We start from the raw sequence: 70600 nt of genomic DNA, 5'->3' as shown, positions 1-70600 counted from the left end.
CCTATTACGGCCGAATACCTTGTATTATCACAGCACTGATGTTATCCACAAAAAAGTTACCCATGCCTTTCAAAGTTAGTCTGTGGCTGAAACAAGAAACAAGACAATAAGGAAAGAGGCACTTTAGGAACCTTTGCATGACTTCAGAGGGTTTGCTGAAGTCAAAAGGATTGTGTTAAGAACCAGAACCACCATGACTCCTACAGTCCTAATCAAAATGCTGGGTGCGTGAAAAGCTGTTCAGTTGTACAGAGACTGAATTATGTCTCCTTACAAGAGAAAAATAATACACACAAGAGGAAGCACTTAAATAATTGATGTACTTTTCCTTTATCTGCATGTAGGAATGACAGGAAATCTATGCAGCTGGCACTAATGGATAGCATCAGTATGTCAATAATTGCTAACCAGAAAGAAATAGGAATGCGTTTGTCCTGAAGTGACTGATCTTTCTTCTTTATCTCCCCATGTTACAATGGGAAATTAATAGTGCAAATTTTAGAATTCTGTTCACTAGTAGATCATTTTGATAGTGACACTTTCAAGTGCCTTTTTTGGTATGAATTCAGTCCAAAATGACTGTACACTTGCTTGCATTTAATCTGCAGTCTGACATCTAGGATCCTTTTGTCTTTTGTGCTACATTCAGACAACAAAATAAAACTTTGTTTGTATCATATGTTTAATTTTCCCTTCCACATCAGCAAAAGGGTGCAGCCATGCTGGAATTAAACATAAATCAGAGATTTAAAAACACCCAGTACTTTCATCCTGAAAAACTGCATAACAATTTCCAGCTTAGAAGTAGGATACTCTTACTGAATAAAGCTTCTTGTTGAAAAATTATTGGTATATTGACCCATTCATATCCAGTTATTTAATTCAAAGGTTGTATTCAGAAGTTCCTTCTGAGTTGCTTATCCCAGGGAACAATTCCGCAGCTGTTCTTGCTACATTTTTGTGTAGGCTGAAAGTAGTCTAAAAATTCTGGCATTAATTTACTGCAACTACAAACGGCAGTTCTCCAGGTTGTTCAGGAGGCATACACTTTGCGAAAAGGTTGGTGAAGCAATACATACACTTGCCACTAATATTGTGCTTTGGCTAAATTTCTTTATAGCTGTGTGCATGTGTATACACAAACGCCTGTCTACATCTGTACAGCAGGGCTCTGGATTCTAGCCTCATTGTGATGCTGATGGTATCTGTCACTGCAACAACTTTTTGCAGCTATATTATCTGGCTGCATTCAAACCCAAAGATTTTATAAGTACACCACCAGCCTTACTGCGCTCATTGGATTCAGCAAAGTGGTATTTCTGCACTAGCAGGCACTAATGATTATTTTTAGAAAGCTTAATGCTGATTTTTTGCATCCCTTTTTATGGAGTTTTTACTGCTAAAGTTTTAAACTCTGAACTAGATAGTATAAGAGCAATAACCACAAAGAGCATGATGTGATTTCAAAATACCTTAACATGAAAAGCAAGCTATCAGCCACTGGTTCACTAAAATTGCTTAATAAATGCACAGGGGAGCTACCATTTCTATGCCCAGTGCTGGTTTTGTGTATATTTATATACGCATATATGCACACACACTTCTATACATACATGAACCAGAAAATTATGCAAGGTCTGTGCAGCGGACAACCACTTGGCTTGATTGGCCGTCCATGCTCGGTGCGGGGCAGGGCGGCAGGAGGCAGGGTGAGTCCCGCTGGGCTGGAGGCAGGGTCAGCTCCAGCTGGGGGACATGGCAGGATTATTGGGGGAACAGAGAGAAATGAACCTTTCCCCTGTGTATGCTGGCACATTTCCGATCCACGTCCACATCTAAACATCACTTTACCTAAACTTTCCATTCCCGCCCATAACAAACTGCTTCGTTCCCTCAAATCATGCATCTATAAACGCTTTTCTGGAGGAAACTTCCTTAGTCCTCTCAGCAGCAAAGGTAATTGAGGTGTCAGTAACTTATGCACACAACATGCCATGCATGCACAATATCAGTTTCATCATTAATACCAGATGCCAGCTAAATACTGTCACTGTCACCCTGAAATACCCAACCCCCAACTCAGAGTGCTTAACAAGCAAACTGAAGTCAGGCCCTTAAAATCAAAGCCTGAAGAAGGGAAGCTTTGCTGGTTAACAGATCAGCCCTTTGAGAAGGGAAGCGAGAAATACTCATCTTCATCTCTCCTCTCTTTAGACAACGATAGCTACAGCACAGGGAATTGTGCCTGATGCAGTTCGCTCTGCACCATATACATAATTTACAGTTTTCCACTCTGGTTTTGAGTGTGCATTTGTGGACATGAGATTGTTTTTGTAAAAGGAAAGCAGAGAGACAAGGGAAAAAAAACCACTGCAGCAGCCTTCTTCCCCAGCCTCACTTTTTAGCCCACATCCTCATCTCTGACACACAGCCTTCACAGGCCAGTGAAACAGGAGTGCTGCACAGTATGTGTATGTATATATGTATATATACACATATGAGAAAAGAGAAATGCTTGCCACAGTTAAAGGAAAAAAGAAAAAAAAAATGATGTTTTCAATGGTCCATCTCTTTATTAGCAAAATGCCTTGGCACAGAGTCACTCTAGCATTTTGACAAGTTTCCTTTTGTGCAGTATAGTGAGTGTTTACAATTCCTCTAGAAGTTAAAAAAAACCAACAACCAGCTGAGAAACATGCTTCCTGCTGATGTGTCCTCCTGCTCAGTGAAGTTTGACATATACAGCCATCAGTGCTAGTAAAGGACTCCTTCCCAGATATAGGCAAAACATGTAAGGCACTTATTTTGAAAATAAGGTACATTTCTATTTCCTTTCAGCAAATAAACCCTTCAAATTACATTTATCTGCCCCTTGCTGCGTCCATTACCATCCGGGAAGGTTTATCAAGGCATGAACAGGACACGTACACAGCGCGCTTGGTGCGGCAGGACCCATCCCCAGAAACTCTCCTTCGGGAGCTCGAGACTATGTACATCGATACCATCATCTCTCCGGACACAGGCACTTCAGACCATCTGGCTGAATTACTAAACCCTTCCTCCTTTCCAGCCCCTGTGCCTTTAGAGAAAAACCAGGCGTTACCACCCACTCCAGCCCTCCACCATGAACTCTTAAGGGACTGCACCAGGATCTGCAGTGGTTGCAGGGAGTTTCTCCTCTCCCTGCTGCGGCTCCGACTCCCTTCAAAAGCAAGCAGCTTCGCGTGTGACTTTGCAATCTGAGAATGTGAACTAGTCGACAGGACACCGGGGTAAATATAAATCTGGCGCTTACCCACAGGCAGTCCCTCGCAGTCTGACATCGTGCAAGAAGTCCTCCTCACCGGGGGCTTAGGAAAACCACGGCAGGACCGCACGCGTGGGTCCTTCTGCTTGCAAAGGCGGGGGGAAAATAATATCTAAAAATTTACAGCTACCCTTCTCTTACACTGTACATCTACCCACCCAGAGAGCTGTAGCAACCGTCCCGTCCCTGCCTTCTCATTATGGGATGTAAAGATAAGAATGTGCTTTTGTGCCAAAAGAGTGTGCTATTGGTGGATAAATTTGTTGTCATCCCTCCCCTTTGCAGAGTTTCCTCTTTAATGTCACAGAGGCACATTACCCTGTCGGAAAGGCCATCGAATATTTATGAAACGGCTTTTAAGAGCTAAGCCGCAAATCTGCGCTGGAGAAAGGGGCTAATTGCTGTGCAGTGGGGTTGGTGGTGGGAGCCACACTGCTGGGGCACTCCTGCTGCCCGGGGGGGCTGCAGTGGGGAGGTGGTGGGCTGGGGGATATGCTCTGGCATCTTGCTCTGTACCTTCTCTGTCTGCAGGTTAAATAAGGGTCTGAGCAGAAATACTACTGGAGAGGGGGCAGGAGCCAGGGTGTATCTGTTTAAGAGGGAAGGAGGAAAAAAATTATCTTCTGCTTATAATGTACTACCCAAGAAATAGTTTTTGTGATGCTGTTGCTAAAGGCTGCTTCGTGGTATATAGTATTATTGTGAGTGCAGCTTTCTCTGTAACTTCATGACTTTTGCTTGCTTAAAACATGCCACTTTAATGCTGCCTTAGTGAAGCATTTTGTGGCTGCTTCTGCAAACTATTTTTTTAATCCTTGGGAATGTTTATGTGGGATTTGCTTGGAATGAGATTTCCAGACTGGTCCAGTCAGTAAAGAGTACCCCTGAGCACCGGTCTGTTCATTAGGCACCTTAAAGAAGTGCAAGCAAAGGCTCTGGTGGCGTTAGAGCCATGGTGGGCTTGGCGGAGATGTGCAGGACCTGGTGGGTGCCCTCAGCACCCAGAGGGTAGTTTGCTGCCACTTTTTCTCCCAGGAACAATCTGGGACAGTCTGAACTTAACCTGACACAGATCTTTAGTGTCTGAGCCCTTCACAAACGTTGGGCTTTCAGACCCAGAGCCCGTATGAGGGCTGGGAGGAGAGGGAGGCAAGGGGAGCTCTGATGGGGGGCTCTGGGAAGTGCTTTCCTGTGGCCAGACACAGCCCCTGGGGGAAATGAGCCATCAGAGCCCCAGGGGACACCTTTCTTCAAAATGCCTTGAAGGAAAAAAGGCTTATTTTATATGAAGTATACTAGGAGCTCCATGTGCTCAGCACCTCTGAAAAATCTGGGTTGGTTTTACTTCGATGCTTCAGTCTAAGCAGCCCCAAGCTGACACTGCTGGCCCTACCTGCTTTCCCTCTGAAGGGAAGCCTTTTAATAGTCTGCTGGTTACTCAGCAGCATAGCTAGCCAGGATTCAATTCAGGATGACAGGCCAGTGACTAAGCAGCTGAAATAGCTGCAAATGTAGACAGTTACACGTTCCCAAAATCATCCCTCAGGCTGCCTGAGTGGAGTCAGGCAAGCGGGGCTGGGGTGTCCCACAGCCACTGGTGTCTGCCAGCATGAAGATCGGTGCAACAGGGATATTCAGGGGTGTAAGGCTCACCTGGGTGGCAGCTCTGAGGAGAATTAGAGCCTCAGGCTTTTTGCCAAGGTGCTGTACAAGTGCAAGGCATCGTGCTTAGCCTCTCCATCCTGCTGCCACCCACAAATCCAAGGAGTGGTCTGTGGCTATTCTGGAAGACGGGGAGATTTGGAGATGTCTGGTCTGTCTCAGTCTCAGTACACATCTGGGAAGGGAAGAAGGCCTAAATCAGACCGGAGGACTTTTCTTCCAGTGCAGTTTCACTGCAGAAACATATTGCTCCAATGTGTGTGAATCAAAGCTTCCTTAGCTCGACCCTGTGCAAACTCAGTCTCCCAGTCCTGCAAGCATTTATGTGCCAATTTAACTTCAAGCCCCCACTGAAGTTCCTGGAACTACTCAGGGCTACAAAGTTAAACACATGCGTAAGTATTTGCAGGATCAAGGGCTCGCCATTCCTGTATTCATGGAGCAAACAGCTGCAGCTGATTTTGAAGTTACCTCTCACAGCTGTGTGCTGGTGCTCCTCCAGTGAAGGTCAGAGCCCTCCAGCAGAGCTGGACAAGTGCCTGCAGCGAAGGCATGCCAGATCACAGACTCGTGGCTTAGCTCTAACTCGTCTTCAAGAGCAATTTAACAAAACCTGTGCCTCAGTCACCTCTGTTACACATCTTTGGCCAAGCCTGCTACAGGGGGTCAACATCTTCTGGAAGAGGGGCAGAGAAGCTGGCAGACAAAACTGAAGGGGGAGGACAAATACATCTTAAGCTATTATAGCAAAGTGGGCAAGAGATTGTCTGCCAGAGCCGTTATTAGGATTTGGCCTTGGGAGAGCTCTTCAGTGCAACACTAAAGCATGAAGTTATCCACGAGGTCAAAAGTTGAATAAATCAGACCTAATTCTCACAGTGATACTCACAAACACTTTCCTTTGATGAGGAGGACTCCAATTAAAAAATTAGCTTTGATCCCTGGATACTTTAGTTATAATGCTGGGTTTAAGAGGTTATAAGACTTTTTTTTTTTGAGTAAAACTAAGCATTTCTTTTAACTCCCCCTGTTTCTCAGTCTGAAAAGAGCCATGCTTGCTCCTGGAGAAAGGCCAAGCCTGGAAAATTTAAGTCTGAAAGGAGAAAGTTTGGGGAATTTATGAATAAGCCTGGTGTCTGTCATGGCAAAAAAATATAAAAGCCAGAAACTGAAGTAAACAATAAAAGGTGAGAAGTAAAATACATATTATTTTAGGAGGTATTAAACTAATATAGGAAATGTGCTAAATATCTGTCAATAACTGCTCTCACTTGGGCTTTCCAAGGAATCTGAAGGATGCTTATCCCCCAACACACACTGAGAAAGAGTCATGAATCTGTCTGCTTCATACTACTACCCAAAATAGTAAATGTAATATATGGAAGGGGGTCACCGGAGTATTTCCTAAAGGTTTGCCTGGACTAATTTGGTCTGTTGTGGAAGGCAGTTGCATCACCCTGATGCATCTTGAAATACTGAAGCGCTTGCTAGAGTGGCCATGCCCCTCTCTGGAGCTTTCCAGGAAGAAATACAAATGTCTCAATTGCTGTTTATGCCACAAATCCTGCAGGTAACCCAGTCTGGACTGTGCAAAGGCCTTTTGAGATGCCAAGAACCTGAGACTGAGCTGCTGTGCCTGGGGAAAAAGGACATATGTGGGGAAACCTGGGTGCAGGGCACCTACAACAGGACAAGTACACAGTCACCCTAGCGCCCAGATACTGTCTGTCACCTACCTAAGACATGCAGCAGGCTTAGGTTCTAACCTAAGATGTTTACATATCCTGTTATGCTACTGATGTAAGTGCCTAAATGCCTTGGAAAACCTGGTCTTTAAGACTTTGAATACTATGGGAGGTCATGATTTTCCCCACAGCCTGTCAGGCTCAGCTGTCTGACCATGCAAAGAGCCAGATCCACCCAAAAGCTCCCAGCTGGACCAGGGCTATTGCTGACTGTCCTCTCACTCAGCCACGGATGGAGCCAGTCTCATTCAAACCTCATAGGAAAAGCAGGGAGCTGCACTTCTCACTGTGGGATCTCAGGCACTGCCAGACTCTGGCCGCCTGCTAACATTACTGGTGGAAGGGCTTTGCTAAGCTCATCACTACTGTAGGAGTACAGACAAATTGTTCTCCTTCCCTCTGCCTTTCTCTCCCCCGGCAGAGAGAAATCACAAGTATTAAGAACAATTTCTTTAGCTAACCAAGTCAGATCTGATTATTAAATCTGCAATTTTCCATGAGATTGAAGCAAGTGCCTTACTGCCTGCTTCAGCAGGCATTTATATCTTCCATCAGCATGATTTCCACGCAGTTTAAATAGAGAATGGCTGAAATGTGCTTCTCCCTTCTAATTTATGCAAATTCCCTTGGGTTTTCTCCTGCCATGTGAAGAGATTTCTGCCTGTTGGATATGGGAGGATTCAAAGCCTGGGCAGGGGGAGGGGAGGGACAGGACGAGGAGAGAAACTGCAGGCTGATATAAGCAGGTTGGGATCAGGATGTGGGTGACCTTGTCTCAGAGCACTGATGAGCCCAAAATGCAGTCCCACAGGCGGGGACGGTCCCCAGGCACTGGGACAGTTCCGGAGCAGAACCCACTCTCAGACAAGCTAAACGTTCCTGCCAGCACAGGCGGACAAGCTGAATAAATCCAGTATGTGCTTTGAGTCTTTCGCTCCTAGTGCTGTTTTCCTTGGGAGTCATGGTTAGGAATTTGTTAGCAAAGACTGGGTTCCCCCCTTGGAAAGCCCTGTGGCTGGTGGGGAGAACACGAGATTTCTGTTCTCTAGTGCAAGGGGTGACGTGAACCATGGCTTTTGAAATGCACCCAGGTAAAGTGCAGAGCAGCAGGGGGGGACCATGCTGGTCACGGCAGCTGGCCCTGCTACCAGCCCCATGTCTGCCAAGCCACTGGTGGGGCCTTGGTGTGGTTCCAGCTGTACCTGTGGGACCAGTGGGCCAAATCCAGGCTCTGTGTGGTGCTGTGCCACGTGCATACGCGGCAGAGAAATGGACTCCAGAGCTGCTAGTCAGACAGGCCTGAACCTCTGCACGGTGATCAGCAGAAGACTGCCCTGAGGAAAGGAATGAGGCTCAGGCTAGAAGTGCCCAGCAAGTTCCAATAATTGGGATTTTATTTCATTATTGTTTTCTGACACAGTGTGTTCACATTTCAACTTGATGGGCAGGGAGTGTAATAATGCAGTCACAAGAGAAGCCGATGCATCGACAGAATCTCATGCAGGTGCATCCAGTGAAGGGAAAGTGAGTGAAAAAAGGCAAGATACAGCTGACAGCTACAACAGTCCTCTAGGAAACAGCAAATACAAAAGTAATAGCAGCCCCCCAGAATAACTAGGTATATCATCATTTTGCATTAATCTGTACTTTTTTTTATGTTATTAACAAAATTTCACTAGTCACAAATGAATCTGAGCTTTGTATTCAAGAAAGGAAACATCTCCATCATCTCCTCTGATGTCACCCCAGAGAGAAGATTAGAAGATTAACTATGTCAGGTGACGCCAATCCAATGGCAGGGAAAATAATTTTGCACATTCAATGAGAAAATGGGGGAGAAATCCTAGCTATCTCCAAGAAACGTGAACCTTAGCAATGATAATTTCTGGCTCACAAAGAAAACATTTTATGCAAATGTACAGATATACAGTAAATAAAATAAGCAGATCAAAGACTTGGAAGAGGATTTATCTTAAAGAAGAAATGAGTGGATAGTCTGAATCTCAGTGGTATTTTAGTCTCATCTAATTTATAAGCAGTTGCATTCTCTGGGGAGGAGTTATGAAAGGCCGTTGAAATTATGTGAGGAAATAGAAAAACTACATCCAAAAGACAAAATTGGCTTCTGAGCTGTCACAGTTGTGGCTGGCAATGTTTCCTGACACATCAGGTACCAAAATGAGCCTGCCGTAGCGCTCAAGTGAAACGCATTTACACAAGGATGGAGAGAAGGTGAGCATGACAGCGTGAGCCCAGCTTTCGGCATCTGCTGATAAATGCAAGTGGCTGTTTGCTGGCAAAGTCTGCGGGAGTCGCCCAGCACAGGGGACCAAAGCTGAAGCTGTTTTCCCATCGATACATGGTAGATTTTCATGCACAGCTGCAATTAGTGTTAATGGGAGTTCCCTCTGCAAACGTTCCAGGTGTTACTGCATAGTGTCCCGGTGGACATAAATAGCCAAGAAAAATTATATGATTCAATCTGATCTTGCTGCTCCTGGTTTTAATGGAATTATTGCTGTTTATATCAGTGGGATTAAGATTGAGTTTTGCACAGCAGCACGTTGCTGCATCTGCTCTTCACGGATCTGGTAGAAAAAAGTGTCGAGCCCTGAATATAAATATTACGGTGTCAAGTGGTGGGTTTGAGAAGAAGGTGAGAGTCTAGCAAACCTGATTTGGCAGCTTCAGAAATAACACTCAGGCAAACAGATGGTCTCTGAAATGAGGGAAGTCTTTAAAAGATTCACAAATTAATGAGTTCTGCCAGTTTTTTAGTGATTCCTACCAAAATTCCTATAAATCAGCCTAACTGGGCAGGGAGGTGGAGATGGGAGGAATCAATAACTTCCCTAGACAGCTTGTATATCCCAGGTTAACTGACAAAGGCTTCAGAGCTGGAAAAATCCCAAGAGGAATTATGGAGGTATCATCCTTTCAGAAGGCAAAAGCCACAGCATTCGTCATGTACTATCAATGCCCTGGGGACTAATTGCAGCCGTCCATGATCAAGGATATCGGTTTGGTGCTAAGGGAAGGTGAGGTGTCAGACACTCTGAATTATTGGCTCATCCTGGGAACACTGAAATGTGTTTTGAGGGAGTGAAAGCCTCCTCCTTCCACTGCAGGTCAGAGAGAGACCACCCCTTCACCCACCTTCAGTCTTCATTGAAACCGGCCCCAGACAGCACATTACCAATGCAGAATATTTACAACAACCAAACACAGCCCTACCTTCAAATAAATGACATCTCATTTCTATTTTTATCTCCGAGACTTTCACCCTGCTTGGTACTATGTCAAGCATAGCAAGATGCTTTCACCAAGCTGAAAATAAGTCCTTAAAACTGTCTCTGGACAAGGTTAGCCACAACAGGTAACCAAAAGATCGGGGTTTCATCCCAAACTTGGAACAGGGGCAAACTATGCTTTTGGGAATGATCAGCAGCAGAAAGAGAGCGCCAGAGAGATCTGATAATCTTCCAGTTGATCATCTCTCCAGCTGATCTCTACCAAAGCAACTGCAATCTCCGCAACACTAAGCGAAGGTCTGCCATGCTAGAAGCCAGAATTAATTAAGGAATAGCTGATGGAATCAGAGTTGAACAGTGAGGGAAATTATCCATTAGGGTATCTATGAAGTTTGTGATGTGGTGCTCTTTACAACCCACTTTTATTCACCTGTTTGCAAATATTTGTCTCCAGTGTTTGACAGCCGGACCGATCTGAGAGGAATTTTCATTCTTAGTCATTTGAAGCTGCCTCCGCCTTACAATAAACACAGTCACAATTAACGGAAGTGGTGACCTCATCGGCAATTTCTGCGAAGAGGACAGGACTCCTTGGGAACAGTAAGTAAAACAGACTATTACCCTGTAAGTGACCTCTGTAAGTTACATTGGGGGTGACACATGTTGCTGGGGCAAAAGGAAAGCTCGCTTGTGGCTGCTTCAGTAGCACATAAGTAGTGTTTCCAAGCAGTTTTCATAGAAAACAGGATTGGACTTGTTTTAGGTTCTCCGGTATTGATGTTTTTCACTACACGCACCTCCAGCTGCCTCAAGGAGAAATTCAAGACTGCCTTGGTGTGGTTAGGCTCTCAGCTCCAGGGTAAGATGCATGGTGGGGACCACAGCACCTCAGTGCTGAGCCAGGCAGCGCAGGGTGACAGGCTCTCAGACCCTCAGCGGGGATCCAATTTCCCACCACCACCATGGAGAGGAGGAAATCCTGGAAGGGGGCAAAGTGACTTTCCTAGGGTCACCCTGTGAGGCCATGGCACGGTGGAAGAGAAGCCTGGTCCCAGCTCTACAGCGGGCAAGGGGCAATACATCAAGCTGTCAAATTAGAGAGCTGCTTGCCAACAGCAAAGTCTCAATAAAGCTAATTTGCTTATTTTTATCCAAAAAAAAGGAAAAAGATAAAAAAAGTCTGTGTTCGCATTCAATGCTCATGAAAAATGTGAGAATATTTATTTTTCTTTCTTATTAAATGATTCATGAATGGAAAAGTCTTTTTGCATGGCAGGCCGATGGTGTGCCTGGCAGTTATCTCTTGGGGTTTTGGTTAGGAACAACTGCTGCAGGACTGCTAGAAGTATGTGACATCCTTCGACTTGACCGAACCCCCTGTCTCAGTGTACTAAAGTCATGCAGCTGATACAGGAGACCCTTTTATATACTCACCAGGCTGGCTGCAGCTGCCTGCTTTGCCACAGATCTGGGGCAACTTAGTGGCTTGCTTGGTGTCCACCTGGCTGGGGCCGCTCTGGTAAGCTGCAGTCACTTCTGCGACAAAAGTATCCTACAACCATTCTCGAGATACTCGAGAAGCAAGTGCTTCTTTCAATGCACGAGACAATGTCCCAGCCTGCTCTGGGAGCTGGAGACATTCAGGAAGCACAGATCAAACCTTTTATGTGTTAAAATTGTAGGGACAAGCTTCCTTGCAATTTCCTAATTTGATGCATGAAGCTGCTTCCTCCTTACTCTCCAGTTCTCATCCAGGGCTAATCTGGGGACTGAATTTCTCCATTTTTGCATACAAGCATCGTACCCCTACTGGAGTGGAGTGGTTAAGGGAATCCCAGTGTTTTCACATGCAGTTACACAACCCAGGAGCTCCCATCTCAGGGCAGAGGCAGGGTTGCTGTTGCCTCTTGGCATCCCCCAAGGCTGCCTCTTGCAGTTCTCAGGGATGCCTTGTCCACGTTGTGCCTTTACTCCCCTTTGGCACAAACCCAAGCCAGTATTCCTGCCATATCCTGGATCCATTCCTCACCTAACACTTTATTAATCCACAGAAATGACAGCAATTGGTAGTAGCAGGTGAACGCTTGCCTTTGAAACCCTGGAATACAGCTAGCTAAGAGGGCCTGCAACATAAAATCATCGTTATGTTGTGCACAGCAGAGTCAGATGTGCTGAAGTGCCATCCCCAGGCCACCACTGCAGCACCTAGCGTGGACTGCTCGGGGGTCCCAGCATTCTTTGGAGTATCAGTGTATAGCTAGTTACATTTGTCACAAAATTATACTTAAACGTTACAAAACCTTCTTAATGATGAGATGTTAAACTTGCATGGAATAGACTAGATCAGCCCAAAGGCTGCAGAGCTGAAAATTAAACCACCATTGACTTTTTTTTCTTTTAATTTAGAAAGCTGCAGAAGCCTGAGAGAAATCTGTCTCACAGCAGAGCCCACAACGAAGGAAATTCCACGTATGGTCAAATGTCAAGTTGTTTCTTTTGCAAAGGGCAATGTGGCAATCGTATTTCCATTTGGAGAGAAGTGTTTTCCTTCGAGCAGAGTATTTCAGTGGGGGAAGGGGAGGGAGAGAAAGCAAAGCATGCTTTTTCTTTCAGCACACATGCATTCAGAAATCTGGCAGCTCATTTTTAAAAGGTTATGGCTCCCTTCCCTGCTCTTCCCCGTGGGCACAGCCTGGCCAGCCGCACCTTCGCCACCAGCTCTCCCTTACTAAGGTCTCCCTTTCCTCTTCTTCTGTGAGGCTCCTTGGATTAAAGTAAGTCCTGGGAAAGGCACACGCCTCTGGCGCTGAAGTAACTGAGAATCCCACCCACCCACCTACAGGCAGAGTATGGCCCCGTGCTTTCTTGCCAATTTAATGTTCCTTTTCATCACTGTTTCCCCAAGAAACAAGATTTGCACAGTCCCTTTGGTAATAAATCCTCCACCCACCAGCCAGCTCCAAGCAAGGACAAGGTCCGAAAGGCATCGAAGTTCCTGCAGTTTCCAGAAAACATCTGGGACTCTGTTAAAGCGAAGAGATTGGGGTAGTTTAAGGCTGCCTGGCTAGAGGCGTGCTGGCACTGTGAACCACAGTCAGTGTGTGGCCAGGCCAGCCATGCGGCACACACAGAGCCCCGAAGCTGGCCCTCGCCTGCCACCTCCACCCCTGCCAGTGGCTCGGACAGGGATATGGGATCGCAGGAGGAAGGTGGGGATCTGAAAGGGGAGGCTGGAGTGTCAGGCAGCACCGCAGTGGGGGCTGCCTGAAAAGTGGTGGGAGACTGCTGCGATGTGGTGGGGATGCTATAGATAACCTGGCCGGAAAGGGGTGTGGCTGCAACTGGAAAAATAGGGAGGACAAAAGTTACAGCAAGCCAGTGTTTGCTAGCACTGCAGGGGCGCAGGGGCTGTCCCTGTTCGGGCAGGCAGCCTGGCCAGGGCCTGCTGCCCACCGGCTCCCAGCAGGGCTGCGCTTGGCCTCCCACCATCCCAGTAGGGCTCAGCCCTTTCAGGAGGAAGCTGAACACACGCCTCTCTGTTTCTGGAAGTCGCTTTCATCACCTTCACCTTCCTCCCTGACCTTCCTGCCTCCACTGCCTACCCACCCACACTGCTGAGAGGCAGGAGGCATAGCTTTCCCAGCTGCAAATCCCAGCTCCTCCTTGGCCATTTCACTGTTCCTCCAGGTCACCAGCAACCTCAGTGGAGAGCCCCCAGCTCTCCCCCACTCTCCTTTCCATTTCCCCCACTTGCTGCTATTTATTGCTCTGTGGTATTCAGGGGAGGAATGCAGCCTGTCCTGGGGAAAGGGCTGCTGCCGCCAGGACTCAGCAGGCTAAGTTTAGTTCCTGGCTCTGCCAGGGATCGCCTCTGTGACACTAATCAAAGATTAAATTTCTCCCTGCCTCAGTTTCCCTCTGTAGATAGCAAAGTTTCCCCTTGTAACCTGTCTGGGGCAGGAGCTGGTTTATACTGCTTGTTTACACTGAGCCTGTCACTGGAGCTCATGCCCTGGCCAAGATCTTGGTGTACTCCTAGAATAAGTACATACATGTTATGTTTTCATTAAAGGTCTTGTTATGCTTTTGATATGAAATACAAAAATACTAACTAGAGCTGAATTATAATTCTTCACATCATGCTTTTTTATTTTGTATGGAGTTCCATTTAAATTCTGATTCCCTAAGAACGAAAATAACTCTGGGACTGCTCACAATTCTAAATACTGATCTGAGAGTGGATGTGGTCACAGACAGTCTGACAGTCTTACAGCCTTTCCCGTAGGTTCCCCAGGAAGAAGTCAGCCTTTGGAGATGTAACCAGAGCTACTGTCCATGTTCTGGGAATGAAATGACAAGAGTCTATGAGCAGTAAGAAAATAAAGCCTGCTATGTATGAGCTGAAGACTTGGCTTGATGCTGTCTCTTTAAAAAATCTCTCAAACAATACATTAAAAAGCAAACCTATCACATACATATTTCATCTGCACCTTGGAACTGTAATTAATGGCACAGGAGGCTTCATTTGACAAGCTGTCCTCAGGGCAGACTTTTTACTTCTATCTACATCAACAGTGCTCGCCGCTACCATTTCCCTTGGCAAAACTCCTCAGCTTTGCCCTGCTCCTTAGCGGAGAAGTGAGTAGATGTGGGACTAATACACATTTTTCTCTCCATTGATGAAGACTTCCTTCAGATACAGTAGGACTAAAGAGAATAATTTTTCAAAGATGGAAGAAGATGCACAGGGACACACACAGCAGGAGGGGAAGAGAAAACTCCTGTTTGTAAAGCCTGCCCACTGTGTGGAATAACCAATGCTAATTCAAACTGAATACAATCGAAATTAAACACCATGGGCCAAATTAGTCCCTGATGTAGCACCAGTAACCCAAAGGCAGATGATTTGATTTCACTGAACTTATGCCAGGAGTGAACTTGACCCACAGCATTACATGGCATCTAACAGTCCAGCCAGGAAGCCTGAAATACATCACACACATCCAAACACAGGTGTTCTCGTTGTGGCTGGTGCTCTAACACATGTGGCTAGTTATTAGCTCTCCAGCCCTTGTCATCCCCGATCAAGATTTCTGGTGGTCTTTAACCTCCAACCTTTTCATAGTGATGGTGCTCATCTACCTTCATCTTTCTGAAAAGGTTACAGAGGCTCCCTGAAAATATGAGGAACAATAAAGCATTTGGGTTTATTTACTTACTAAGTGTTGGCTAAGTTGTATTTTTTCTAACCAATTCAAATGGATGTTGTGGTTTATTTCAGCCAGCAACTAAGTACCACACATCCGCTCGCTCACTCTCCTTCCAGGCAGGGGGATGGGGAGGAGAACTGGAAAATGGCAAAACCTGTGAGTTGAGATAAGAACAATTTAATAACTGAAATCAAGGGGCTGGGCGGGGGGAATAGTAATGAAAAAGAAAATAACAAACAGAGAGCAAAATACAATGCAAGAGAAAAAAGTGATGCACAATACTATTCCTCACTTTCTGCTGACCAGCCAGTCCTTGAGCAGCACTTGGCCCCTCCCGGCCAAAACCACCACCACACCCAGTTTACATACCAAGCATGACATTTTATGGTATGGAATATCCCTTTGGCTAGCGTGGGTCAGCTGTCCTGGTGGTGTCCCCTCCCAGCTCCTTGTGCACCTCCTCACTGGCAGAGCACGGGAAACTTGAACAGTCCTTGGTTTAGAGTAAGCACTAATTAGCAACAACTAAAACATCAGTGTGTTATCAACATTATTCTCATACTACAGCATTGTACCAGCTACTAGGAAGAAAATTAACCCTATCTCAGCCAAAACCAAGGCAAGGGGGAGTTGAGGAAGGGGGGAGGAGAAAAAGGGAAGTAAAAAAAAAAGTGGTAACCTTTTTGCAAGATCTGCCCAATGTAACACATGCGTACAATGTGTACTGAATCCATTACAGAGCAAACCAGCAAATGCTGCTTGCAGCAGCACGGAGATGCACAGACATTAACTCCAGGAGGAGCTGAGGTGATATGAACCATAGGATCCCAAAGGCTTTCAGACACCAAGTTATGGTGTTTCTTAGGCTATGAGCAGGAAAGATTTTAGGTTTTGCTCCTTCCCTGGGCTTTGTAGCATGCAAAAGCTGAGGCTGCTGAGCCCGGTTTCTCTGATGGAGGGGAGATGCCACGCTGCAGCATTTTCCAGCAGCCCACCACAGGGACAGATGCCATCCTGGCAGGGACCATTTCCAGGTTCAGCGCAGACTGCACAGACTCTGCTCCTGTTTGTCCAGGGGCTGGGCAGCTGTGCAGCGCCTGCTTCGGCAGCACTGAAGTCAGTGGGAGCTTTGCCATCAGTTCGCAGGGTACCAGGCCAATACCCAGTAGTATGTAATACTTACAGCTTGGTTATAGCCATTGCACATTCTCCTGAGCAATTTTAATACCCAAAAATAGAATTTTGTGTTTGGTGTTCCAGCTTTAAGGTTTGCCCTGCTGATCATCTGCATTTTCTCTATACTGAATTATTTCATCTGGAATCTGGCAATAGCTCACACTGCTAGCTCTTCTTATCAGTGATCCAGATACATAAAATCTCAGAGGTGGGATGGCTCTGGAAATTCAATCTATTTTGTCTGGCTTCATTTCTAGATTGCATCTGGGTTTAATATGGCTTTTGGATCTTCCAAACAAGGGTTTCATTCTTTTGGATAATTTATCTAGAGCTTGTTATCCACTACCTACATTTTTCTGGCTATACACTACTGCAAAATACTGCATCAGTATGAGCTTATCTACAGCTCTAGAATTAGTGCTTTTATGACTTTTATGTGTCATTGAATTTACCAGTATTAAATGTTGGAAGACTGGCAATACACAAGAATGAGGGAAACTATCAGACCTTGAAATACCAAGATTCATACAGATACTCCATGTTTCCAAAATGACTCCCAAAACATGGGCACTAATACAACTCTGTGGTGAGGTGGCACACGTTGTATCAGTGAGAACACATAAAGGAGACAGACATATCAATATTGGACATGGAGGCTTAAGAGGACACAGAAGCAAGACAACAGAAACCCGTGATGTCAAGATAGAAAAGGTCATTTGGGTTTGGTACCCAAAAGCTGCAAGAACTAACAGAGCTGTGATTGTCCTGGTTAACCACCTCATGCCAGTAAGGAAGGAAGATGCAGGAAAATAATGAACTGGAGGCAGTTGCAAGCTATAAATATTATCTTAGGAATTCAAAGTCTCACATTTTTATAGGTAAGTGGATGCTGGCTCTGGCCAGCCCAGGGACACTGGTCTTGCGAGCTGGAGAGGCAAGGAGGTCACTTGCATAGTGCACAGAGGGAAAGAAGCCCCTTGGATGGGGATAGAGCCTTGAGAGGCCCTGGCACTGCCATCACCCCCCAGGCTGGCACCACTGTGTGATTTAGGCAGCAGGTCTGCTTTTGGGCAGATCAGAGGTGCTCATACCCTGAAGCATGCTGCACACTGCAGGCCTGGAGGGAGCTGGAAAGGAGACAGCCAAACCAGGTCCTTTTGCCTTGGTGGGCCTTTGGGAAGGTGAGTTACCATTTTGCAACCATGCATTAGGATCTGAAGATCTCTGTGAGTGCAACATCACCCACAAAGTCACCAAAGCCTTGTGAGGATGAAGTAGGAGAGGAAGGGCCAGGACCCACCTTCCCGGTGGCAGCACAGCCCCACGCAACCTTCTGGAGCATGTTCATCAGCCCAACACCGCTGCAGCACAGGCTGCTGAAATGGCAGGACAACAGCAGAATCTGCTCATCTGGAGGGTGCCAGTGATGGTGCCTGCAGATCTGGTGACAAGACTCAGCTCTCTCCACGTGGGTACTGGGTTTCTCTCCCTTCCCACCCCCTCCTTGCTGCACTCACCCCACCTGCAGTGAACATGCCGTGCACTCCTGCTCATCCCACTATCATGGTGCTGGAAAAGAACAGCGATGCTGGTGTGATTAAAGATAATGAGCTGCTGATTAGCACTAGAGAACACAACTGAAAACATTTCATTTTGATTGCCTTTCTTGTTGAGTTAATTAAAATAAAACACAAAGCTTCTCAGCTGTATTATGCCTGCTTGGCTCAAAGCTCTTCGACTGAACAGGTTTGCAATTAATATCTGTGTTGACTTCCACCTGGAATTAGCATAACAAAAGAGACTAATAGCACCTTTCAGATGATTCCCAGTGATGTAGCTGCTGTATTGACTACTACTGACTTGCTGCTGGGATGCTTGGGCTGTAGGGAAGGTGCAACACAGCCCTTTTTCCACAACCACAAGACTTCCTGAAGAAGCAATGCTTAGGGGAGCTACCCACTGGCCACCTGCTCTACGGTATTTATATTGAACTTTATACAGTGCTTTAATATCTGTCACCTGCTTAATGAGGCTGTGTTCAGGATGACTGTGGAACATTGACTGTAGCATTAGGGAGAGTATTTTTGACCCCAGACGACTGGTTCCAAAAGTTCAGGGTCATGTTTCAGTTTGAAAGCAGCACTGCAATCGGCAAGGCCATGAAAACAGAAATAAATGTTCATATTTTTTAGATGACAAGTTTCTCGACGTACGCTCCGAGTTTATAAACCGCTTATAAACCCTGCGGACGTATATGACTGCCCTCTCCTGGAAGATGATGGAGTTGCTAAGCACATACTTAAAAGTAGCTGAACATCAGACCTACAGAAATTACACTTTCTGCTATTTTGGAGTTGTATCATGTATATTATATGTATACAGCATACATATATAATCTATATGCTATGTATATAATGCATAAATATAATCTATATGCTGTGTATATAATGTACACAGGCATACATACGTATGAGCCAAAGGGACGTATACCTGAATTTTCTGTGATTCTAAGTGCATGGTTATAATTGATTTACCTCTTCTTCACGCAGTAGTTTATAAATATACCTGCTCTTTTTTTGGCTACTAATATTATCATCTTACTAGATTTACTGAAAAGCATTTTAGCAACCAGTGCATGTACATCCCTCTCTAAGCTACATTCCCTCTCTTACTTATACATTAATCATAGCAATGACTGAACTGAGTTTAAATGAAGGATAAACGTAGATTTCTTCTGCTTTTGCAAATTGCTGCCTATTTTTTTAGCAGCTTCATCACAAAGTATAAATAGAATTTGTCTGTAAAGGAGTAAGTAATTAATATGGGGGTTTTAACAAAAAGCAAATGTAACGTGTTTATGAATGTTAACTGAGTGGAGAAAGTTGTATTCATTTCTGCCTAAATTCACTTTTAAAGATTTCCTTATAGCCAGGTGGTAAGAAATCACCAAGAGCAGCAAAGTTTCATACAGTTATTGCTAAACATTATTGTTTTGTGCAGATATAAGCTTTCTTTTTAGGCAACTCAGAAAGCTCCCATCTGAAAATTTCTATTTACCAAGGCATATTTCAAATGCAACCCATAGCACAAAGCTCCATCCTCGCTGAAGTGGCTGCCTGGGCTGCACAAGCCTCACCCAGCAGACTCCATGGGGGCTGCTGCCACCAGAGCAGGGTGGCTGCAGGCTCAGCATCCCACTCACCTGTGACCGATGCTGCACGGACCGAGGCTGCTGCCGCTCGGCTGTGCATTATGGTGTGAAGGAACAGAAATAACAGCTACTGACTTTAAAACAGGACTGGTATCGCATAATGGAAGAGCAAGGCAAAAGGCAGGATGTAGCATCTTACAGCAGTACAGCTCACTCACCTACAGCTGTGGAGCTGAAAGATTAGATTTACACCCCAGATCAAAATGTCTGGCCTAGTTTTGACTACCCTATGAAAATGTCTGCCCTCACTAATTAGTCTCCAGTGTGGGAAAGGGGGCGTGTAGTTAATCATTTAGGAAGCTCATTAGGTTTGCCCCATATTCAGTATTACATTTGCTAAGGTCTTTATGTGCTTGAAAGTGTCTTGCAACGTCTCCTGCAAACAGATTGGCATCTCTCAGTAGCACTGGAGGAAGTAATAAACCTAATCAAATTCATTATCCCTCCTTTATGTTGGTATTACTCCATTAATTTTAACAGCCTCCCTTGACACTTGCAGGTATAAAGGAATTGCAGACACCTGCTTTGCTATTTTTGTAAGCTGACTTCAATCCAGAAAGGTCAGAAAAGCATCTATGGGTTTATTCAAACAATATTTTTTTTAACCTTCCAAAATTTTTTTACAGTAACCCGTTTTAAGGCATTTTACTGAAGGAAGAGCCTAAAGCAGATAGATTTGCTTTAACAGAAAAGAATGTCATGTTTTAAAATTCATACTAGAAAGCACTTTATTCAATGAGAATTAGAAGCCTGGCTGTGCCTTAGGCTTATGCGTGGTTTTAAAAACTTGGCACTGATATTACAGGGACTGCCACAAGGACAGATTCACTAGAAGAAACAGGGATGAGCTGCAATCATTCATTCCCCATTAGTAAAGGCAAGGATGCTGCAACCCACAGGACAGGAGAGCAGCTGCAGCCCTTTCCCTGCTCCCACCCACACCATGACTGCGGTGGGAAAGCCCCTTGATGTTGGCTGGTGGTATGAACATCGATGGATTGTTGGGAAGGGGCAGGCCAGCATGGTCATGCTTTCAGAGCCTGATGGATGTGTTATGTAGGACTTTTCCCTATTTTAGTCATTCTTACAATAAAAATCCCAACTCTCAACTATGTGGAAATGTTGTAGGTAGACTATTTTAAGAAAAGGAGGCTGTGTAACAGTGTCAGATTGTGGTGTCTCATCAGGGATGGCTGAACAAGGTAACAGGGAAGCAACTGCCATAGTCACCCATGCTGATATGCAGCTTTTCCCTCTGTAGGTCCAGCAAAACTGAAAAACATCCTATGCTCTACCAAACTGCTGAAAAAAAAGGGTGCTGAGTGATAAAAACACCAGCTTATTCAAGCCTCTTGCCAAATCGGGCTCATCTTTCATGCAGATGCAGATCGTCATCAAAAAACAGCATTCTGTAGTGGGTGTGAGGAGCTACTCTGCAAAGATGCTGGAGTGAGATGGAACTGAGGCAGTCACCTCTTCTGGGCAGTATCACTGGAATCAGCAGGGAAAAGAGTGAACAACAGGTAGAAATGCACAGCAAGAGCAAAAGAGGAGAGCGGACAGATGTAAGCTCCATTAGCTCATTAAGGGTGGAGATGTTGGCCTGCTGGGAAATTATTGTCCACTTTATGTCTTGATATTGGAAAGAAATTAACTAAAAAAGCCAAGGCAGTTTTAGCAATTGAGCTACTTAATTATGCCTTTTAAAGTTGTCTTTGAAGCCATGGAGTGAAGGATGAATGAAACATTCTCTTAAAGTCCTTATTAGTCATTCCCTTCTCTGATGGCAATAATAATTACATCGTCCTACATCGGCAGGAGTGTTCCTAGCGAATCCCTGTACTCCTTGATAACATTTCCAGCAGGGCAGGCTGCAATAATGATGTGGGTAATTAGAGCTGTGGCGGCAGGGTACAAGAGCCATGGAGGTCAACCGTGAACGTCCCCCCTGGGCAGAGGATCCCAGCCTCACCTCCAGAGGCTCAGGCCAGATGTGAAAATCCTGCAACTGAGGGAAAGTCCAGCTCAAATGATTTGATTCCTGCTCCTCTGTGTGGACTCCAAGGGAATTTCCATCCTTATTGCTGGCTGCCGAGAGAATGGTAGATGAGACCTTTGTTAGATTTTAACCACTAGAAAACATCATTACCATCCTTCAGCCTGTCCTCCTGTGTAACGTGCTGCATGACCTACAACACAAGCTACTAACACTGAATATCCAGACTCTCTTAAACCTTATAACCTATCTGCTAATGGCCCATGGCAAAAAAGACCCATAAAAAGGCAGCGGTGTCTCAGCAGCACTTTTGTGCCACTGATGTTTCAATCTGGCATTTGGCAAAGCAAAACTGCACAGAAAATGCATCCTGCGAGCACCTGCAGGTGCTGCAGCTGCAGCTCTAGTGAGGCAGCACGCAGGCAATGGCAGATTGCAGGGGGACTTTCCTTGGCAGCACCTGACACAGGCATGAATGATGAAGGTGGTCATTATTCATTTACAGAACTGCTGGTCCTGTGGATTCATCAGCATTAGAGGCTCATGCTGAAGTTTTTCTCTTGATCCCACTGAGTACTTGTTTTTTGCACTTGGCAAGGTCATGCTATCCATAGAATGGGGAAAGTCTCATCAGGGAGAGGGAGGTTTTGTAGCCCACAGACGGCTCAGCCACTTTGGTGCCCCTGCCTTAGCTCACAAATCACAGCATTGGGCCAAGTACAGACTGGCTGTGAACCCAAAGGGACGCACAGTCTTCACGTAACAGAAGGAAATGTGAAAGGAAGTAAAAAGAAAAAAAAAGCAAACTCATGTTTAAAAATGTAACTCCCTCCATCCACCATCTCTCAGTGGCTCAGCCTCCGCAGCGCACCCCTCCCTACTGCCCGCCTAGCGCCTTGTCTCCCTTCCCCCCTCCATCCCCCACCCCCAGGGCAGGACACGACTCCCCAGGCCTCGCAGGACCCCCCAGCTCTGCCTCTGCCCCCCTTCACAGCCAGCCCCCCGTACTGCGCTGGGACCCAGGCCGGCCTCCAGCGCTGCCCACAGCTACCCTGCCTGCCCTGCCTGTCCCACTCGGAGGCCCCGCCCCACTCGGAGGCCCCGCCCGCGCTGCCCGCCCCGCCCCCCCCCATGCCGGCGGCCCCGGCTGCACCGCGCGGGCCGGGCCACAGGAGGGGAACGCTGCCGCACGCCGCCGGCACTGTCCCCAGCGCTCCTTAGGGAGAGCAGAGGCGGAACCCCCCGGCCTCCCCGGCGGTGGGGGCACGGCAGGAGGCTGCGGCTGCGCCCCCCGGGCCGGGGCCGCCCCCACGGGGAGGGCACCCGCCGGCCGAGCTGTCTGGGTGCGGACACCCCCCGCGGTCCGTCATAGCTCACCGGTAAAGATCCTGGCAGCTGGGCCGTGCGTCCCTGGTGTGAGTAACGGCGGGCACCCGCCGCTGTGATTCCGAGCCAGGGAGTGTGTCCCCACCAGCGCCGCCCGCAGCGTGAGCCCCCCGGGGGGCAGCCGGCTGCCCGAGCGCGGTTAGAGCGGCTGGACCGCGGCTCGTCACCCCGTCTGCGGGGCCGGGGAAGGCGCTGTGCTTTCCCGCTCCCGGGGCGTTTACCCAGCCAAGACTCTTCTCCGTAGCATCTAACCAAAATATTTCCTCGCTGAAGTAGATAAAGGTGTTTGTCTGTTTGGGGAGGGCACCTCTCGATGCCTGGTTTCCACCTACAGGTTTCCACGCACAGCGCGAGCACAGGCACGCCGTGTCTGCGCTGGTCACGGCCCGGCTGGCCGCACCTATCGCTCGGTAGCCGAAACGAAGGCTGGGAACCGCGGCTTCAAGGCAAATATTGGGCTGGATCCAAAGCTTGCTGAAGTCAACAGCACTCCCGCTGGGGTTTTTAATCAGGCCTATCATTAATTCCCTAATGAAGTTAGCCATTTATCTCTATTAGATGGACTCTTCAATGAATCGATTTAATCTAGAAGACCTCTCCTCCATGACAGATTTTCAGAGCCCCACGCACTCCTGCCTCCGCAAGGAGCCCAGCCTGCCCTCTGCCAAGCGTGCTCCGCTTCCCAAGGAGCTAATCAGCTGGCCCATCTCCTCTCAATCAATAAGCATTTATTCTAATTGAAACCAACATCGACTGGATACCGACCAGGAATGTGAAATGCTCTATAAATAATGTGCATGAGCTGGAGCCTGAGAGCAGGCGGTGGCGGGACTGTCAATGAGAGCGCTAACAGGGGGACATGCCACCCAGCACTCTGTCACTCTCCCAATGCCCTATTTACAGCTCTCACCAGGGAGCTCCCTGTCTCGCTTTGATGATGAATTAATTTCCTCTGATGGATCAATCTCCCACTCCCCCATTGCAACACCTTGCAGAATGCATTGCTTAACGAGAATTGCTCATTAACATATAAATCATGATGTATTTCTTTTTGACACCTCAGGCAAAACAATGGGCTGAGTGCTCCCACCACCACCCCCCACCCCCACTGCCCATCTAGGTTTTCCCTGGAGGGAGAACTTTCATTGATTGCTAAATGGAAGGTGGAAAGAGTGGAAATCTTTTAATTGTGTGACTCCTCTGATGTGCTACTGCATAGACGTCTATGTGGCTTCCCCAGTGTGTATGCTGCATTCATAGTTTATTGCAGGGTAAGGTACGATTCTTCGCTGTCATAACCAGTTGTGATAGTACATGTTCAAGTGTTAGTTTAACAATATCAGAATACCCCACCTGCAATGAGGATAAAGCCTAAATTAGCAGACAAGGTTTAAGACCAGAAATCTGGTATATCTGTCCAGTCTTTTGTAGATGGTTCTGTTTTCTCTGTGCCACAGGGGATATGCCCAAGCTGCACGGATACAAGGCAGCTCTGAGTCAGGAACTGAGCAGCCACTGCTAGTACTGCTCTGTGCTAAAGTTAATAAACCCTTTTCATAGTCAGCCTGGGAAACATCAGCAAAAATACCTTCAGGCATTTAGTGTTTTATACCTAGCTCTGCTACAAACTCGGTGGGTGATGGTAGGTGGCTGCCTCAGTTCTTCTGCCTGTATAGCCAAGTTAGGAACATCCAAACTAGTAAATTTTCAGGTCCTAGTATTTCATTCACTATAGCAACTAAAGAAAGTGCCCCAAACTCCCTCTGTTTCTCCTTGGTTGGACTACGCAGCAACTCATTTCTGATTCTGGATTTTCACGTGGGTATTTCATGGACTGGTAGCAATGTGGCGGCTGTATCTGCCAAATCAGGCTTGAAAATAAGGATAGGAAGAACTACTTTGACCACTGAATCAGATGAGGCTTATCTCTGTGAGAAATACACATTGTACTCAGGCCTTAGTAACACGGCCAGGCAATGAACCGTGCCAGCACCCACCACTCTCAGCAGCAGAAGGAAGGAGCTGTCGAGTGCTGGGAGCCCGCAGTGCAGCCCCCTTGGAGCATCCCCTTCCTCCTCTGGAGCTGCATCAGGGACATGACATGCAGGAACCAGCAAACCCAACATCAGCATCGCTTCAGTACCTGAAGAAGTAATGAGCACTATGAGTTAGTTCACTTTGACAAACAGCAAGGATATCTGTTGACCAAACAGACTCAACCCATCCTGCACGCCCCTCCAACTTCCAACCCATGGCACAGCCCACATAATCTTTCCTTCCCAGCACTCGTAGGCAAGCCTGTCCTGCAGCCTGTGCCATTCCCTGGCATCTCTGGTCAATGAATCAAACTTCTGTCTGTTGCATTTAGCATGAGGAGCCTGTCTGGAGAGTACAGCAAATGGTCTTTGAGGAACAAGATGTGGTTGCTTCCCACAGTATCTCACCCTAGACAGTGCAGCAGAAAGTCTGCAAGTGTCTGTTTTCCACTTCATAGGCGCTTTTTACTGGAGTCTCAGGGAAGCTGCAGAGGGAGACCCCACATACCTGAAATTTTCACCTAGCCCAGCACCTGAGGCCAAGACAAGAAGCATTTCTGAGAGTCTGACCAGCCCTGGGGTGGATCTGCAACAGCAATTCCCACCACATCCTTCCAGCCAGCATATGACATCTCCAGAGCTCAGGCAGCCCAGCCTCTCCCCAGAGCATCGCCAGTGCTGCCCTGTCCTGCCTCTCCTGCCTCCCTCCAGCTCCAGATCTTGCTCCGCAGCAGCTCGTCCTCCGCAGGCTTCCTCCTACCTTGCCCTACCCGTGCTTCTCAGGTTGAGGATAAATAGCAGTTAAATCAGCACAGGCACCATCTTTTATTCTCCCCCCTTTTCCAGGTAACTTTCTAATTTCACACTACAATCCATCGAGAATTTAATTTTTGCCAGTTTCAGCATGAAGAAGAGTGGTTTCACTGTTGCAGAACCACCTTTTACCTGTCCTACCTTCTGTCGACGCTAGGCAGCAGCTTGCCTTGCCTGCCTTTAAATCAAACACTGAATGCAGCCTCCAAATTTAAACATGTACAAGCCAGCTAACTCTGCCTTCAACCTTCTGTTTACCATCCATTTGCTACATTACACAAGATTTAAAGCAGGGATACATTTTTTTCTTGTTTTGTGTTTACATTAGCGAGATTGGTATCAGTTTAATTAAACCAGCTTCAAATCATTTCATAGCAGGCACTATTCTCCTTGTGTAGACAGCAGCAGAGCATGGAGCCAGCATAGCTCCATCCAGCTCTGCCGAGGTTGCTGAGGGCAGCCCGCAGCAATGCAGCTTGGGGTCATCACCTCCACCAGTGGTGCCAGAAGGAGAGCTTGGAAATTCCAGCAAGCCTTCTTGGAAGTTGTCCTAAAAGGTGTCCTTTGTTAACATGAAGGAAACATTAAAAATTGTCATTGCCACTGAAAGGAAGCCTGGTGCTATTACTCAAGGTGGGCTATGAAACAGGGCAGGCAAGGCAAGTTCTTCTTAAATCCCAGTGCCTTTTTGCCATATATGCATCACTAACACCCATTTCTTTCCTTTGCATGGAGTGCTATTTTCAGTTTTACTTCTTTGAGGTGCTATTTGCTTACCACCCAGGTCTCAGCTGGTGTACCAGCATTAGTCCACAGCTGTCCTCACCACTCAGTGATCTAGTTCACTTTTTCTTCACTCCTTGTTTTTTGTTGTTGGGTTTGGGTTTTGGTTTTGGGTTTGTTTTTTTTTTTTTTTTTCAGAAAATACTAGAAGGACCTGAAGATCTGCCTGTTTGCTGAATATTTCCTTCTCAATTTTTAGCTGTGGGCTTGATTCGTGGCTGTGGATTCTCTTCCATTGGCTCTGATGAGGGGAAGAATTCATCTCTGGGTGATCAAAATGATTTATACCCATCATGCATTTATCCCTTTAAAATTTACTGTGTGTCACACAGACACAAACTGTAAATGTCTTGTGTGGAAATGAAACCTGTTGTGAGTGACTTTGAGCACACTGGCTCTCTGGGGAGCCTCAGCTGCCCTCAGCCCTGGGACCAGCTCTCGGAAGAAGCCTCACAATGGCAAAGCTGTCCACCAGCCACCACCAGCAGAGGTGACCGAGGGGTGGAACAAGTCAAAAGGAGGTTTATGAACATGGAAGCTGTGTGCCTGGCTCTTTCCACCAAGCACAAGGACTTGTGGAGAACACAGCTCTTCCTCAGAAGAAAGCTCTTGGCAACACAGAGCGATGCAATAGCTGGCGCATGAAGCATCCAAGGGCATATGGGATCTTCTCTGGGGCCTCACCAAGGATAGTGCACAACAGCCCCTTCCCCAACAGCCACCACTTCAACTCACAGAGCCCCTGCACAGCTGGGGAAGCTGTGGAAGAGCATGCCTGCCTTTGCTTCTATTGTGAGAGAACAGATTGTTGCCATCAGGAAGCAGGCCGTGAGTCAATACAGAAAGGATGCACGCAACCTCTTACAGCTAGGGTCATGCAAAATATTTAGCACTTACATCATCATAGCCTTCCCCACCATGCTTTCAAAATACAAGTTAATGCATCTGCGGTATATACTTTGTGCAGTATTATATCTAGTGATTTTGGGTTTTCTGAGGCTGAGTGCTTTACTAGGAATCACCTGAACAGTGCAAGCTGTGGTTACACAATAGTCGAGCGTCCCTAACCAGGTGGGTGTTTCATCTGGTGTGCTTTCCCAGTCCTTCCTGCATGCCCGGTTGCTGGCACTGATGCTTATCTGATCATGGGGTAAGTCAGCTCAGGAGACTTAAACGGGCAGAAAACTGACCTGGCAAAAAAAAGAGACTTGCTTTCTGCTAGGTAAGCTCCTGCACTGGCTCTTTGCAGGGGCAGGGAGACGGGAGTGCCCCTCAGGGTGTGGAGGAGGTATCTTCATTTGGGGAGAGGGGGACCATGCCAATGCTGACCAAAGTAATTTTAAAATGATGCGGCACAGCAGGCTCTGTTGCCCTATCCTATGAAGGGACAGCTAGACACAGGAGTGCAGGCATCGTGATGAAATGGAGCATCCCACACGTTGAAATTTGAGGTCTTTCCTGAAATCCCTTGTAGAAGAGAGCTTGCGAGTGCACTTGTGTTGTTCATATTGTGTTTGCAAATAGGTTGTCTGGAATCTTCTGGAATGGATTGTGGAGTCTCTTTCCTTGGAGATATTAAAAAAACATCTAGACACAGTCTTGTGCAACTGGCTGTAGGTGCTTGAGGAGGGAGGTGGACAAGATGACTCCCAGAGCTCTCTTCCAACCTCAGCCGTACTGTGATTCCATGATTTTGTGATTCTGTGTTGAAGGCCCATTAAATACAGTTCAGAAGCAGCTGTAGGCACAGGAGCCTTAGGGTGGAAGGCCCCAGCCGCTGGGGTGGAGAGCCAGAGTGCGGTTTCTTAATTAACGTGAGTCAGCCGCAGTCTACACTAGTGATTGATGGAAAAGTAGGGTTTGTGGAGCTCCCTGGTGCTCAGCCATGTTCTCACTGCCTCCCTGGCCTCCTGACCACACTCATGCAACCACATGGTCCACATCAGGGAGCTCCTCTGACTTCACACTCGTATATTTTTCAGGTTAGTTTCTGGCTTTCTAATGGCTGTTGATCTGGCTGGCTGTGAAGCAGCCCTGCTGTAGGGGATGGTGCGAGGGAAACGGTGTGAAAACTTCTCCAGAAACACAGATTTGCATTTGCTTTAGCACAGCATGAAACCACACGGGCAGTGGCCCAGTACATGGTGCCCTGAGTCACCACTGCCAGAACTCTGCCCTTCCTCCTGTCCTTTCCATGTCCTCCTGCCCCTTCTCCAGCCTTTCTTTGCTAATATACACTAACTCTGGCACTTACTCAGCCAGCTTTTCCTCACTAATGTCACAAAATTATTTTCATTTCTTTGCTCAGAAAGTTTTTTGCCATTTTAGTGGGTGAAATTGGTTTTCCAGGTAGCAAGAGCTCAAGGTACCTCGCAGAAGGACAGAGGCAGGGGCAGGCAAGACGTTCATGAGAGCCTTTTGGCAGTGGTGAGATGCTGCTTTGGCCTGGCGGAGCCAGAGTTAGACACTCCTGTTTGTTCACTCCCTGATGTAATTATTTGTGTTCTTTCCTGCACTTTACTGATAAAAATGGAGGTTTTAAAAGGGTATGTGAACTGTACTCGTAAATGTAATCACATTATTTATTTATTTATTTATTTATTTTTCACAGCTGCTGAATCAATCCGTTTAACAGCTCACTAGCCCAAAAGGAATGCTGGGTATGGCTGGAGTGTGGATAAATAGTGAGCTGATAGCAGGGCTGAGATGCAAATCTACAGATAACATTTGACTTCAGGGGAGCCAGCTGTAGGGGAAGAGGCTCTCAGAAGCCCTTACACCTGGCTGTAGGGTACCTCAGGAGCAACCCTGGAGGAGCAGAGAGAAGAGCCAGCAGGCTGACAGGCAGCCCCTTCCCATCCCTCTCCTCATGTTTAAATGCAAACAAATGCTGAGAACAGAAAACAGAGAATTATTAAAATATACATATTCCTGCCATTCCCTGCATGTGAATAATCCTCTTTTCCTCTAACAGAGAATATATTACTGAGAGTGGGCTTATAATACAGAGGCATCTGGCTGAGACTAGAAAGAGCAGCATGCTTATGCATTATTAATGCTTTAGAAAAAACAGACTTCTGTGGCCTGACTGTATATATTGGATCAGTATGGAATGGCCTTTATAGGATAGTTAGCACTGGTAACTGGCCCATTTTGCTTATCTTTTGCAATAGAATAACCTCCAGGATGAGGCATGTTTATTTTGCCAAACAGTGAAAGAGATTATGTTTTGAAATTGCTTTTTAATGAGCAGTTAGTTCCCAACACTACTTTATTTTTAAAAGCAAGAACATAATCTGAGAAGCAGTGCAGGGCAAGCATAATAGGGAAAATGCAAATTTCCACCTTAACAAATCTGTAATCACTGACTGGGTCTTTAGGGATCCTTGGCTATCTGGGAACAACAGTGGTGCTGCAGTCTCGCCAGTGAAACAGGAAACATTTGAGGGGAACAAAAAATTATAGAGGGGTTTCCTAAGGAATAACTCTGGCACAGAGGAGCTGCATCTCTTTAACTGGTTTCCGTCTTGACAAATACAGTATGACATAAGAAGGCTAAAAACCCAAAGCCAGTGCAGTAGGGCTGGAGGCCATGGGGGTTGCCCAGGTATGAGACATAATATCTTTATCTTCCAGCTTTGTCTCCCATCGATTTACCCATTGGAAGAGTGTTAAATCAGCAAGAAACTGGAGGAGGCCCTCATCTTGGGAAGACAGAGCAACATTCATTTGTGTGCTGCTCCTTTTCAAAGGATGAAGTGACTTTCTGAGTATCTAGCTCGTAAATCAGGGGGGTGAGGAGACAGCCTGGCTCCCCTTTCTCTAGCCTCTGACATGAAGACCTCGGCTCAGCAGAAGGATAGAATCACATTTCCAGCAGCACACAGAGTCCACCAGCCGTATCTCTGAGCTTATACAGTGAAGTACTGGCACCCGCCTCCTTGAGCAAGATTCATTTCACATGTTTGTGTCTGAGCTGGTCACTCTGGGCTGCTTCCATAACCAGTAGGTGTTCTGGGGATGTAATTCATCCCATGCAGGAGTAGATACCTAACAGAGGTCAAATGCATTGCTCCAGAAAGGGCCTGTTTCTCTCTGTCGATTACAAAGAGAGCTGAGACTGCTGCCTCTGCTGCCCATGAAATGCTGGTGAGACCTCAGCCCTGTGGCAGAGGTGGCTGGTCACAGCATCCCCTGTGCCGGCAGCTTGGCACTGCTGCGGCATGGGGCCACAGCCATGTGGCCGTGGAGAACCGCAGCTCCGTAGCAGAGGTGGCACTGCCCCAGGGCACAGCGTGGTGGCACCTGAGCAAATGACCCTGGCCAAGCAGGCTTGTGGGAACACCACAGAGGGCTGCTCGGGAGCCAGGACACACATAGTGGCTTGGGACAGGGTGCGTCTTCAGGGAACCTGCTGTCTGGGTGCACGGTAGTCAACACATATCTGAGGCATCCTGAAATCCCAGCTGAAACTTGGGCTCTGCTGAAGCAACAGGAGAACATGCATGAAATGGGATTTCTTGACTGGGTTGCAGCGATATGCACCCTTCCATTCCCTTCCATTGCAGGTTGCTGCCTGGCCAGCTTGAGAAACAGCCTCGTCTGGAGGTGATGAATGCACGGGCACCTATCTGCCATGCACAGCTCCATCAGGTTGAGGTGGCATGGAGCTGCTGTGCTCATCCAGGGGATGTGCAGGCATGTAGTGGCTCCAGCCAGACTGGAGATGGGCCGTGGTGGCTATGCAGATGCCAACTCGCTCCCAGGACCATATGGGGCAGCTGTGCCACACTCTGCAGTGGTACTAAAAAACAGCCAAATCTTTGTCCTTTGGGGAGATATGTCTTTCTGGAAAGCCATGGAACAACAGTAAAACAAGTTATTCAGAAGCCTACCACTTTTCAAGCCCCTGGGAATGGTGCAGCTTGACAGTGGCTCCCAGGCAGAGCCAAGCAGCCGCGTGCACCGTGCTGAGCCTGGGGACATGGGGCAAGGCTCAGGGAAGGCACAAGATCCAGCGGTAGCTGTGGCAAGCATTGAGGCATAAACTCATGGTGTGAGATTCACACCCAGCGTGTGAGACTTGAGGGGTCTGTCACTTCGCAGAGCCAGGCTCCATCCCCCAGCGAATACCAATGATAAAAGGATAGATGCTGCCAGACTGTTTGGCCTTGCTGTCACTGCAATGGCAATGACACTAGGCTCGAAACCCGGCAGCTCTGGAAGAGGAGCCCCAGTCCTTTGTCCTGCCTGCAGGACTGTGGCTTTCCCCAGAATACACGACACCATCTGGGTTTCTCCGACAATATTTCCTGTCCCAAGTGAAAGGAGAAGCCCCAGAAAACGCTGTTTTCGCAGCACATTTGAAACAAGCTAGCACCTCCCTGGTTGGGGAAGTCTGAATATTCTGGCCATGCTCCTGCAGTGTTTGATCCCCCCCTCACCTGGTCCTACCTGCCTCTTTTGCCCCACTTCAGAGCCCCCTTTTTCTCAGAGCAGGGAGGGAAAGCAGTTTGCCTTGGCACATAGCTTGCTATGAAAATGATGAATTCAAGAGCACGTGGAGCTTGTGGTTGCAAAGAAACCGTCTGATCAGCAGAACTTTTCTCCCTCAGCTTGTAAGGGCAGATTCAGTCTCAAGGCCAAGCTGCCATGTGGTTATAAAATAGAAGCAGGCCTTGTAAGAACTGATCTAACTTTCTTCAATTGTCTGTGCATCTTTAATCACGTTCACCACTTAAAAAGCAGCGGAGCTGGCAGCTGATAATTAGGCTGAGCCTGCAGCAGCATGGCCAGTGGCCAGATCACATGGCTCCTTTCATCTGCATATTTATGCATTTAAAGGAGAGGAAAACTTTCATAACATTTTAATAACTAGGTTCTTCTGAATCCATAAATCCAGTCCTCTGGGCTTAGCCTACACTCTCTTTCTGATCTTACATAAGTGGAAGAGGGTGGGGTGTTTTGTTTGTTCTCCCTATTCTTTTCCTGTGCATGAACGTGCAAAGCCCATCCTCTCAAGTTCAGGGTCCTCTGGAGGATGGGAGGGTCAGACAAGGTAAAAACTGCACTTCTAAGGATGAAGGTATAACTTTGATTTGGTTCCTGGCATGCGAACAATTCCCCTTTCCCAAGACAGCTCATCTACAGACTGCCAGCACTGAAGCTCCTTTGCTAAAGAATGGCTCCAAACAAACAATTCCTGATATCTGTATTTAAAACAGAAGCTACAGCAAACATTGGCCATTGCACTTCTTAGCAAATCACTGACAGATCCAGCCCTGGGATGTCAACATTTCAGACCATGAGCTGAAAGATGTCAGAATGCGGGGAGCTGGTCCCAGTCTGGGTCAATGGGTGATGGAGCGCTCCCTCCGCACATGCTGACAGAGAGGTGGGCAGTCCTCCTCCATGCAGCCTGACTGCTGCTAACCTGCTGCACAGCTCTGCACTGGCCACTAGCCCACTGGCCACTGCCCCAGCCCACTGCCTCACCTCCTGGGAGGGCAGTGTCAGGGTGATGCTGTGAGGAGCCATGACACGCGGGGTGCCATCTCCATCTCCCCTCCCTACGTGTGGCAGCTCCCTTGACAGTCTTGGTGATATCCTGCAGGGTCCTTTGCAGTGAGGCTTTGCAGATCTGCCTTCCCTCTCCCCGGCAGCATCACCCAGCGTGTGCACGTGGGCTTTTCCATCAGCGCTGAATGACAGCCGCTATCAGCAGGAAAACAGAAAAGGTGAGGATGAGAGACTAATCCTTATGGTCCCGTGTTATCTTAGTAAGATGGAGGAAGCACTTAAAACAACACATCACTGATTTCTCAGTTAAAATAAAACAAAATAAAAACTATTTAATGAGATGCAGTTCTTAAACACTATTACATTTTTTTTTTAAAAAAAAAAGGAAATGTTGCTTGTTTTGTGCTGGAAGCAGCTTCAACCTAAGATTCCCTGGGTGAAGCAAAGGTATTTTGCTGATTTATAAGGGTCTTGGTAGAGGCTTTAGTCGTTAGCATATAGGAGGTGAACCAACAAGCAAATTGCAATGATTAGGCAATTTCCAGAGTACATCTTGCACTGGCCTTTAGCTGTGCTAGTAAAACTTTGGGGTTTGACACTGCTCTAGAATACAAGTGAATTTAGGCTGGTGCAGCTGCTTTGTTTCAGAGGTAATGTTAATGATCATAGTCATGTAACAGTAGTTTTGCTAGACAACGTGAAATAGTCAAGCCCTGGAAAATGCAAACCATGGCATTAACTGCACTGGCAGGGAGCATGAATTGTTTCTTGTGTATTTAAAGAATCATAAGAAAAAAACAAGGGTGCGATTAATTAGGAGTGGGAGTTCTCAACTCCGTCTCCAAGCAAATGAGGAACAGCACTGGACAAGACACAGAAGCAATGCTATAAAGTTTATTGGCATTTTCCAGCTGAGCTTTGAGAGAATTTCCTTTGCTCCCCAGTGTCTCCATGACATTCATAAACTGCCTCTCTGACTACCCGATGGGATGATTAACTCGTGTCCCCAGGTTTCATTATCAAGCTTTTAATCTAAGCCTGAACTCTCTGATCTATCATCTGAAGTAGTGAGGGAATTTGCAGCAGGGTTTTTCCCAGCAAAGAAAAACAATTCATTTGCTAAAGACATTACGTGGGAGATATAACTTACAGGTACAAGAATTTGGAAATTTGGATGTTTATTTTGTAGCTTTGGGGGTTGCTGATGTTTCTACTTCATTTTGAGGCTGAACCTTATATTTCCAGTCCTGTAAGCAGGGCAACAGATTTCCACCAAAAAGTCCATGAGAAACTGCCACTGATTTTGATGGGTTTGAGGATATATACTGATAAACGTAACATAATGTAGGAATTTGCATTTTCTTAAGCCTTGTCTAGACTTGGATTTGGAAAGTGTGGTGCATCATGTGAATAACGCAATGTATTTCAGGCACTGTGGGTTTAATGCAGGGCTGTAACCCTGGCTGTTTGCAGGAGGCTATTACCGCATTGTATTTAGCACTTGCTAATCTAGAGATCATCAGCAGTAGGTGAAAAGAGAGGTTACCAGTCAAAGGCAGGCTGATCTTGTGGTTACACCTTTCAGATGTGGCCTCCTGCTACACGCAGGACTTTTTGGGCTCAGAAGGCACAGAAAGGAGGGCTCCCCAGCCATACCACCACCGGTGTGCTGGCTGCCAGGGTCAGGGTCTGTGGGGTGCTGAGTGAAGGCTGAGAGTGTGGGTCTACAAGGGGTTAATGAGTAGGTGGGCTGGAATGGCACAGGAGGACTGGGCGGTGACTAATGACAGGAGGGAGAGACCTGAGCGTGCAGCTGTTGGTTATAGATTCGGGGGTGAGGAAGAACAGTGGTCACGGTACTCGGGAGCGGGTGAGGATAGGGCAGTTGTGGTAGTGGGAACAGTACAGGGACATAACTTGGTACCCAGAAAGGCCAAACATATAGTTCTTAAACAGGGCTGAGGGTTCAAAGGCTCCAAAGCACAAACCTTTGCCTGGAGCTTTCACACAGAGCCAGGACCTGAAGTTCAAGCAGAGGAGTCTGGCAGCCGCTGTCATCCCTCCTTGGTGCACCTAGACTTGTTTGATGTAGTATCTGATACACTTTCTGATTAGCCAAGAACTAACACATCCACCATCCTGGGCTACGTACAGGCTACAGAGGAGGCAGAGGGGCTCATAGTTACCTCACATGTAAAATTCTCTTCTGTGGATTTTCCTTCACCACCACCATCTCCACACTGCTGTTGGTGGCACTTCGGTATACTGAGACAATGGAGCCAAGGAGAAAGACTGCTGTAAGTGCTATGGTTAGGGGGGAAGATTCATTTTGAAGTCCTATCAAGCCATCACAGAACGGTTTGGGTTGGAAGGGACCTTAAAGATCTCCTAGTTCCAACCATCATGATGGGCTATTCTGGAGACTGGAATGACATTCACTAATTCCTCAAACTGCACCCTGAACCAGTTCTTTCAGCTCAGTAGGACCAAACCGCTCCAAACTTCTAGCCATGAAGATCAGTGCTCAGCACGTGAATTTTTAGGAGACCTTACAGAAATCAATGTTAACCCAGATGTGTGATATGGGCCTACAACTGCCTGTAATAAGTTCTTGGGTTTTCCCAAAACTAACTCTAAAGTTCTTCTGTTTGGGTGCTACTTAGAGCATCAGCAAAGTGTGCAGAATATGTCACGTAAGAATACAGGTATGACTTCAATTGTTATTTGAACCTTGTCTGATGCACCTGGAGTTGTTTTTTCTTTACTGGACTCTGTCCCCCTCGCTCTGCTCCTCAATCAGTCATGAAGTCACCAGCCATGTAAACGGCTGCACAAACATACTGAACGTGAGTCATGCGGCATCTGTTGCTATTTATTAAACTGTGGTTTATATCTTTGGAGTACATGGTATTATCCTTCATGGATGTGGCTTTATCTCTGTTACTACAATATGGACTTAATTAAGAGTATTAGCATTTGTGTTTAAAAAAATTATATTCCTAACTTTTATCTATGGAGGCAACACTTTCATATCCAATCTCTCCTAATGGCAGCATCCTTTGGGAAGATGTGATAGACACATTTAGGTAAATATTATTCCTCCAGCACACATGGTTTCCATTGCAATTGATCCCCCACTGTTTCCCCGCAAGCACTTTCCTCTGTTACATACTCCACAATGGTGGCTGAAATACTGATCAGCGATAGCAGAGACAAATTGACTCCAGCAACTGGGAGTTTTAGGGGCAGCAAATGTGTATCTGAGTATCTGAGTTCTGTATGTACCGTAGTTACTGAAACACAGGTTTTAGGTGTGCACTGAAATTTTCACTGGCATTGAAAGTCTGAAGTTGCTCGAGGCAGTTATAATTTAATAAAAGGATAGAATGAATAAAGACTGAGTGAGACAGAATGTAAAGACAGTGCACTACAAAACAGCCACATGGGCCCAAAAGCTGTAGAGAAGGTAGTTGCTCCCGTAGCCTCCCCTGCAGGTTGTGAGCAGCCTGGGTGCTCCACACTGACCTGGCACAGGAGCTGCACCTGAGCAGCTCATGAGCTGCCTGAGGCTTCGGGGCCGTGAGCTGCTCACTGCAGGCTAGCAGAGAACTCTACGTGCTTTTAAACCAGCACGTCCATTGGCAAAGCTTTCTTAACAGATGATAACAGCAAGAAGCTAGGAAAAAGCAGGATGGGAATAACTTCTTCCAGTGAATGTGTTTCCTCTGACACATGTTGGAGTATAGCTCTAGATGCAGCCAGGTGATGAAGCACTTTCCCTTACCTAGCATTCACTGGGCACCATTGGGCTGGGATGTCACCCCAAATCAGACTGAAGCTGGCATGCCCACTGAGTGTTACACCACGGGGAGCTGCACAGAGGTATGAGGAGAATCGGTGCATACACTTTACCAGCATATTTGTGGCATCTTCTAAATCTCTAGCACATTAACAGAACCGGACATAAATGCATGCCTGTGCCCTAGCTATCTGTCTGTGCCAGCATGATGGATGTGCTCATGGCAGTCCGGGCCATAAGAATGCACCTACTGGTTTGCAGGGGGTGACCTACAAAAGCCACTCACTGTGGCAACAGCAGATTAAGCACTGGGATTCTTTGAAGCCTGGCTTCTCTTTCAATAATAATAATAATAATAATAATAATAATAATAATGATAATAATGATACCCCTTGTGCTCAAAACTTTCAAGGCAGGATGACGTGGTCTTTGCTCCCAGGCTCTAACTGCAGGTTTGATGCTGAAACCTACATTTACACAAGCGACACTGCAATACCCTGCACCATCTGCCGAGGGGCTGGACCTGGCTGCCTGGTAGGCAATCATACAATGAAAACTTGATGGAAAAATCTGCAATGTGAAAGGAGCATCACACGACTAAAATACACAATGCTTTTTTACCAGGAGAGATTTTTGAGACAGTAAGATATTTCCAACACAAACTAGAATCACTTCAGCTTTTGCATTTACTCTTGTTTCTTCCTCTCTGAAATGACCCCAGGCTGGCCCTTGCCCTTGCTTTGGGGTACCTACTTTGGATTTGTATCTCAGGAGGCTGAGAGATATGGAATAAACTCTCATTACCTCTTGCTAATGTAAAGCACCACACAGCAGATGCCTGAAGCCTGCTCAGTGGGTTCGATGTAAAACAATAGCGGACCCCTGGCAGGACCTTCCCTTCAACCTCCACAGGACTCACTGTAATGGAGAGAGTGCTCTGTGGCTGTCCATTTAAAAAGCCTTGCCTTCACAGAGCTTGCAGCGATGTGGCCGCCTTCTTGTTGTGCTAACTAGGAATTCCCATTAATTGATATCACTACCAAGAATCCCCCAGCCTCAGTGCAAGCAGCAGGGGTTATAGTGCATGAGAAAGCCCCCATGCAATGGCATTGCTGTGAGTTAATAGAGTCCTAACGAGCTGAAAGGTGAGATCCTGCACTAGGAAACACAGGACCAGATCATGAAAAACACAGCACACCACCAGGCAAGAGCTCAAGCATCTTTAGTTGGGGGTAGCCCAGCTGATACAGGGGCCCGTGTGGCAACAGCCACACCGCTGTAGGCTACAAGGAGTCAATGGCAGCATCCCCAGAGCCATCATTTCCACCCAGCAGCGCAGGCTAAGTGGAAAACTCAGCGTGGCATTGCACAGCGGCTGCAGCATGTCTCTCCTGCACAAGGCCAGGGACCTCCCCTGGCGAGGCATCAGATCAGCGGTGATTTGGGCACCATATGGTCCCTGCTTCCAGGCGCCCCCAGGAATGGAACATTACGTTGCCAACTCTTACAGCCTGAAATTACACTAACCTCCGCATATTTTTCAGAGGCCACATCTACAGTTTTAGTGGAGGGCAGAAATGGGAAGATCTTGGGACCAGACTGTCTCTTCTACACCTGTAAGCCTGCAAACACAGCCAGAGCTTCCTCCAAGACCTAAGTGTCCAAGGGGCTTGGGCACATTCATACACTGCTTCGAGCACTCACAGGTTGTCCTCAGGAGTGGGTAATGATGCTCAGTGAGCTGAAGGTGGGAACACTTGCATTTGTTCACTTGGTTGCAGTAAAGACTTAAGACAATTGAAAACTTTTCAGAGCATGCTTAGAATAAACAGTCATTCTTTATCATACAGAGTCACGCCTTACACATAAATAATTTGAATGTTTCACTCTTTCACGGAAAGTAACAGAGAAAAACCTTCAAGGTTGATACATGGGAGCTGGCATTACAAATCACACAGGGTCAAACCCAAATCCTGCACCCAAACATTCAGACATTTGGTTCCAGAGTTAATCTATATACCACCTCCCACCCCTGCCCTAGAAGGAACTGAATCAGGACCCTCCTTGGAAGACCATGCACATCATCAACCTCTGGTTATGGATCCCAACCCTGCAACCTCGTCCCCATTGCTGAAATTCAGTCCTTTACATTTGCAGTGGTAAGAAATCCTGGTTGGAAGCTGCAGAAGGAGCTGTAGCATTCTTCAAGGTGCATTATCCATAGGTTTTTGGAGATGACTGAACTAACTAAGCCTACCCAAGCCGGATCCCTTGCAGCTATTTCTATATCTTGGCTGACAAGCTGGTTACCAAAGCAGCAAGGCTAGGTATTGCACAGTCTAGCAACATCTGACTAAAACTGGGACCATTTATGTGGAACAGCAGTGTGGGAACAGATAAAGAAGCTAGCAGGGCTGCAATGAGAAATCTGAGCTTTGATCAAGGAGACAGCAGCATTCGACTCTGAGCTGGCAGGGAGATCCCATCCCAAAGCAAAATAAAGTATGTCATTCTTTTCAGCAGAAGAAATTCTCCCCAGTGGTTTGTTCCTCCCAGGATCATTTTATGTGGTCTTATTGTCTTTAAAGTTTTTCCCCTGAGGAAGCCGATCGTTTAATATAGACTACAGCGTCAGCATCCGGTATTAAATCAGTCAGGCTACTCTGAAACGAGGCAAGTGGGCGTCCTGGAAAGGAAATAAAAATACAAGTTTAATACAGAAGATAGGCTCACCTTGACCCATGCTATTTATTGCAAAAGACACAGGAACACACTGTGTGCTCAATGGACGGTCACTCCACCCTGCCGCAGATACGTTTTACACACTCAGTAAACTCAGATGCTCAGCGAGTGTGCACGGGAAAGGACAGTCGGGCCCCAGAGGCTTTCACGTCTTGCTTGGCTTTACCAAGCTGCCCTAAAAGGGATCAATATGTTCCCACAGCTCTCATTAATCCAACTGGCAAAGTTAGGCACTTGGCATTTCAGCCACACACTTTTGGCATGTTCGGCTGCAAAGATGAGCTGTAAACGCGTGAGGAAGAAAAATATCAAAGGGAAACATTAACAGACCACAGGCGCAGTGCGGGATGGTGGGGATCAGCATCCGAGCCAGGTGCTGCAGACAGGATCTTCTGTCCCGTGTGCTGCTGCTTCTGCATCCCCACGGCCGTTTTAAGCAGGGTTCCTTCCAGCCAGGCACAGCAACTAACAGCTGCCCCATGAGGAAGCCAGATGCGATGTGTTCGGCACAACTCACACAATCCATTGCTGGTGTGAAACCAGCTCTGAGAGATTTATGTTGCATCCTAAGCCCTCTTATGTCACTAGTTAGCCACATGCCAACTGCACACAAACCAATGGAAAAGCTGCGGTTTTGGTAGTTTTGGGATTGTTTTTTTAACTGTCATGTAAACTGACAAGATGCGATTCTTCAGCACCATCGTGAGTGAAAACACTCATTTACCTCATTTAGTGTTTCACTTTATAAGTAACAATTTAGCCCATGATTGAAGTATCAGCTAAATGAGGTAATTTATAATAATCCTGTAAACATGCTAATCGCAAGAGGCTATAATCAGAGCTAATTACAGGGACACTTTGGAAATCCATTGGTTTGGGGCTTTAGTTTTGATAAAGGGGATAACAACTTGTAAGCTATGATTCTTTTAATTATAACAATAGTAACCACGTTCTTTTACATAGCTTCTTTCATGTCTAAAAAACCCACAACTTTTTTCAAACTATACATACCACAGGAATTGTTTAGCCTAACACCAAAGTGAAGCCATCTCTGCATGAAATAAATAACTGTTCAACAATGCCTAGCAGTCCCGTGCAAAATGTGTAGAGGAAAGAAGGTGCAGAAGGAGAATCTAACTTCTCTTGTGCCTTCTCACAAATACTCAGGGGGACCCTTGGATGCCCACCACAGCAGCCATCTGGTCTTGAGCGTAAGGAAGGCGGCTTCTGTATGTGCCTGTAGGCTTAAAGAACTGCGGAGGAAGGCAGCAGCAGCATCCCCACTTGTGACTGAGGAAGCAGGGGCATCATGTGGCAGTACTGTCACGTCTACCCATGCTCACCTGTCCACGTCCTCTGCTGGGTGACAATAAAACTCTGACACTGCGACTGGGAGTTACAAATTGCGGCAGCTTCCTCGGCGCTGTGAACAGAGAGCAGGCACCCCAGGTGGCTGTAGGAGGGCCAGCACTTGTAGTCTTCTCCTTCTACCGTCCGGAAGCCCTTCAGGGAGATGTAGCCTGGGAACAGAAAGAGGGTGCTTAGGGGAACAATAAAGTGCACTTTCTGAGACTTGTTACACTATACACTTAGGATGTTGCACTTCAGCAAAACTCTTAAAGGAAATGCCATAGGGATAGATGGAACTGACTGGCTTTGATGGAGTACGTGGAGCTGCAAAGTTAGAAGAAACCCAGATCCTGACCTTTGGTTCTGCTATGGAGCACAGGACAGAACTAGCCCCATGGATATAAGAGAGGGGGCAGAGCTCTCAAGGGTGAAGGGACAGGGGAGCGACTGCAGGGGAGGGTGAGAGGGGAAGGCTGCTGTACAGACCCACAGACCCTCCACTTCTCTGGAGAAGCCAGACTCACGACAGCCTGTCCCACACCTCAGCCCCAACAGCAGAACCAGCTCATTGCAGATCCAGCACCGAGCTATGTGGAGCCCCAAAGCCCGGTGGGGGAAAGGGAGGCCAGATCCTGCTCCAGGGGGATACCAAAGACATGACAAGCCTAAGCAGGTGATGTCCAGGCTATCGTTCATTGACTGCTAAGTCTCTGGGATGGTGATCATTTTGGTACATTGCTATTGGGCCAGTTGTCAAGCCAACAGGTAGGTGTTGTTGGAAAATACCAGTAATTCCTGTTAAAGCTGCTGGTCCTTCAGTGCAAATGATGGGATAACTTTGTTCATAATGGTGCAAATTCCGGTTCTTTCACACATAAAGAGACTTCCTTCCACAAGCCACCGTCACCACCCCACCATCTCAAGTGAATGCTCAAGAAAATGTAAGCCACAGTAACCACTGGACTTTTGAAGCCTTTCTTTTAAGTAACCTCATCCCTACCACCAAACAGGTCCTTTTCAGAGAAATGTACCCCATAAAGCCTCATTTATCCATTCACAGGTCCAACACGATAGTCTCCAGAAAAAAGAGATTCAGAGGGCACCAAGACCCCAGCTACTTTATCACAGTCCCCTACTGTATGTTCCTGTAATAACCTGTGCGCAGCAGGCAGAAGCCACCAAGTGAAACGGGAAGTTTCAGCATCAGCCTGGAAAACTGACCTGTTGGTTCACAGGATAAGATGACCCCAAGGACAGACAGGAGACACTCAGTTTGCTACTCTGGTCTAGTTGCTTAAGCTATCCCAAATATAATCACTTGAAACACCGATGCACATTATGAGAAGAGTATTTAGAAGCAGTGCAAACACATGTCCATATGTAGGCCAGATTGTCTGCACTGCATTTACGTTGCAAAGCAATGCAATCATGCATAGCACCCATTTCCAAAAACAACAAAAGTCTGCTCAAAAAAAGAGGTACTTTTGGTGCCTTTCCTAGTGGCTACACACTGCTTGCATGTATGGGTATCTGTTCCAATTCCTATCTCCAAGTTCCTCACTCCCTCATTCAAAATCATTCACCTTTTAAAAGAAGAGGTCTTTTCTGCAGATAGAGCCCAGACTTGTACAGATGTAAAACGTTTTCAAAAGCTTTCAGGGTTTCATTTATTCCATATCGTAAATTACCTACGTTGAAAGAAAAAGATGACCAAGATGAGTAATTCCACAAAACACCATTTAGAGACTTCTAATAAAAAAGTTAATGAATATTAGCTGGTACCTGTTGCATTCAGAATATCACTCAAAAAAGGCCGCAAAGCTGGTGGTGCAGAGTGTGGCAAAAGATAGGTGAAAAAATACCTGCAAAAAATCCCACAGACTGATTAGAATACAGTGGCTTAGTTTCCCTGGTGATTAAGTTGTCTATATTTCCCCGTGACTCAATTATCCATATGCAACTAGTAAGGCTGCTTTGGTTATTAAGTTATGTTTGACAAAGCACTTCACTGGCATCTCACAGACAGGTTCCCGTCAGCTGGCCTGAAAGCTCAGTCCTTGCAGCACAGCACGCTGCCAAGCACCACCTGAAACCTACCTTGCACAGGCTCATGCAACGGAGCTTTCCCTCTTTCCCCAGGGCCATTTTTGAACACTAAAGCATTGCATTTCCCACCAAAACCAGACCTATAGAAAAGAAAAGACTCACGCAAGACTGTTCCCTTGCCCTGGAAAGGTTTGTCATTCTTAATGCCCCTGGAAAGGTAGGATGACTCATTCCCTGAACCTTCCAGAGAACTCCTGTTCTACAAGAGACAAGTGTATTATTGCAAGGCTGCAATAATCTGTGCAGGGATTTGCCCTTTAACGCTGAATCCTGCAAAATCAGGCTCCCTTACTAAGTCCTTCTGTGAAAATATCCAGTTGCCAAGGCTTCCCCCTGGTACTTGACCAGCCGAGCATCAATGGTGAGTGGAAGTCATTGTGCATTCAGCTGGTGGCCAACACAAAGTGGCAGCCCCTCGCCCGTTATCTGTTTCATCGCTCTTCCATAGGTGCCCATAGTCTCCACAGGGAGACTCGGGAGTTCCAGGGAAGGGTTATAGCCAGCCTGTTCCCAACAATGGGGGTTCAAAGCTGGTGGGCTTTGGCAGGTAGCCCATGCTGCCACCACTTTCAGCAAACACAGCCGTGGATGTCAAGTGCCAGGGCTTGTTTGGCAAACAGTAAATTCACAGGTGCAACCTTTGGGGCAAGTTTCTAGAGGGCGTTGGGGAAAGGGAGCAGCAGAAGACAGATGCCTTCATTCTCACCAGACAACAGCTACACAATTTTCCTGCCTTATAAGGAAAATAAATTTGCTTCAAAGCAATCCTTAACTGCCCTTTGACGGAGGTGAGGGGGAGTCACTCTGTGGAAGAAACAGAAGATGCTAGAGGCTACATGGCAGTGAGTGAGCTCAATCACCCCAGGTTTTCCCCCCCATCTTGCTGGACATACCGATATGCATTGAAAAGATTCTTCTTTTCATTTATTCCTTCACATTTCCCAACCGCAGAGCACTTGAGAGGGAAGCTTTTTGTAGGGAAGTCGAGTGTGCAGTCATTATCTTCCTTGCATGACAGTTCCTCAGTGCTGGCATCATCCATGTCTGTCACTTTAAGGTTTCCATCCACCATAACAAACTGCCTCGGCTGGAAATCCAAGAGGACTATTGAACCCAGGGGGGAATGTGCCAAGTAAAACAGCAGTTTCACAAGACTCAGGCAAATCTGAGAGAGAGATGAATATGCATGGGAAAAACAGATGAAAACCAGCTATTAAATTGGAAGTAGAACAAAGGGGAGGGCATTCAATGAAATTAAAAGCAAAAAAAAAAAAAAAGCATATAGCACTTAAAAGGTAATTATATGTATGCTACAAAATTTATTATCAACATTGCCACAGGATTTGACTGGTAAGTAGTTTAGCAGCATTTTTTTAAAATGTGCATATACAAAAAGAGACATTTGCAGCTAGAGGAACTAGAGGAAAAAGCTGTGAGGAAAACAATAGCAGCCTTCATGTTTCAGGAGCTATATTGATTTGCTAGCTGAAATCAGAAGGGTTTTTTCCCACTCTGGCATAGAATTAATACATTTCCCTCCCTTCCCCCATGCTGCTCCATACAGACTGAGGCTCCATGGTCATTAATACCAGATTCATGCCTTGCTGCATCACTCAGCAGTATGAATTTGGGCGTACAATTGTGCTTCTGAAGAATTAGCCGAAGCATGCAATGTATTTATTGCCAGCTTTTTTGCTTTTATGTCAACTTTCTGGCAGCAGGGAAAAGCCAGACAATACCTGATCCAGCAGCAAGTTCAGTAAATAATTTTTGAACAAACTGGAGCTAGAAGAGCGCATTTATACTGCGCCAGCACTTTGTTCAAGTAGCTTTTTGCAGCAGTTCTCATTCATTATCGGGAGCCCTGGCATCAGACAAAGATATGATCAGACCGTATCGTCAGCTAGGTGTGCCAGGCAGACCCGCGCCACCCCTCGATGCCTCTGATAGGGATCTGTGCAGGCGCGAGCGTTTGTTCACTTGGAACGGCTCGCAGAACTACTGCTATCTGATGTGGCTCATCAGAGGGGAATCCCATCCGTTTAGACACCTTCATTAGGAAACAGGACTAGACAGTACCAGTGTAAATTCTGAGTTAGTGTCTTCATCACTCAAAAGGTTACTGAAATCTTAATGCCACCGTATCAGACCTTGCCCCCAGCTTACTCAGCATCATGGGTTTCTAGCTCTACAGGAGACTGGCACTTTTGAGAAGATGAGGTGCTGGGAAAGCTATGTAAAAGCCAGTATGAAACAATTTGTAAGCAGAAGTGGAACTCCACAGGCCAAGAGAAATGACCCTGGAAGCTCTGATGCTATTTTAGCTCGATTAGTGAAGCAATCATTAGAATCCCAACTTCACCTCCCACAGCTGAGTGAGCACAGTTGCCACACTCGCCCGCTGGCTTGGATGGCAAGGCTCCCCTTCAACATTAAGGGCCACATGCAGACAGGGATTTTATTTTGGGACTTTCGTTGTGTTTTTATTTTGCCCAAAGCATTTCTTATTGACATTACGGTACCCATGCTTCTAATTGATGCTCTCCTTCCTCCTGGGAAGTAGCAGCAACCCCCCAGCTGAGACCTTGAGGCAAACTTTAACAAAAGCTATAACCAAAGTAAGTCCTGTGTCGTAAGTCTTTTGTGTTCTGGGGAGCTTAAGACTCCCTACATGGGATGCTTAGGAGACAACGCAGATCTAATGAAGAGGGATGCCACCCTAGCTCCTACAGCTGGAGGAAAGCAACGTAGTAGTGTTTGTACCGCAGTAATACCTAAAGGGCTAAGATCAGAAACATCATACAAACACGAGGTGAGAGCCAGGCTGCTCTGCTTGCTGCCTAGACCAGGTAGCACACAGGCAACAACAGAGACAGAGTACAGTGAGGTGGCTGTCCCGAGCCAGAGCCAGCCGCTGCGGGGCCTCACCACGAGCCCCTGGGTGCAGTGGCACAGCTGGCACACGGGGTAACACAGGGTGTCACACACCACCGCCCTGAGCAAGACTTCGTGGCCATCTCCTCCTACATGTAGCTCTTTTAACAGTGCTCTAGAGAGCAGGAATGTACCTGCGAGACGCCAGGCCAGAGCTATTTTAATGTGTTTTAAAGGCAGCGAAAGCAAAAGGATCGAAGGACAGTTTGCGGGAGCAGTGCCAGCACAACCCCGCTTGCCCCAGCGGTCACCACGGGCTCTTCGCATTTACCCTGCTTGCGGTCTAGAAGCGACTGATACAACTCCCTTTGTTTGTTCTCTTACTTTAAATCTCTCCTCCCAAGGGGTCTGCAGAAGATGAATCATCTCCAGGGGGGCTCCCAGCTCCAGCATAGCTGTGACCCGTATTTCAGCATCTCCGCTGTTATCGTAGCACTGACCGTGCAGCTGCCGGGAGGGAAGGAGCGAGTGTCAGAGCGATGCCGCCGCCGGCGCCAGCGGGTCCGGGCCGCCCGGGGACGGGGAGTGCAACACGGCCGGATCGACTAAGCCCGGTTACCGAGCGGCGCACACCCCCACACACACCCCCCGAGATCTGTCCGCACCGAGGGCGCACACGCCGCAGCCCCCCCGCTCCGGCGCGCCCCGCCGTACCTGGACGATGCCGGGATGCTGCAGGCGCCGCAGCAGCGTCACCTCCTTCAGCAGCTTGTAGGCGGCCAGGCGGCGGCAGCCGGCCGGCGCCCCGTAGCGCTGCACGCACTGCCGCACCTCCCGGCCCGCCCCGTGCACCGACTTGAGGGCGACGGCGCCGCCGCCCGCCAGCGCCGCCCGCGCCACCACCTTGGTGAAGCCCCAGCCCAGCACGCTGACGCCCGTCGCCAGGCTCAGGTCGCCGCAGCCCAGCCCGCCCGCCGCCGCCTCCCCGCCGCCGCCCGCCGCCGCCGCCAGGCGCCGCAGGTCGCGCCGCCGCTGCCGCAGCTCCTCCCGCAAGCCCGGCGGCAGCGGGAGCGGCGGCGGCGGCGGGGACCCCGGGCGCCCCTCGCCACGGCCGGCCGGCAGCGCCGGCAGCGCCAGCAGCGCCAGCACCGCCAGAGCCCCCAGCGCCAGCAGCGCCGCCGCGCTCAGCCGGGCGCCCCGCCGCGCCCGCACCGCCGCCATGGGGAGCGGGGCCGCGCCGCCGCCGGCTCCGGCCGCTCTGCCGCCCGCGCCCCGCCGCGCCGGGGAAGGCGAGCGCCGCCGTGGGGGCGGGGCGGGCGGGCGCGCTACCCGGCGCCGGGCGCCCCCCCCGCGGCCCGGCCCGGCCCTGGGGGCAGCCGCCGCCCGGGAGGGGCCGCGGGGCGGGGGGCGGCGGAGCGGCTGTGGCAGAGGCGGGACCGGACGGGACGGGCGGGCTGGCGGGGGGCGGGCGGTACGGCCCCGCAGGCGCCCCCCCCGCCCCCAGGGGCGGCTGGTTACGGCGACACACGCCGATTCCGCGGGCGCGGGTTTCGTCCGGGCGGCGGCGGCCGCAGCGCGCAGGCGAGCGGCGCGGAGCGGGTCGGAGTCGGTGACGGCTGCGGGAGCGCTGCGGAGCCTCTGGCAGCCCCGGGACAGGCTCCGAGAAGAGCGGACGCTGCCGTCTCTCTGGTCAGGATAAACCCTGTTCGGTGGAAACTGCAACAGGCTGCCTAAAGCGTGGAACTGCGATTTTTTTCCAGAAAAGTAAAAAAAAAACCACCAAAGCCGTCCGCCACCAAACCCAGCCGACCCAGGCAGAAAGTGCAACTCCATCACTTACGTGTGAGGAAAGCCATCAGCCGGTGACACCCGGCCAGCCCGGGCCGCCTTCTGCGACACTCGTGTGCCTGTGCGGGACAGCAGAGTGCTGCGGGGGCGGCTGCGGGAGGGGCCGGGTGCCAGCCCCGGCTCTGTCCCCACCGAAGGCCACTCGGGGTAGCCCGGGGCAAAGGCAGGTGCGGTTTATCTGCTTCTGATTTAGGCGACATGCAGCTGGCTGTCCTCACCCCGTGGCCTGAAACACCCACCAGATGGGTCAGTTAACATTTTCATTTGCCTTTACGCTACTGGGTTAGAAATTAAACTAACGTTCTGCCTCTCCGCCTGGTGTGCTTCAGCTTCTGCTGTGATTTCTTCAGCGGCACAACTAGCCCCAGAGACCCTCCCCGGGATCCGCAGGGAGCAGGGGGATGCAGGGCCTGGTGGGGTCACCTCCTGACAGCACACCTGGGTTTGGAGGACACACATCCCTGCTGGCTGGGCTGGCTGTGCTTCCCAAGGGCTGCCCGGTCCCTGCGGGAGCCGGCTCTGCAGGGAGCCTGCGGGTGCTGCCTGCACCAGGAGGCAACCGGTGGGACACGGTGGGTGAGATCTCACAGGGTTTGTCCTGGCCGTGGCCAAGCAGTGGGACCGCTCAGTCCTGCAGTGTTGCTGTTGCCCTTGGACACGTCTGCTCCTCCTGGCCACCCTCCGTGTGCAGCAGTGCCATTGCCTCGCTCCTGGCTCGCTTCAAGCAGAGCACACACTGCTCAGCTCGCTTCCTCAGGCCACCCCTGCGAAGGAACCTTTGTGAAACCTCCCTGAGAAACTTGACTTTAATATCATGGCCTGCAGGATGGAGGTTTCCAGAGATTACAGCAAGGCACCTATCATGACTGGTGATCCCCAAGTCTGTTTTCACAGAAATAATAAATATAAGCAATTGCTTATAAATAGCTTCCTTCCCAAAAGCCTGCAGAATGTTTCCCCTCCACTTTTTGTCGGTTCAGTGTCACTGGAGCAGCCTGTGAGACAGGGTGCGGGTGGCAGCACCGCAGGGAGCACGGTGGCTCTAAGGCAGCAGGCCAAACGGACTCTGAAATCATCAGGACATTTCCAGATGACAGTCTGGGGAGGGAAGGCAGAACCCGCAGTCTGCTGATACGTAACATAAAGCAGAAAATCTCAGGCTGCCTGTGGTTATCCATGCGCATGTAGGTTAGAGGCTGATCCCAGAACAGCTCTTTCGGTAGCTCAATTTCCTTTGTTGCTTTTTAACCTTAATAGCTCTTTAATTACTGTCCTTATTTTCAAATCAAGTATACGTCTGTGTCATATTAATGAATATTCATTGTCACTGGAGAGCTATTAAATGCATTTTTACCTGTGTTTCCAAGGGAATAGATGCCAGCTGAGTGCAGTATTATCTAATTTCAGCCTGTCCTCAGCACTGTAATAATATCAAGGCCTATTATAGAAGACTCACAGATACATAAAAATAATAATGATGATTTATTTGCTTTATAGTAGCACTTACGGACTCCTGCCAAGATCATGGCTCTGCTGTGCAAGGCTTCTTGCAGACAATGGCACCAGAGGTGGCCTCGCCTGACAGAGCTGATGCTTTAAATGGAAAACACACCAAAGTGCTGCAGCAAGGATGTGGGAGAGGAGTACGTAGTCATTTGTGTCCTTTAGTTCCTTAGAGGGTTTGTGCAAACAAAACGGGGGGAGAGGAGATAACAAGGGAAGAGATGGGAGGCAAGGGTAAGCAAGACAAGGATCAGCCCTTACCAGAAGAACTGAAAAGACCCCACAGAACCGGAGTCTTCCTTGGTGCTTGACACCAGCATCCCCTGCAAGGATCCTCAGGGTGGATCCAGCATTATCTCTTACTGGATGCTGCTGGTACCTCAAGCACTAGAGATGCTCTAGTGTCTGCTTGTAGCATACAGTGCTGTATCTTCTGAGGAAATGGGGCAGGAGTGATGCTTAATTAAATAAAGTCCGTTTGAAAAGAAGGAAGCAGTTCTTTACTATTTTTACAATGGACCTATATTGGAGGAACAATTTCTGCACCAGTGCAGTGAGCAGAGCAGGACAAGGCCAGGAGACACTTCAGGGCTTGAAGGGGAAACACCTGAGTCAGTAGTTCCTGTTTTGTTAAACACCTGTCACTACCGATTCAGAGACAGACAAAAAATACCTGCTACCTCGTGTGGACCCATGCATGGGCTCACATGGGCACGGTGAGCAGGACAGGGCTTGCCACAAAACATTGCACGTGGAGATCTTATGTGAGAAGGGAAGGCATTGTAGAAAGTTTTCTGAGCTTGCTAGCTTTGACCTCTTTGTGTCATTTTATTTTCCATTTTCTGAGCCTCCCTGATGCGCACTACCTGTGGCTGGCGAGCTGTGAGTCTACAGCAAGAAACTGCGCTCATGGGGAGTAAAAGAGAGTAAAGGGCCCCACTCCAGCTTTAGTGTCACCTAGATGCAGCCTCCAAACGTTATCACAGGGCAGACAAGCAGTGATTAATTACAAATAATATCATCAAGTGTCCTGCAGAGCAGACCAAAGCATTGGCATGAGCAGTGAGATGGAGAAACCTTACAACGACCCTACTGAGATGCCAGCAGGATTGCAGTGTCCCATTGTGGGCAGTTCCCACACACTGCTGGTGCCTCCCTTGTCCATGATATCACTGAAGGAGTGAAGAAGAGCATAGCCACTGCCCTGCCTGACCCAGTATATCCCATCCCATCCCATCCTGCCCCATCCCATCCCATGCCGTCCCATCCCATCCCGTCCCACCCCTCTGTTAAGTTTCTGTCTGACTTTATTGCCTTTGCTGGCATGTGAGTGCTGTGTGGGGTAGACAGGTTGGATACATGTTGTAGACACCTGCTTTGTGGTTGTCTCAATAGCAGATGTTGCTTAGATCCACAGAAAGCCTCCTGTCACAGCTCTCATCGTATAACCATACCGAGTGCAAAGGCATGTATGGTTAACCTGCATGACTGCACTAGCCCCACCACATCCTAGGAGCATTAAATGTGCTGCACACACCCAGCACAGTGCTCTAAAGCTGCTGTGGTCAAGAAAGCAACTAGGAGCTGGCCATGGCTGGATAGATGAGCCTGAAAGGGAACAAAACATCCCGGTTCCTGTTCTGCATACCTGGCTCCCGCAAAAAAGGACAGTATCTTAGGCTTTCTTATCTACATTCATTCCTTCAGAGGCTAGAGACGGTGCAGAAGGCTGTCCACTGTTCAGAAAATATCGGGCTGTGCTGTAGCTTCAGTGAGTGTGATTGAATCCCATGCTGCTGAGCATCTCCTGGCTTCCTGACAGGGCTGGGATGAGAGTCCTCACATGAAAAATTGTGGTGATTTTTCCCACTTCCACCCTGGCACTAATGTTAGCTGGGCTCCTCTATGAGCTGTAGATGCAAAACTGGGAGTCTCCTGTGCTCCAGATTAGCTGGGGTGAGAAAGCATCGCTTCATGCCAGTAGTGAAGAAATTTGCCTTCTGAAAGACAGGCTCCCCTGGGTGCATGTGCCCTAACTGGTTCCCTCCTGTCCTAAGAGGTCTAGGAAGCAGTGTTTTCCCAGGTACTTGTCTATGACACTGACCTAAAAGGGCTAACATCAAGCTCTTGGGTTAGCATAAAAAACTCCTGGCCATCAGTCCAGAAAAGGGAAGCAAAGAGATAAAGTCTGGAAGAGGGATCAAAGAAACCTGCAGCAGCCATCCCTCAGAACAGGAGGAAGATTTAGACATCTCTAATATTAGAGACTCTTGTGAGTGTCACCACCAGTGCTCTCACCTTTGGGGGCAGCTGTTCTGCCTTGGATTTGATGATCCAAAAGGTCTTTTCCAACCTAAACGATTCTATGATTCTATGACTTCTGCCAGCTGAGCTTCTGGCTGCCTTCAGGCAGTTCCTGCCCATCTGCAAGTGTGCACATCTGGGGCAGGATGAAAGCAAGAGGAGGTCCTGGAGGGCAGCGCTTACCTGCAGGGTGCAGGAGCAGGAGCTGTCCTGAGCAGCTTGGCTTTGCAGCTCCACGTCAGCCAAGAAACCTTTTTTGCATCCAGACTCCAGGCATGCCACACAAGGCTGTGCTGGGCCCCACTGGGGTGGCACCCAAGGAAAAATCACCCACCAGCCATTTCCAGGCTTTTCTTTGTTTTCCCAAGAGACAGGAAAAGAATAAAAAGAAAATTAGCTGCAGGTATGATACTTCCCTACAAGCAGCTGGGAAAAGCACTGGGAAGACAGACCTGGCTCTGCTTTTTTGTCTTACCAGCCACAATCCCTAGCAGAGTGCTTTGGTACAGATGACTGCGTGCCCCAGAAGTGAAATAGCACATTTCTCTTCCCCAGAATAAGGAAAAATTGTCCTTTTCTGTGGTGTCCAAGAAACCTGCAGCCCCCAGATCTTTTTATAGCCCACGGCAGACACAGACGTGTCTCCCTAGGCAATTCTGGCCTGAAGTTTCTCAATGGTGTTTGGCAAAGCCTGTGCTGGCATCCAGCTGACATACAGGGCACCAGGGAGCAGCTTTCCTGAACCTGCCTCCTATTTTTTGGTGGACAAGGGATCACCTCCTGGCTGGGGATGCAGGATGAAACCGCGAGAACGCTGCAGGGTGTTTGCACATCACAGAGCATCATCTGCTCCTGCGGTATGATGCCCTAGAGGAGTCAGGACAGCTTGTCTCCCAAGAGAAAGAGCTGTCAAGGCTGAGGAGCACTGCTCCTGTTGGGTGCATGGAAAATGAGAGCTTGCCATCTGCTGGAAGACGATCAGCATTGACAGGCGGGAGTTCTTGGGTGCAGAAACAGGAGAAAAGCCTGTGTCAGCCGTCCCTGGAGAGCTGGATGGCATTTGGGCTTGCAGAGAGAGCAGGAACAGCATCCTCTGACAGTAAGCACAGAGCAGGCAGGAAGCCTATGTCTCGGGCAGATGATGTCTGACAAAACTTGCTGCAGGGTTTTAACATGCTACCACCCTTATTCAGCCCTCCTTGGAGGCACCTGTCCCCATTGCAGGGGTAGCAGAAGGCAGTATGTGTTTGTGCAACTAATGCACCTCAGCTCATTTGTTAGTAGGGCACAGCAGAGAACTGGCTTGGTGGCATCTCGCATTTCCACAGCACAATGTGCCAGCCTGTCTGTTGAGCTGTCTGCGTGCTGTTCACAGCGCACTCCCCACCACAGCTTCCCCCACTACTCCCTGCACTGCACTTCCCTCCCTTTGACATATTCTCAAGATTCAGCCTTTTGTTACACGATCAGCACATCTAGCTCAACTGGCACCAAGCATCCCACTCCTGATCACATTAGATCCCAGTAACACACATCCAGCTGGAGAGTCCTGATTTCCCAGTATGATTTTATTAATGTCTAGGAGAACATAGGCAGATATCCAGCACAAGGGCTCGAAGACTTGATCTACTCATGGACTAAACTTCCCCTAGCAATACAGGTATTGGCACCCCTGGGTGTAAGTCATATTAGCACACTCTATGATGTTATTTATATTACCAAAAGCTACAGCAACCTTATTAGCCTGCTATCCCACTGCTGCACTGAATGTGCACAACAGCAGCAGAGCCGGGAAGGCTCCGGGACGTTACTCTCCCGGTGTAGAAACCACCACAGGAAGTTGGCAGTGTACAGACTGCGTTCTTGCCTTTTGAATTCAAAAAGGTAAGAAAGAAAGTGGCAGTACCAGATGTCTTAAATGCCCTGTATTCTGTGATGAGGCACAAACTCCTATTACGTATCCACACATTTCTGGAAGGTGGCGTTTTCACATACTAGTTTTTTCCCTAGCAGAACTAGGCTGCAAGCCTACATGCAGTGACCAATTCTGGCACATCTGCAGAAGAAGGTGGTGCGGGACCTTCTCCTTCCTCTAGCTCAAGTTGCAGACACATTTGTTCAGCAGCAGCATCACTTTAAGCAGTATGTGCTTCCAGGCACTTACTTCCAACCCTGCTGTACCTACTAGACAACTTGGCCTAAGTGCTGGCGTACTTTGTGAGTAAATCAGATGGGGAAAATGATCCAGGTCAAAATAAGCCCAGCAGGACCCCCTCCCTCTCAAAACAGTATCTCAGGACAATGGGCACAGGCTGTGGGAAGGGGTAGGAGGAAGCCCCCTTCTATACCATGGACTGGGAACCTATGCTCTGAATAATACCGGAAGAAGTAGGAAAGACTGAATTAAACTGGGTAGAAGCAACAGGGAAAAGTAGTGACCTTAAGTCTCTGATTTTTGTTTCAGATTGCTCCTACCAATTGTTCTTCTCATTTAGAGCAGGGATGGGAAAATTGCTTTGACCAAGAGAATATCTCCAAACTTCTCTTCCCAAGTTCAGCCCAAATCTTGTGCTCCACTAAGTTTTCTGATTTCATTGCGTAAGTAGGAAACTCCCCAAACAAGGGCTTAACTAAGACTACGTTGTGTCTTAAGCAAACTTAGTGGAAACTATCAGCTGGGGTGCAGGTTTGTGTGGAGCTCCAGGAACACCAAACTTTTCCAAGTCTGGTCAGAACCAAATAGCCATCCAGGAAAAACAACATACTTTGCAATTCCAGGTATACTTCCAGATTGAAGATGCTCACTGGAGTGACTCCCCTAAGGTATTCTTCAGTAAATGATGAGGAAGGCTAGGAAAAAATTTCAGTCTACTAATCCTCTAAAGGGGCCTGCAAAGTCTAACCTTTAATTAGTGTGAAGATCTTCAAAATCAGAAGAAACACTATCACTACCATGTCATGCTCCCAGTAGTCACGCCCGGCAGCCTCTTGCAGGGTTCCTTGGCTTTAATTTACACATTACTCCATCTAGTGGCCTTATGGTTCCAGCATCCACGAGTTTAAAACTCTGCCCTGGTACCAGCTGGAATTCAAACCTCTGCAGCAGTTTTGCCATCACCACTTTCGCCTCCATCTGTTAAGAACAGCAAATTCATCATCAGTGACAGCAAATACAGCTTGGACTGCAGCTACTTAAAGTCAGTGTATTATGTCACGCTGCTTTGTCAGTATAGAGATTTAAAAGTTAAATGTTGCTGTGTAAACGCAGCCATCTGAGTTTGGGCAGGAAGAACAGTTGTCTGGGCCTTCCTGGATTTGAAGACAACCAACAGGTACCAAGATCGGTCCTTGTGTTCATGCACTAACCCCATTTTGGAAATCAGAGTGGAAAACAAAGCACTTTAATCTGAAGATTTTGAGCAGTGGTGCTTAGATGAACTCACAGCACACACCCAAAGAGCTGGCCTTCTGTCTTTCTGAAATGCTCTCTGCCATGCTCATATACTGCATTAAATTGTTCCTCCCATCCACACAGCCCTCTCTTCACCTTCTCATTGCCAGTCCTGCCTTATGCCCTTCTGCCAGCTGACGTTTTCCCTGCCTTAACTCTGCCAGCTGCAGCCACGGGATGGTCCCTAAGAGCCCCTGCACACCCCCACGTGTCTGACCTCAGCTGGCAAAGGCATGTTGACTGTGATTCCCATCAAGGGGTTCTGATTCAAGCAGGGTCACCCAGACAGTTCAGAGGGAAAGCAGCCTGCTGCCCCCTCCCCTACAGGCACCTGGCCTGCATGTGCACACGGGTAACGTGGGACCAGTGTGGTACATGTATGTCTGCTCATGTGACAGTGTTTGAGAGACATGCCATGTCATGGGCACAGTGGGGATCTGCCCTCCAGAGGGAAGAGGATCAGTGCACCATCAGTGTGGCCTTTGGTCCCCCACCACCAGCCACAGCCAGCACACCCTGACCTGGCCCAGTGCCAGTTAATGAAGCATCATTCCAGGCCTCTGCTTACCTGTGCAAACACCTGCCCGATGCAGGATCGGGGTCCCAGAGAGAATGGAAAATAGCAGTAATATGGCCTGCAAAGAAAAATGTTCAAAACCGTCACTCTTGACAGCTTGGTTGTAAAGAAACAAGCAAATATTTCATCACAGTAGCAAGGAAATAGTCTAAATATCACCTCACCTAGCTGACTCATTAGGACAATCTCCAAATGAACATTTTTTTGCTTTGGAGCAGCAATGCAGCTCTGCAGCTAGCTTCCTTGTCATCTCCACTTATTATATGGCTCAGCTCACACAGCTGTTCTGATGTGTGCAAACCTTATTTCAAAGCTGAGTGTCAAGCATACCCTAAGTGCTCTCCAGTCCATCAGGAGCATATAACAATCCACCCAATTATTGCTCCTTTGGGCAGCTCTGAACCATGTGAGTGAGAGGGCTTTTGGTCAGGAGACCAAACTATCTCTAGGCTGAAGTAGAACCCCTGCCTCATGAAGTAGGTAGATGCAGAGATCAGCACCAACTGTTCAGGTCACCGGTCCCTCCTATTGCACTCCCAGCTACTGCTCAGACTTAGGCTGCCTGCCCACTTGGCTGAACAGCATCCTCTGTCCCTTGTTCCCTCTTTAAGGCAGAGACACTTCAAGCATCCTGGGGCCAGGGCTGTTGCATATTAAATGTTTGTATTGCACCAAGGCAAATATTCAATCTGGTTTTGGCTCAAAGCTTTGACCTCGATACAAACATTAAATAACATTAGTATTGGTCTTTCTTTGTAAGGTATTCTGTTGTCAAAAGAACTTCTGGCCAAAAGCTGCACGTTATTGCACTCTATTTGCAATTGGATAAGGATTTAGTGTTACTCATAGTGGAATGGAAAAATAGTTTTATCCTGCCTTTTTTCCCCTTGAAATCTTTTCCTGTAATGGTTCCTTATTACATATTTAATAACCTGGGAGTAAAAAGAAACTCACTTAGGTGCATCTTTGCTAAACCGGTCTGGATTGAAAGTGAGTGGATCCTCGAAATACTTTTCCATCCTTCCCATCATATATGTGCTAAACTGTCAAGAACGAGATTATTTGCATTAGTGAGGAGCAGCACACTGAAAATGCCTCTTTGCTGTCACCGGTACAAAACCACAACTGCCTTCCACTCCCCAGGCAAAAACAATCCAGAGCCCCACTTCATACACCAGTTTTGGCCAAAATTTCAGAGGCGCCAGTAGCAATAGGCCCCGGGAGGATTTTGGCCCTCTGACACACAGATCCATTACATTTGGATCAACAGAGCAGCAAAAAGCTGATGGTGGATGGGACTCACAACAAGTGTCGTGTTTGCAGGAATTCTGACACCATCAATGATGTGCTCCTCCTCCAACCAGCGTACTGTTCCCGGGACAGGTGGGTACAGCCGCAGTGATTCCTTCAAAACCTGCGTTAGCAAAAAGCACAAAAGGTCAGTTAGTTAATATGGTGCAGAAAGCAGAAATAAAATTAATTACTTCCCTATGGCCTTTCACTTTGGCTAAATGGGAGCTTTTGACTTATGGAACAGATGCTGGTGTATCTGTCTTGGACTTCTGTGGGCAAAATATATGGCTAAGTCAGCTCCTTCAGGTTCTTTCTTACAACTGGTAAAACACAGAGAAAAAGAATTTAAAAACACAGGAAATTCAAAAGATGCCACACATTGAACAGATCTGACACCTCAAGTCAGGTCAACAACTAAGCGAAAAAAGTACTGGGAAGCAAATTCAAAGGGAATATCTAAGAGTGAAGTCTTATGCCCCCAGTGTGCTATTCTCAGCGCCGGCTCCCACCTCCTTCCCACTCTCAGCACTGTGCTCTTGCTCCTGCCTTTGTCCTGCTTCTGCTGCTCGGGGAGCTGAGCCAGGTCAGAGCACCAAAATGACAAAAAACAACCTGGCAAAGGAAAATTAATAGGCAATAGTGAGGAAAAAAATGGAATGAGACCACTTCTTTTGGTGGCAGTGAGCTGTAAGAATGGCTTATTTCATCAAAGTGAAACCTAATTAACAGCGCACATTAGCATCGCACTGCAAATGCAATTAACAGCATGTATGCATGAGTGGATTAATGAAAAAGAAGCATGGACAAAATGATTCAGAATTGCCTGAGTGACAGGAGAAGAGTCCTGTGGTCTCTGATTCTCCATTGATGGACTGTCTCTGACCAAGGGCAACTGTGATTTTGGTTGTACAGATCCAAGCTTGTTCTGTTCTGCTTTGAAAGGCTCTCATGTGATCTGTCTTAAAACTGAAAAGCTTAGATACCTCATCCTAATTGGAGTGGTGTAATTGTGATGGTATTTGGTGAAGTCTAAGGAAGCCTGCTGATTTCTGTAATCACAGAGATGCCTTTTCCTTATGAGAAACACACCTTTGAGATCTATCCACTGTCAAAGCACAGTGGTTCATGGGATAGGATAATGCAAATGGTAAAACACCATCATCCACCTCAGCAGGGCAGTTTAAGAGAAAAGCGATCATAGCAAGCAGGGAAATATAAGAGGAAGAATAGCTGCTGAGATGGGGATTCAGCCTCTACTGAGGGCTAGTGGTGTCCCTCATCTTGTGAAAAAGGATTAGCAACACAAACGCTGGCAAGTAGCCAAGCCCTGGTTTTGTAGTTCATTACCAACTAGCATTTCTATACACAACACCTCTTTTAGGACCAAACTCTCTTTCCCCCTCCCTGCCCCCGAGTGACTGAAGAGGGTTTCAAGACTGAATAATAAATACATTTTTTTAAAAAAGAGAAATTACAAAACCCAGCCATTATTTTTGGATGTCCTCAAATCCCACCGAGTTTATAGCGTGTGGTGAGATCATAGCTGGAAATGCTTTAACAATAATCAAACAAAGACAGAGCTGTGAGTTTGGGAAGTGCGTGGGATTCATACACAGGTTGGGCTTGAAGCAGCAAATCCTTCTTAAAATACAGCTATAGTTTCAGCTTAAACAGGTAGGGATTAAGCAACCCCACTCTAGTTCCCAGCTTGGTAATAATTAAGGAAAGCAGTGAAGGAATTGTGTGGGACTCTGGAAAGAAATCTGAGGAGCATCCTTCCCAACAAGGCTGGGCTGCTGCAAATGGCTTACAGTACCTGCCTGCTGGCTCTCTGAGGACAAAGACTGTCAGGACCAAATACTGGCAGCGTTCTTAAAATTTTAAAAATGCGGGGCTCCTCCATGACATGGCCGAGGTGCTACCAAACAGCTCTCACAAGTATTTTACCTCACTTCCACAGTACCTGTGATAAGTAGGTGAGTTTGCCAAGATCCTCATTGTCAATGTCTCTCTTGGCACCAAGAACATCATCCACTTCTGCCTGAAGCCTGCAGTTAAATTAAAAAATGTTAACTGCAGACACCCGTTTCTTGCTAGGCAAGTTGACAAATTACATTTTTTCACTTTCCAGACAGAGTTGGCCTTCAACTGCCACCCTTAGGCAAGATGCCTACTGATTCCCAGCCAGCCTGCCTGAACTTGTGCCTTGTATCAGGATGGAGCAATGTGCATCTAGTGCAGCCACATCAGGTAGGATTTGGGACCAGTATGTACAAAGGCTTTGGGAAGAAAAAATTTACCTAGATAGAATTGAAATAATCTTAAGCTTTTTAAAAAAAATTTAGATATATTGGGACTATGAAACTTTATTTTGGAAGCCAGACTAGAATTTATTGGGAGTCAATCCTAGCTTTTTAATAATCCTTACAATTAAGTTTACCTTGAAATTAACAGCAAGCTGGGTTTGCAAACTGGAGCACACATACCTTTCCAGTATTTCAGGATGCTGAGCCAGTGCCATTACTGTAAATGACAACTGATTGGCCGTGGTTTCATGACCTAACGACACCAAAAATTGGTTTCAAGGTTAGTATGAAATAATAATATGACACAAAGATGGTTTACAAGTGTGACTGTGAACAGGAAATTTTAAACATCAGGCTCCAAATGTTTTAGTTCAAGTATGCTAGAAATAAAAGGAAACACTAAAAGGGATGTAAATTCTATGTAAGGAGTTTTCAAGAATGACAAGATGTAGCTGGTAAAGATACAACCCACCTTGCTGAACGCTGCAGTGGCTGCGTATGGCACCTACTGGTTATGAGCTCCCTAACAGAAGGGCAAAGTGAGGTTTCGTATTTGTCTTGTCATATTATGGGACACACGGTTCTGCTGAGAAGCAAGGATTTACTGGTTTGGAGGGAAAACAGAACTTCTCACTGTCTGTCTTGAAAAGTCTGCTTTATATGCATAGTTTTCATTGTTTCATGGATAGGCAGATGTATTATTTTAAAGCATTGCAGAAAACAGACTTCTGCAAAAAATTTATTTGTTGCAGTAACACTTTTCTTGTGAGAGAACAGTTTTTTGACCTCACTTTCTAAGAAACCTAATTCCTACTGACTTGCAAGGTAAGTCTTTCTATGTTGTTTACCTCATGCATCATCTTAGCCCCTGCTTTTTCCAATAGGCTTCACAGTGCTCTCTCCTACCAAGCACTGACTAGTGCTCTTAAGGCAAGAATTTGTTTAATCATGTGGGTGAGATGACATGAAGACATGTTGAAGATGCTTTCAGTGGGGTTTAGCAGGATTTGAGGCAGTGCCAGAACTCATAAGAAATAGCCTTACACCCCAGCAGACACTGCTGCCCTCTGTACCACAGGTTGGAAACCACTGGACTGGCGCTATAACATATCATTTGCCTATGAGAAAACTAAGGGTTCTCTTCAGACTTCACCCAGCAGGTCCTACGCTACTGTAATACTGCTGCCTTCCAACCAAGTGACTCCTGGTTACAGCAGCATCACATGGAGTGAGCAAGGACATTAATCGTGACCCTGTAGACAGCCCAAGAATGGGTACAGCTTCCCACATGACATATCCAAGCATTAAAAGACTACCAACCTGCGATAAAGAAAGTGACAAAGTTATCCAGAATGTTTTCGTCATCTCTAGTTCCCTCCAGAGCTGTCAAGAGGGAAAACCAAACAAAATTAGAAGACACCCGCGTGCCCCAGCTGGAACAGCCAGAATGCCCTTCCCTGTTTTGCACATTTTGTCTGAGGTGGCACTGGGAGGAGATACAGAACGGGCAACTCGACAGTGATTTGCAACCAATATTTGATCTAACAGAAAGAAACAGGGAATCTTCAAAGCAACTCTCACTATAGTGTGAAAAAGACATTAAAGGAGGATCAAAGTTCAGATCCCCAAAACAATTCCTCCTGAATCTCATGGTAGAACGTGCCATAGAGAAATTCAATCAAACAGCAATGTGTCCCCTACCGTCTCCTTTCAGTATCTGCATAAGGACATCCAGTGTGGCTTCCTTCCCATTCTGGATGGCCTCTCTCCTCTGGTCAATGCACTCCTTCCCCACACGCCGAAGCAGCCTCAGACTCTCCTTGACCTCCTTTACCAGCTTCTGATTCCCTGGCATGTACTGAATACAGAATTTCTTCAGTCATTTTATTCCTTTTGCTGGTAAAAAAATATTGCTAATGTTATTTTTCAAGCGAGTACCTTGCTTTCTGCTAAATGATATCTGTCACAAAAATGTCTGCTCTCTCCAAGTGAAGGGTTTGAGTTGAAATGAGAAATATTTCCTTCTGTGCATGCTGATGTCCTGCCTTGTTACAGCTGATGTTTTGGGCACTGTGAGCAAAATTCCTTACCTCTCCATGGAAATAAATTGCAGCATGCAATACAGAATCTCACCTCGGGGCCCAAAAAGGAAAACAGAAGCTCTAAAAGCCTAAAATACAGCTTCCTGGGAAACTGTGAAATGTTAACTTAAATATTTCTTATTACATACATAATTTCCTAGCATATTAATTTGGGTTGAAAATACAATTTCTTTATGGTAAGAATGTTCAAATTTCTTCTACCTTGAGTGAAGGCTGCCATCCTGCTTGGACAAATGGCAAAAATCTCAATTTTTGCAGTGATGGGTGGGCAAGTGTAAAACCATATAAGAAGACAATACATGAGAGGGGAAGAGAAAGCAGAAAGAGAAAGGAAGCATCAAACGTTAATGTTAATTATGCAAGTGTTTTAAAGCACTAAATGAATTTTATCTTGAGGCATGCTAGAGGGAAGGAGCTACAGGTGACTGTTTCCCCATCGTATATGGGCCTCACACAGCTCCAACCCACTAACTCATGCAGGAGCACAGGCTCCAGCTGGCTGCGAGCAGAAAGGACTGAGGTGAAAAGCATACAGACCTGCATGAAGGACATGCGCATCTTGGCCATCCCCTTCAAAACCATAGTCACAGCGTGTGGGAAAGGTGTCTGGTCATCACTCAGTGCATTTAATTCCAAGCCAAAGGCTACCTGAAGAGCAGGAGAGAAAAAGGCAACTTGTTGCATCCTCCTGGCTCTCTGGGGCTGGGGTGAAACAGCAGAACAGCCTCACACCACCGCCTTTTCCTAAAACCACCTCAAGCTACACCCCACCTTGCAGGAGGCTGTGAGGGAAGGGCAGTATCTACATTATGCTTCCTCCTTATCTGGGGTATTAATAATTTACTATTACTCTCTGTTCATCCCAAACTTTTTGCATAGAGAAGGGAAAAGTGAGCGTAAGGCAGACTTCATGCTGACATATAATGGTAGTAACACAACATCCACACAAGAGCAAGCACTGGTGTGCCCCTTTCGGCAGGAGGGGTGGGAGGTATGAGGCTGTAAGGGCTTTTGCAAAGGGTCCCCATCCTGCAGGCCACAACCAGGCTGTGCAACCTAACCGCCCCTCCCTACGGCTCAGCCCAAATGGAAGTGGCACAATTACTTAGTCCTTCAGCTCTTCTGGCACTAGTGGGTAAAGGTTTTGTTCCCTGGCTCCAGCTCCTGATCACATCCTGCTGCTGGTACTTGTTACTTCCATTCCTTCTTGTTAGTTGCAGAGGAAACAAGAAAGCGGACAGCTGGTACCTTTGCAATGATATCCATAGTCACCCGGTTCATCATCGTTAGCATGCTAAACTCTTTTTCTCCATCTGCCTTTTCCTCTAGCTTCTCCATCAGCTCCTCTGCTTTTTCATTAAAAGTTTCCATCAGACCCATCAGGTAGCTGAACAATCAATAAAAATGAGAGATGGAGGCTCTGGAGAGGACATCTTTGCTCAGACAAAATTACCTTCATTATCTTCCACAGAAAACGGTAAAGTTTTTTCTTTTATTTGTAATAAATTTGCCTTTATACTTTAAAAAGCAAACAGATAAAATGAGCTAAATGCTTCTTATAGCAGCCCCACCCTGTCCTGCCATGTAAACAACGGCTGTTGTGGCAAAGGGCTTTGGCCTGTGCATGCCAAAGCACGCGGACTTCATCTTGAGACCCTAAACACAACGCATCGAGGCACACACAAGCAAACCAGACCAACCTCCTGCTTATCAATCACACGGTATCTCCCACAGGGAATCACTCAGGTGAATGATGAGGCTTGCCCACATCAAATCCCCGAGGTCTGTTTTTCTGCCAAAATAAGGCAGCCATCACCACATTCCCAAATATGCAACCCTGCGACCTTTCTGCTGTCGCTGAGCTCTTACGGGTATCACTGTCCCATGGGAAACCTGGTAAAATTATACCTGTTCCAGAAATGGTGTGTTGGACTAAGTAAAACATGATTTTGGCACTAAATGTTTTTTTTCTCTTTCTAAGTATGAAATAATGAATCAACGACATAAAGAATCATGAAAATACAGTAGAAATAAGCACTAGATCAACCCAAAGATATTTGCCTTACGTTCGGCTGAAAGCTGGATCCATTATCCTCCGCTGCTTGTGCCAATGCTCATGGTTGCAAACAGTTACCAAGCCATTCCCTAGAAACCTAACATTTAGGAAAACAAGGAAAAGAACGGTTTTCAGCAAGGGAGCCCACAGAATCCCACGTAGTCACAAAGATAACTCTTTCACATCTGTTTTCTTGCATTTTTCCCACACGTAGGAAGCACCGTGCTGCTTTGACTACAAAACTGTTACATCACTATGGACAATGACTGAAATGCAGATATGTTTTGCCTGGTTGGCACAGACTGCCGAGTTCAATAAGATGCTGGTTCATTACAGCGGTTATGCACATACTTACTATAACAATTGGATTATTATTTTTCTAAAGCCTCAGGCTAACAGAGAAAAATCCCTTTCTATTACTGAACTTAGGAGCTGGAAATTTGCATGCATTAAGGAATAATTCAGTCATCTAAAAATCTAAGTTTTGAACAAACTATTCTGAGACTAACTGAACATCTACAGAAGGGGGAAATATTGTCAAGGTAAAAAAAAATTCAACATAACCTCCTCCTTGACTGGGAAGACATTTGACTTGACACGTATTTTAATAGGTACATGCTGCTTATGTATGCCTGGAATTAGTTATTGGTCCCCACACTAAGGTAAATGGTCTGAGACAATGCCTGTGATGTTATTAATCTTGCACTTATTTTCAGATCATAATGGCTTCAGGTGCGTTTAGCCTACCTCTCACCAAATAAGCTGAAGATACGACCATACACCAGCCGATCCTTTGGGTACTGTGGTGACATCAAGAACTCCTAAAATCAAATCTCAGGTCAGTGAATACTGAGCATGATCTGTTTCCCAGACAAAACATAAAAAGCCACTCATTCTTTTCCTCCTGTAGCAATAGTCTGAAGACTAGATTAATTATTTGGTGTGCCCCAATTCCCCAGCTCCTGTGCTGCTAGATTGTTTTGCATGCCTCTAGCAGATTTTGCCCAATGACCTGAAATCTCACTCTGTGGTTATTGCAAAGATTTAGAGGAAGAAATTCAGTCCCTCATGCCTCACACATTTGAGATATTAAGCTCTTGCAGAGAGTCTCCTTTTCTGAAATGGTGGATGCTTGCTCTACCTGTTGTTTAAATAAAGGTAACAAAGCAAATCAACTGATCAGAGCACCTCAAGCTCTTAAGTCAGCCAGAGCCACTCTCTCTGCAGGCATGAACTGGCTGCACCATGCTGCCCTGAATATCAGGCATCACCTCACTCTTTCTGGAGGGCCAGGCCAATCCCCACTGTTGATTTGGCTTTATTTTGCATCACCTTCACTCCTTCAGGACTCAGAATCAGTACTGAGACTCTGTGAAAGGCATTCAGCCGTATAATAGGTCCATATTTTTCTGCCCTACAAGAAGAGAAGGAAGAAGGAAAAAAAATAATTAGATAATTATGGTACAAACCACCAACATGTAAACCGTTCAGACCTAATAACCTCAAAGGACCAAAGCAGCATGTACTGGGAACTACTGCAGTCTTCAGTGAATAAAGTCATTAAGAGAAAGATCAGTGTTCTCTCTCTAGCACCTCTACTGACCTTCTGAATGATGCTAAATATATAATTCAGGGCCCCTGTGCCTTGATTTCCCAATTTATGCTACAGGGCTAGCCCATTCACTGTTATTAATGTGTCTCAACTTACCACTGCAGGAAGAAATCATGCATAAAATCCTGTTTCCTCCACAAGATCGGCAGATGTCCAAATAAAAAGCTGCAGAAAACGAAGGTTAAGAGTGTCATGACAATGCCAACATAGGATTTTGTATGGACTGCAATCCTTGTTGCTCAGTGATGCAATACGAGTGTTGCTCAGTTTTCCTCCTTCTAAGGAAAGGCAAAAGTAAGACCTAACTGTGACAATGCCCAGCCCCCACATGAGTGAGCTGGGGACCAGGGTCAAGCTGGTGCACTTGGGCAGCCAGGCAGACCAGTGCAGAGAGGCAGGACAAGGTCTCTTTTGCTGCTGTATTATAGGAGATATCTGGGTCTGGGTGGGAGCTCCCAGCAAACTGCTTTGCTCCTTGTCTAGCTGACTGAATCTCGACTGCATCTATCATGTTTCTGTACATACAACACACATTTGCTTAAACATTCTTCAATACATGCTCAGCCCTGGTAAGCATAACTTTAGTTCTGTCAATGGAGTTAAATTGAGTAAAATTAGAAACCGCCTCCTGTCTAAAGCCATGTCACCCCAAATGCTGGGGAAAAAAAAAAAAAAGAGGGCAACCTAGAAGGATAATCACTGGTTAATACAGAAATTACAGAATTTAATAAAAGGTTAACTCTTCAAATACAACAGCTGCATTAAAGTTAAGAGATCAGTTTCTTCCTTCGGCTGCAAGTGGTGAATTCCCACCGGCTTTGCATACATCTGAAGAAAAATTTGGCCAGGCTTCTCTCTAAATGAAGCAAGCTGCGCTCGAGACCTGTTTTCCATTTGAGAGACAGACAGCCATGCTATCATCCTTTTTAGTATAAACAAGCTATAGAAGAAAAACAGGCTCTTATTTTTTTTCTGTTGGAACCAGAAGGCACTTAAAATAACAAGCACTCAACACAGGTACCCAACGTCTAAAGAAACTTTTAATCCTTCACTTGACTCCTCCACTGTAACTGGACTCCAAAAAGATGTGAAAGCCCTAAATACAACAGATGAGTCCTTCATTAGCTGAAGCTCTGGAAACCTCTATCTGCAGCACATGAAGCAAGGTCCCACTCATGGCTCCTCTGGTGTGACAAATGAATCTTCAGAGGTATCTTTTTCACCCCCTGTCCCATCACCACTCATTTAAGTCAGGTGTTACAACAGGCCTAAAATGTTCATCCTCTAATGAGAAGTCCTAATTACTTACTACATGCCATGAAAAAAAAAAAAAAAAAGCATGGCCTTGGTTTGGGATATACAACTATGTGACACTATCAACTGAAAACATGTATTTGCAAAAAAATCCTTTTTACCCATTGCCTGTTATTAAATCTTTAATATGAAGCAAACCTTTGAAGACATGACCTCCCTTCTTCACAGGTGAGCCACTGATGCAGTAAAAACGACACAAAGCCACCAGGACTCATTTTTCCAGCCTGTCCTGCACAAGTCCTTTAGAGGTGTGCTGCATTAGTTCTGACAAAAATACATCAGCCCAGGAAATCAATGGCGATAACATAATCTTGTCATCATGCAGCCACAACACCTGAGACACCTGAGATTTTGTTAAGATCCTGTTATACTTCATCCTAAAATAAGGTTTTCTTAAGCTTTTATCAAAGCGAAAGAGCCAAGGGCAGAGGCAAAGTTGTGCATCTGGGACAGAATAATACCTTGAAAGGACACAAGCTGTGGACTAGCTTGCTGGGGAGCAGATCTGCTGACCGCAACTGGGGGCTGGTCCCAGTGGGCAGCAAGCTGGACACAAACCAGCCTTTGCTCCTGGTGCTGCTCTTCTCCAGTTACCAGATAACAGTCTCAGCTGAGAAGTGTTTAGATTCAGATGAATCCCATTGCAGAGTAATTTGGGTCGGCAAGGATTGCTGGAGGCCACCAGTCCAGACTCTGCTCCAGGCCAGTCAATGTGAGAACAATGGCTCAGGGCTTTGCCCAGTCACCTGTGCCAGCATTTGTGCGTCCTGATGGTGAGGGTGGTTTTGCCTTTATACCTAACTGGGATTTCCCTCAAGTCAGCTTGTGCCTATTGCCCTCTGTCCTTCTTTTTGCAACTCCAGGGACAGTCTGGCTCCATCTTCTCATAACCACCCATCAGGTAGCTGAAAACAGCCTGTGGATCCCCTCAGCCCTTCAGCAGCCACTTCTCCACTCAAAGCAAGCCCAGCTCTCAGCCTCCCAAGAATCCTGTCTGCCCTCCACTGGACTCACTCCGGTCTGCCAATGTCTGTCTTGTACCGGGGAGACCACCACCACACATGGCACCCAGCTGTACCCCCTCCCCCTTTATTTTTAACTATATGTCTTTTGAAAACTGGAAGTATTTGATTTTCCTTCCCTTGGACATTTAGGAGTGGAAGTGTTTGTGCAACACGTACTGAAATAGGGGGTTTGGACTGTCTCTGGCAATTTGTACTTTCGAAAAGCTATCAAGTAGTGTGGGCTCACATGGCAGACAAGCTTCCACCGAGGCATACCTGTACTAGAAACCTTCCTGGGAAGGATCCTAGGCTGACCACCAACAGCAAACTGTTAAAGGAAAAATGTACACAGATGTGGGTACCGCTAGGCTTGCTTTAATCACAATTCAGAGCTGGGCCGCCACCTGGGTGAGTAGCAGAAAACAAAGGGATACAGCACAGCTTATATGCACTTATCAAATCATTGGTCAATGTCCAAAGTTTTTAGAAGTTTCCTTTGGTCTGTCAGTTCTGTGAATCTATCACCTGACTCTGTCCCAGTGGATTTATCTACTTGGTTCCAGTCTCTGCCTTGGTTCCAAGGTCCTCCTCAGACCATGATCTTCTTTCTGCCTGCTTTACCTCACACAATCCTTCAAGCACGCTTAGTCTTTGAACAAGCAGTTCCTATTCCCATATACTGATTTTTTCTAGAAACACCTGTGTTGCTGAGAGCACCAGTGTACACAAATTGATCACCTATTGTTTCTGTATTCTCCCACTGATTAACTTGACTGGGTTTTAAACCAGCCTTGGATGAGGGCTACACAAGGGACAAGGCCTGGTTCTGCCATTTCGCAGCTTCAGCACTTGTGAATTTCTTAAATCAAAATACTTTTTTTTTTTAACAAAACCTCAAATCCTGTAGAAGGGACAGAAAAGCAGCAGCAAGGTGCCTCCAGCTGCCATCAAGTGTGTTATTTCATGCCTCAAAAACGCACCTAAGGACAGGCAGGTTCAACGATGGCAAAATCCATCCCCTCTCTAGCCTTGGTACCCGACCCTGGTGACACAAGTAAGCTGAAGCCAGGAGTCAGGCTGCCAAGCCGGTGTCCCTGTAGGAGTGTTCGCGTCGGAGTGCTGGGCTGGCATGGTGTCCCTTCCCGTGGCACGCTACGGGGGCACAGGCACCCAAAGCTGAGGCTGAACGGGGGCGCCTTGTGAGGCGCTGCCCTGCCTGGCCGGCCACTTTCTCGCTGCCCTTTGTCACTTACGCCTCGGGGTTTTCTGGAGCCAGGCACCCCTCTCGTGAGGGAGCGCAGGGAAGCACCGGCTGGAGCCAGGGTCGCTGTGGCACGGCCGGCTGTGCTGGGCCAGCCAGCCCCTCCCGCCTGTCGGGCCCCCCGCGGCAGCAAGCGCACGGCGGGGCCGGCCACGCCAGGCCGCTGCCCTGGGGCTGCCGCGGCCGCCCGCGGTGACCCGGCGGGGCGGGCAGGGCAGCACGGGCCGCCGCCGGGCGCAGGCCTGGCCGGCAGCGCTGCGAGACAGGCCGGCGGGGCGGCTCGCCCACCGCAGCGGGCTGCTGTTCCGCCCCGCAGCTCGCCCCGCACAGACGCGGGCCGCGGTGTTGACCTTCCGCGCCGACATTGCCTCACGGCGCGGCCCAGCGCTGCTGAGCGGCTCCCACCGCTGGCGCCCGCCCCCGCGGCCGCCCGGACCCCCCGGGGCCCCGCCCCTCACCGGCCCCTTACCTCTCCCGGGGGGCGCCGGGGATGTGGTCGTACTTGGCGTGGATGTACCGCACGTAGCAGCAGTACAGGCCGAAGGCCAGGAGGAACAGGCCCAGCAGGAGTCCCCCGGCCGCCCCCAGCGCCTCCATCCCCCCGGCGGCCGGCTGCCAGCGCCGCGGGGCCCGGCCGGTGCGGGCAGGGCCGGGCAGGCCCGGCGGCAGGACCGCTTAAAGAGCCCGGCTGCGGCACCCAGCGCGTGTGTATCGGTGTGTGTGCGTGTGTAGCCGTGTGCGCGGCTGCCCGAGTGAAGGTGGTGCCTTGCACAGGAGCGGGAGGGGGTCAGGCAGGATGCCGTTTGCGGAAGCGTTTTAACGGGGCTCGCCTCCAGAGGCCCTTAGGGAAATGAAGCTGTCGCAGGCTGAGGAAGGCGGAGGCTCTTTGTTGATTTTAAACTGTTTAAAATATAAGAGGTGAAGGGAATCTGGTGTTGATGCCTGTAGGAATCAGCAGATAAAAGATTTTCAGAGCAATCTGCTCCGGGCCCTGTGTTACACAACATACCCATCCATCATCCAGGCATGGGAATGAGGAATGATCCGGTTTTATTCAAAGTAGGTGAGCTAAAGCTGACTGCCCACGAATTGCACAAGGATTGCAGGGCACAAGCGACCAAGCCATAAAATGGTGGAAATTCCTTTCTGATAAATGAAAAGTAATGTGTGGAGAAAGATAAACAATGCATGCACATATACATCCAAACCAGTTACACATACTCCGTGGTGGCACCTATTCAGGAAACGTCAGCTTAAGGCTCAGTACAGATCAAAGAAGCAGGCAGAGCATCGGCAGTGATTAGAAAAGGGACAGTGAGCAAAACAAGATGCCTGAGTGTGTCAGTCTATAGGGGACTCTGTAAATGGGAGCATACCCACTGTGAATGGATACCACATGCACTCTTCCTCCCAGCTCAGCAGAGGTGTAGAAACAGAGGCAGAAGAGACTAGACCTTCAAACAGGAGAAAGGATGAGTGAGAGAGGTTATGACAGGGGTCTGGAAAACCACCAGTGGTTTGGAGATAAACAGGGGCAAACCAATCATCACTTTGTATAAATCAAGAACAAGGAGGCACCCGCTGAAATGATCCAGCAGCAGATGTAAAAGAAGATATTTTTCACCACAAATTGTTAAATGGAGGAACTCATGGCAACAAGCTGTTGTGGAGGCAAAATGAATAAAGGAGTTCACAAGGAGCCAGAGAAAGTGGCGGAGAATGGATCCAGGAGCCATCACTGGCCTCAGCAGGAACTCTGCGCTGGGGATCTCTGGGAGGAACAGCAAGACTCCAAATGGCCCAAGAAGACCTCTTGGGTACACAAACCACCCACTGCATCCTCCTGTGTTCCCATCCTGCCCTCAGCCCAGTGAACTTTCAATCCCTGCACCAACCTGCACAGTCTTCTATAAACCCTCCCTTCCCTTCTTCCTCCTCTGAGACCTGCTGTCTATACCCTGGGTTTCTTCCCCACGCTGCAGCGTGCTGTGCCCACTCTGTCC

At 47.5% G+C, this 70600-nt stretch overlaps 3 protein-coding genes across 5 annotated transcripts in view; all 3 read right to left on the bottom strand.

Moving 5' to 3' along the window:
- Window positions 1-10425, bottom strand: part of EML1 (EMAP like 1) — a 135606-nt gene extending 125181 nt beyond the window's left edge. The window contains exon 1 of the mRNA XM_080394565.1: window positions 3296-10425. Within this exon, the coding sequence (XP_080250691.1) occupies window positions 3296-3323 (28 nt within the window). The 5' untranslated portion in view covers window positions 3324-10425. The remainder of the gene's footprint in view (window positions 1-3295) is intronic.
- A 28271-nt stretch (window positions 10426-38696) lies between these two features.
- Window positions 38697-53036, bottom strand: LOC308066804 (extracellular tyrosine-protein kinase PKDCC-like). 2 transcript variants are annotated; one of them, XM_080394587.1, is made up of 7 exons: window positions 46681-53036; window positions 46351-46473; window positions 43986-44257; window positions 42769-42848; window positions 42570-42674; window positions 40980-41156; window positions 38697-39580 (listed from the first exon to the last, which is right to left on the bottom strand). In XM_080394587.1, exons 1-7 carry the CDS (start codon window positions 47797-47799, stop codon window positions 39477-39479), a joined length of 1980 nt encoding a protein of 659 aa, XP_080250713.1. In that variant the 5' UTR covers window positions 47800-53036; the 3' UTR covers window positions 38697-39476. The 2 variants fall into 2 exon arrangements, with proteins under 2 accessions (XP_080250713.1, XP_080250714.1); XM_080394588.1 differs by having other exon boundaries at window positions 43986-44179.
- A 132-nt stretch (window positions 53037-53168) lies between these two features.
- On the bottom strand, window positions 53169-69322 carry CYP46A1 (cytochrome P450 family 46 subfamily A member 1). 2 transcript variants are annotated; one of them, XM_080394611.1, is made up of 15 exons: window positions 69067-69322; window positions 65115-65183; window positions 64739-64820; window positions 64154-64227; window positions 63417-63503; window positions 62599-62737; window positions 61888-61998; window positions 60950-61106; window positions 60569-60631; window positions 59429-59501; window positions 58906-58990; window positions 56953-57063; window positions 56604-56692; window positions 55641-55707; window positions 53169-54754 (listed from the first exon to the last, which is right to left on the bottom strand). In XM_080394611.1, exons 1-15 carry the CDS (start codon window positions 69192-69194, stop codon window positions 54593-54595), a joined length of 1497 nt encoding a protein of 498 aa, XP_080250737.1. In that variant the 5' UTR covers window positions 69195-69322; the 3' UTR covers window positions 53169-54592. The 2 variants fall into 2 exon arrangements, with proteins under 2 accessions (XP_080250737.1, XP_080250738.1); XM_080394612.1 differs by lacking the exons at window positions 65115-65183; window positions 69067-69322 and having other exon boundaries at window positions 64678-64815.
- Between the last annotated feature and the right edge of the window lie 1278 nt (window positions 69323-70600).

The sequence above is a fragment of the Falco punctatus genome, assembly GCF_963210335.1.
Source record: "Falco punctatus genome assembly, chromosome: 7".
NCBI lineage: Eukaryota > Metazoa > Chordata > Aves > Falconiformes > Falconidae > Falco > Falco punctatus.
This window is presented reverse-complemented; position numbering and strand designations above follow the sequence as displayed.

Bases quoted from the DNA above. Each gene is read 5' to 3' on its own strand.
- LOC308066804 (XM_080394587.1), bottom strand. From the start codon at position 47,799: ATGGAGTTGCACTTTCTGCCTGGGTCGGCTGGGTTTGGTGGCGGACGG. The intron at 41,157-42,569 runs GTGAATGATTTT...TTCTGTTCCCAG, and splicing joins AAGACCTCTTCTTTTAAAAG to GCTACATCTCCCTGAAGGGC. The intron at 39,581-40,979 runs GTGAGCATGGGT...TTTCCTTTCCAG, and splicing joins CCAGCAGAGGACGTGGACAG to GACGCCCACTTGCCTCGTTT.
- CYP46A1 (XM_080394611.1), bottom strand. From the start codon at position 69,194: ATGGAGGCGCTGGGGGCGGCCGGGGGACTCCTGCTGGGCCTGTTCCTC. The intron at 64,228-64,738 runs GTGATGCAAAAT...ATTTGATTTTAG, and splicing joins TGAGTCCTGAAGGAGTGAAG to GAGTTCTTGATGTCACCACA. The intron at 58,991-59,428 runs GTATGTGTGCTC...ATTTAACTGCAG, and splicing joins CATCCTGAAATACTGGAAAG to GCTTCAGGCAGAAGTGGATG.